This window comes from Aedes aegypti, chromosome 3 (assembly GCF_002204515.2).
Source record: "Aedes aegypti strain LVP_AGWG chromosome 3, AaegL5.0 Primary Assembly, whole genome shotgun sequence".
Lineage (NCBI taxonomy): Eukaryota > Metazoa > Arthropoda > Insecta > Diptera > Culicidae > Aedes > Aedes aegypti.
In genome coordinates, this window is record NC_035109.1 from 281,146,006 (window position 1) to 281,218,094 (window position 72,089).

The 72,089-nt window shown below is 38.0% G+C and overlaps 5 protein-coding genes across 5 annotated transcripts in view; 1 reads left to right on the top strand and 4 right to left on the bottom strand.

Moving 5' to 3' along the window:
* Nucleotides 1-3,210: 3,210 nt before the first annotated feature.
* On the bottom strand, nt 3,211-4,887 carry LOC5571009 (sister chromatid cohesion protein DCC1). The gene is made up of 4 exons (XM_001653388.2): nt 4,719-4,887; nt 4,580-4,661; nt 3,470-4,521; nt 3,211-3,414 (listed from the first exon to the last, which is right to left on the bottom strand). Exons 1-4 carry the CDS (start codon nt 4,733-4,735, stop codon nt 3,315-3,317), a joined length of 1,251 nt encoding a protein of 416 aa, XP_001653438.1. The 5' UTR covers nt 4,736-4,887; the 3' UTR covers nt 3,211-3,314.
* A 7,456-nt stretch (nt 4,888-12,343) lies between these two features.
* Nucleotides 12,344-14,760, bottom strand: LOC5571010. The gene is made up of 2 exons (XM_001653389.2): nt 13,691-14,760; nt 12,344-13,443 (listed from the first exon to the last, which is right to left on the bottom strand). Exons 1-2 carry the CDS (start codon nt 13,955-13,957, stop codon nt 12,580-12,582), a joined length of 1,131 nt encoding a protein of 376 aa, XP_001653439.1. The 5' UTR covers nt 13,958-14,760; the 3' UTR covers nt 12,344-12,579.
* Nucleotides 14,761-33,333: 18,573 nt separating this feature from the next.
* On the top strand, nt 33,334-34,313 carry LOC5571011 (RNA polymerase II transcriptional coactivator). The gene is made up of 3 exons (XM_001653391.2): nt 33,334-33,477; nt 33,639-33,720; nt 33,782-34,313. Exons 2-3 carry the CDS (start codon nt 33,667-33,669, stop codon nt 34,037-34,039), a joined length of 312 nt encoding a protein of 103 aa, XP_001653441.1. The 5' UTR covers nt 33,334-33,477; nt 33,639-33,666; the 3' UTR covers nt 34,040-34,313.
* Nucleotides 34,314-41,515: 7,202 nt separating this feature from the next.
* On the bottom strand, nt 41,516-42,543 carry LOC110678790 (transmembrane protein 222). Its single transcript, XM_021852156.1, has one exon. It carries the CDS (start codon nt 42,201-42,203, stop codon nt 41,664-41,666), a length of 540 nt encoding a protein of 179 aa, XP_021707848.1. The 5' UTR covers nt 42,204-42,543; the 3' UTR covers nt 41,516-41,663.
* A 23,532-nt stretch (nt 42,544-66,075) lies between these two features.
* The window catches only part of LOC5574939, a 9,990-nt gene continuing 3,976 nt past the window's right edge, over nt 66,076-72,089 (bottom strand). The window contains exons 2-3 of the mRNA XM_001661689.2: nt 67,434-68,478; nt 66,076-66,570 (exon numbers count right to left, since the gene is read on the bottom strand). Coding sequence (XP_001661739.1) covers nt 66,227-66,570; nt 67,434-68,478 — 1,389 coding nt within the window. The 3' untranslated portion in view covers nt 66,076-66,226. The remainder of the gene's footprint in view (nt 66,571-67,433; nt 68,479-72,089) is intronic.

The window sequence follows — 72,089 nt, forward strand, 5'->3', positions numbered from 1 at the left end:
GGGGCGGCCGTCGGTACCGTACGTAGTTAACGACGGAGAGTTTTGGGCGCAGTTTGACCATCACCAGATAGTGGTCGGAGTCGATGTTAGCGCCACGATAGGTCCTGACGTCGATAATGTCGGAGAAGTGCCGACCATCAATCAGAACGTGGTCGATTTGCGATTCTGTCTGCTGTGGTGATCTCCAGGTGTATCGGTACGGAAGGCTGTGCTGGAAGTAGGTGCTACGAATGGCCATATTCTTGGAGGCGGCAAAATCAATTAGTCGTAGGCCGTTTTCGTTCGTCAGCCGGTGGGCGCTGAACTTCCCAGTCGTCGGTATGAATTCCTCCTCCTGGCCAACCTGAGCGTTTAGATCTCCTATGATGATTTTGACGTCGTGGCTTGGGCAACTGTCGTACTCGCGTTCAAGCTGCGCGTAAAAAGCGTCTTTATCATCATCAGTGCTTCCGGAGTGAAGGCTGTGCACGTTTATTAAGCTGAAGTTGAAGAACCGGCCTTTGATCCTGAACTTGCACATTCTCTCATTGATCGGCCACCACCCGATCACGCGCCTCTGCATATCACCCATCACTATAAAAGCTGTTCCCAGCTCATGTGTATTGCCGCAGCTCTGGTAGATGGTATGGTTACCTCTAAACGTTCGCACCATTGATCCCTTCCAACACACTTCCTGCAACGCTACGATGCCGAATCCACGGTCCTTCAGCACGTCGGCGAGTATGCGTGTGCTCCCGATGAAGTTGAGAGATTTACAGTTCCACGTACCGAGCTTCCAATCGCTAGCCCCTTTACGTCGCTGTAGTCTTCGCCGATTGTCCCGGTTCGTATTCTCTCGTTGATTATTCGTTGCTTGATTTTTTTACGGCTGGCTTGCAGGGCCTGACACCAACCCCCTAGATTTCCGGAGGACCATTCCCCCTAAATGTTCGGAGGACCATAGTGCGCAGTTTAGCTTAGAGTCCTTCTCTGGCACTCGGATGATGATCAGCCGCCCCTGACATGGGGAACAGACGCTGTTGTGAGCCGCTCCTAACATGGAGTACAGACGCTCAAGGTTTGCAGTAGCAAAAGCAAAAGCAAACCCCCCTTCCCTGTCAGCATACGACCAAAGTTCCCACCGGGGGTTGGTTACCCGATCTTCCCTAAGGTTACTCGTACCCCGGCCAGTACCGCGAGGAGGTAGGGATAGGAGTTGCTGGGCAAGAGGCTAAGGACCGCACAAAGGGGTCTATTTTATTCCTTCAGGTACGCGAGGTACCAATGGTACGCCATGCCCAGCCATTTACCAACCGTTTTCAAATTAATCTTTTGAATGCCGGCAATCAAAAGAGAAACTAGTATTTCGCGAAATGCTTGTCGATTGTGCAGTAATATTTTTGCTCAATAACCAGTAAAAAGCAAAACCGATCCCTCCAGGGTCATCGGATTGTATAAAATAATGATACGCGTAAAAAAAATCACGCCTATTGAAAAACTGTACTGTGCCCATTGAAAAACTGTACTGGGTGGTACTGTATTTTTAGATAATCGAAAAAACGAAAGGAAGCGCGTTGGGGGCGGACCTGGTGTAGTGGTTAGAACACACGCCTCTCACGCCGAGGACCTGGGATCGAATCCCATCCCCGAGATAGTCACTAAAAATTTCAGTGACGACTTCCTTCGGAAGGGAAGTAAAGCCGTTGGTCCCGAGATGAACTAGCCCAGGGCTAAAAATCTCGTCAATAAAGATAGAAAAAAAAAAAAGGAAGCGCGTTCGAACTAGCATTGGGCGATTTTGAATCGATGTTCCGAAAATCGATGTTTGCATTCCGATTAATCGATTTTTTGAATCGATGTTTGGAGCACCTAAAATCGGGTGAAACGATTCTCTTCATTCGATTTTCCGATTCGTTTCATTTTGTTGAACTCCTTAAATATTTCCTTATAAGTTTGTGGAGAAGAAAACATATTTTGAACTTGCCTTGAAGTAGTTAATCTGATTTGATTGAAAGATGATAAAATCGAATACAAATGCATTTGGTCCCAATTCAAACTATAAATTTCAATTTTCATCCGATTCGAATCGATTCAAAAACATCGATGCAAAGGATTCAATTAAATCGGTGAATCGATTCAACAGTTCAAATGTGAATCGATTCAGTAACATCGATGTTCTGGACAAACTTGCCCAACGCTAGTTCGAACTAAACACCCTTGGATAACACAGTCGGTTTTTCTGCTCAAAATTATACGAAAAGCAGAATCGATCCCTCCAGGGTCATCGAACGGTTAAAAAGCATCCACAACCGATTGTTAGTAGCGTAACACCCGCCCGGACAGAATGCGCAATCTGAACATAATTATCAAACTCCGAAAATAACATTTTCCGTTCAAGAAACGATCAGAAGTTCCACGACGCGGACAAAAACGATCCGGAAGGCTTACAAAAGAAAAAGTATCATACTCTGGAACAAACTCACCGGATTGATTCTCTAAATTTATGTGCTGCCTGTCACTTCCGGATGGTTCGGTGAACTTAGGGCAGCCAAAAACCAACAGTACTGAGGACACAAATCAAACAAATCACTTTTTCATTTTTCACTTTTCACTATTCCATTTCTCTTGGAATTTTATACATCCTCGTCAAGAAACTTTCAGAAAGTAGCTTATTATTCTTTATTGATATATTTAACAAATGTTTTCAGTTGGCATAATTTCCTGACAAATAGAAAAATGCCAATTTAAAAACCGGTCAAAAATCCTGCAGTAGCTTCCAACTATCGTCCAATCAGCTTGCTTTCCTCCTTCAGTAAACTTTTGAAAAGTTTATTTTGAACAGAATGAAAAATTCTGAACTGCTTATGACAAATGAAATGTTAGTTTTTTCTAACACAGAATACCTAGATATAAGGAATGAGTGTAATGTTTGGAATGATACTAATAAAAGAATAAAAAAATGGGTTCAAAAACCGAATGTCTTGAAGATTCAGATTTTTAAAGTCAGTTTCACTTAATGTGAAGGTAAGCCGAAGCCATGCCTCAAATTTTCAAGAGAGCAAAACTGACGAACCTGACCTTCGTTCAAGTCACTCGCTGGTGGAGACTAATCGATCAAAATTATAGTGCAGAACGCTGTTTAGTTGTCTAGATTTGTGCCCTTGACAATCCGAAGCGTAGCTACGAACTTATTTCACCATAATTCTCAGTAATGCGACACAAGACTAAAAATATTATTTAACTTTATTATAGAACAAAACTTAAATGTACTTATTGAACCGCAGGTATATATTCTCCCACGTTGCAAAACAACAGTTTTCCAAACTTTACCTTTATCAGTGCTTGGACACGTAAATTCGCACTCCATTCACTACCAATGAACGCGTGTGCTTAGCAAGGATTGAGGTCACTCCCAGTGTCGGTGTCGTGAAGCATCTAAAAAAAGATTAAGTGAGTACAACGTCGCGATCGATTACTACCAAAAACTTACTCAATGTACGGTTCAATCTGCTCCAAGTTCCAGCGTTCCTTCGTTTTGAACAATGTTACCAATCGAACGAGCAAGTTCGTGGGCAAGTCTGCTTCATTCAGCGCCTTTACGCAGGGGACGTTCCCTTCGCGATCGATGATCCCAATTCCACGCAGATACTTTTCGTCGGCCTTGAACCCTTCCGGCAGCGTTTCCTGCCAGGTCATCAAGAAATCATCGATCTGGAACTTTAGTCCTTGCTGAAGAATTTTCTCCGCAAACAACGAACACACGAGATCTTCGCGATACTTGAACTTCCCTGGAAACCTTTCGCTTTTCTCCGTATACAAATCGAATACTCCGTCGGCTGCTTCATACGGGACGATTCCTTGCAGCGATTCCACGCTCACATCCTTATCGATCTCATCCAGATCCCACGAGTTTTCTCCGATCAACGCCAACAGCAGTGTCACGATCCTGTACTCGTACTCGCTGTCCAGCATTCGAATGCGATCGTCTATCTCGATCGCGCGATACTTCTTCAATCCATCCTGGAACTCCTCTTTGCTACATTGAACCGTATCCAACAGCTGATTGAATCTGAACAGTAGCGATCGATCGACCAGGTGCTCATTCTCTGGACCGGAATATTTGGTCAACCGGAGCAGATCGATGATCTTCCTATACTTGGGCTTGACCTGACGACACTCGAAGTAGTCATGGAATATTTTGACCACATCTCTACGCTCTACAGTGTCGATGCTGTCCACTGGCTCCTCTACCTCTTCGGTGCTGCTGTCCAGCGATGTATTAACTTCCCCCTTGGGACTTTTGATTGGAGATCGGCTTGTAGCTTGGGCCTGCTTCAAATGAGGAATCAACAGTAAACTGTTTGAAATTTCCGCTTCTTTCACTTCGTACGTCCGGGATTCGGTGCAGATGACCACCTTTTCGTTGAGAGCCCCCTTGAACGATACCGATTTGCCTTCCTTGATTTGCTCTAGAATGTGATCATCCGCTTCGAGTAGCTTCAGCCTGGACATGTCCTGATCGCCATCCGGATAGTATATGGCCTAAAATTGTTGTCCTGAATTATCAATGCTTCGTCGTATAGTTAGTAGGGATAATTACCTGTGCTGTATTGGTCAAGTTATTGTGATCCAGCTTTGCATATTGGATTATCGTATGGACATCTTCGACCGAACGTTGATAACTGAAATAGTAACAGTAACGGTTATCAACAATCTTCACTTATGATTAATCCACTCACTCTTGGCTGAATAACATTTTGAGTAGATGAATACAATTTTGTTCACTAATCTACAATTATTATTCAAACAAATGCATAAGAATTACAATGCTAAAAAGTAATGCACGTTCGCTCACAGAGCGCCACTTTTACTGTTGTTCGCGCCGTTCGCGCTTTGTTTTGACTGAACGCCGTTCAGTGAACGGTGCTCTGGAAAGGGGATGGGAGCTTGTTGGGGGTGGTTTAGCAAATCTGGTATAAAATGGCTGCGTGCTTAGTTGTTTGGTTTCCCACGCTAGAAAAAAATACAGTCATTCCACACATGTTGAATCACCCATAGTTTATGAAAAGCCGAATATCGCAGAAAAAAATTATATTATGTATACGCTTCCAATCGCAAAACGCAACATACTGTTAGCCATCTATACTTTGGTAGCGCAACTAGTCAGATGATGAGAGATTTGATTTTTCACGCATCCATCACATGCCGCTGTGGGGAAAAATGTTTTATTTTCCTGATATAAGACGGTTCACAGTGAAACAGTTAGGCGGAAAAGGTAGGAATACCCATTCTCTATGTTCTACATACGTTTGTTTTTTGTATTATTGCACTACTTTCATAAAAATTGAGATCCGGCTGGTAGGAGCACTAGTTTGAGGTTGGAAAACCAGGATATGTGAGGTTAGTTTCATTGGAACTTTCGCCTGAGCGATTTTTGCGTTTGAATAAAACACGCTTCGGGGCATTCTCCGCTGCCCCTAAAAATACCATTGGGGAGATAAATTAATTCTCTATCATTGGATCTCATTCAATTTCATACATAAGTGAAGTAAGCGGTGAAAATAAATATTTTGTTCCGAATGTTTTGAAACCATGAATGAGTTTGACATTGCTCTCGTCAACCATAATCATGACGACAGCAGCACACCCCACCGGACGAATTGTCGTATTGGGAGCGAATTGACTTCGCAGCACAAAACTACCCGCATAATAGATCGTTGCACGCCTGACCTAACCTCGAAACTCCATATAAAAAAATGTCAACAATTCCAGCAGTGAATGTCAACTCCATATAAAAAAAATCTAAACAATTCCAGCAGTGAGTGTCAAAGAGCAGGATAGTCAATTGAGCGTGATAAAAGAGGGACAGAGAAGGAAAATTTTTCGTGACGTCACCATGCACTCTTCTATAAAAAAAAAAAAACATATTTGAAACATCTCTTGTATAATTTATCACGATAAATAACTCTATTTGTACGATACCCATTATCATGTATAACACTGAGAAAAATCTACACGTCAAGGTCGTGTGTTTTACTTATAGATTTGCGCAATGAGGAAAACCACATGATTTGAGTGTGGTAGCCATATGGATTTCATCATTGATTTCACGGTATAACATGTGTATCAACATTAGGTTGTCATGTGAAACAAACATGAATTTCCAATATTAAATCATGAAAACCAACTGATTTGCTTATTGAATTCGAAATATAGTAGCTTTAGATAGTCATGTGTGATAGAACACAACTGTCATGGGACTGAAAGAAGAGATTTGGTAGAAGAACTTTTGCTTCCCAAAATATGGATCCGAGGCTCCTCTGCTTGTCGCAAGCTCTCTTGATTTTTTTTTTCAAACCCGTGAGCCAGCAACAAGCGGGGCGCCGCAAATCCATAATTTGGGAAGCCAGGGATAAGCATATTCCATTTTTTCGAAACTGAAAGCCAGGAAAATCTGTTAGTGGAATCCGATTTTTCTACTAAACTATACATTATAATCAATGTTTTCTTATAGAAAAGTAGAATTCTCGTATATCGGTCAACTTCACTAATAAAAGAAAAATCGAATTCACAAATTTTCATCTAACACTTTCAGCTTCAAAATTTGCTTCTTCTCTTTGGAAGCATGATGATGACTGTCGTTCGACATGAGGTCCAACCGCAATTCAGTTCACTATGCATCCCATGGGTTGATCACAAACAATTTAGAAGCTTTGAACATGGAAATCGATAGCATAGCTCATGGATTTCATCATAACAATCTCATTGCGCATATCAATGAATAGACCAACTTGAACATGATGATTATGACACAAGATAACCATAAGCAAAACACACTGAATCCGTGTTGGAGTGATGATCCATGCGTCCATAGGTTGACACATACGAATCTGAAGAGAAAGCTTCGGGAACTTATGTGGAAAAAATAAGGAATCCCTGTTGTCGGTTGATGAATCAATCCATGAAGCAAAACAAAGGAATTACACATTAAATTGCACGAAGTTTGCAAGAAAATCATAGCAAATCGATATGGACGTTCATGAATCGATCCATAATTTTAAACACACAGATCGAGCGTGTGGATTTTTATCAGTGAAGGGTTTATTCATTTATTTCATAACGCCGAAAATGGCAATTTTCGACACCCACCCAGCCCCTTGTAACGCTTTTTGTATGAATATTATACAAAATTTGCAAGAGTCGTAACATCATAAGGACACCCACCCACTCTCTTTAGCGTTATGCAATTTGTGAATGAGCCCATAGGGTCCTAAAATTGGCTTGTTTAGGGCTATCCTCTTTTTTACATATTCTGATTCTAAGGGCAACTTCACCGGTGGTCCATTTTTTGATCCAAATTTATTTCAAAAATGGACCTGTTAGAATTTATTAGACCAGTAAAAATAGACCAAACTGCACGCGCATGCACCGGTTGTTTTATTTTCCTGATCCATTTCAAACGTGATGAAAAAAAAAAAACAAATAAAAATTTCACGTAAAAACCACCGGAGGAATGTGGTTCCTGGCAGAGTTCATTAATTTTGGAGTTTCTGGCGGACTAAGGAATTCTTGGCGTTTTCCGTATATATATATCTGCGTAGCGGTGGATCTTGTCGAATAACGACCTAGGAGACGGACCTAGGAGACGGACCTAGGAATACTTGATGGAATTCCCGATAAAGATTTTTGAGGATCTCCTGGGAACGGAATCCTCAGATTTTCCTAAGAGCATTCCTGGAGGAACGCCTGACGGGATTCCTGGAGGAACTCCGGTAGAATTCCTGGTGGAACTGCCAGCGAGATTCTTGGAACAACTCACGGGGAAATTCCTGAAGGAACTACGGTGGAATTCCTGGGGGAACTCCGGGAAAAATCCGAGAAACACTCCGGATGAATTTTGGAATTAACTTCTGAGAAATTTCCGGTGCAGAGCCTAAGGAATTCCCAAAGGAATTTCGAAGGAGTGCCTGGATGAACTCCAAAGAAATTCCCGGAAGAATTTCGAAGCATTCACGGCGGAGCTCTAAAGGCATTCCAGAAGGTGTTCTTGGGGGATATCTTCGGAGGAATCCTTGACATTCCCGTAGGAAATCCTGGAGAAGAGGAAATCCCCGGAGGAAATACCGAAGGAATTTCTTAATAAAATTTCCCAAGGAATTCCTAAAAGAATTGCTCGAAAGAATAGCGTTAGGTAATCCCCTGAGGAATTCCTGGCGGAAATTTCCGGAGAAATTGCAATTGGAATTCCCCTGGGGAATCATTGAAATCTCCGTAGGAACTCTTGGAGAAAATCTCCGGAGAAATTCCTAGTTTAAATCCCCAGTGAAATACCTGAAGAAAAACTCAGGATGAATTTTCTGAAAACATCCCGCAGGAATGTCTAGTGAAAATCTTCTTATGAAATCCCCTAAAGATTTTCTGGACGAGATCCCCAGAGTAATTCTTGGAGAGAATCCTTGAATGTGTTTTGGGGGAAAATCCCTGGAGGAATTCTTGGAAAAAATCCTTTGGGAAATCCCCGAAGAAATTCCTGGAGGAAATCCCCGGAAGAGCTCTTGTTGGAAAATACCGGAAAATTTCATGGAAAAAATCTACCGAAAGCGTACCTGGATGAACCCCAAATGAATTCCCGGGGGAATTCCGAAGGATTTCACGGCGGATGAAGCACCGTAGACTTTTCAGAAGAACTGCAAGGAAATTCCCGGTGTATCTCCAGAGAAATTGAAGCAACTCTGAAGAAATTTCCGGAGGAATTCTGGTAAAAATCCTATAGAAACTCTAAAGCAATTCCTAGAGGAACGCCGTACGCGTTCCTGAAGAAACTCCGAGTGCGTTTCTGTAGCAACTCCAAAGGCGTTTCTAGACGAACACCGAAAAAAATCCTGCAGACTCTAAATACAAAATACTAAGGAATTCCCGGTGGAGCTCCAGGGGAACTTTCCAGGTACTACCGGATGAAATCCAGAGGAATCGCTGGAAAAAAGAGAAGTTTCTGTAAGAACTCCAGAGGAGTTTTTGAAAGAATTTTCGGTCGAAATCCAAGGAATTGCTCAATAAAATCCAGAGAAATTTCTGGAAGAACTTAAAAAAAATCCAGGAGGAACTCCGAAGGAATTCCACGAAGAACTCTGGAGGACGTCTAGAGGAATTTCCGGAGAAATTCATGAGAAATTGCCTAAGAAACTCTGGAGGATTACTCGGAGAAAAATGTATAGAATTTTCAGAAGTAACTCCTGGAAAATTCCTAATTGAACTCCGAAGGATTCCAAAAGAACTAAAAAAAAATTGTCGTAGGAAATTTGAAGAAAGTCGCATATGAACTACACTGAAAATAATCTAAACGTTCGATCCATATTCTTTTCAACGTAGATCTGTCGTGTCAAATGGCAAGGTGAAATAACGTGTAAAACTTGTAATTCTGTTAAGGTTTGACTTTGGTTCGATAGCAAAGGCTTTTACACACAATTTTAACGTGTTTTGCTATTGCGATATCAATCACTAGTAGAACTAGTTTACCTAACATGACAAGGACTTACATTTGCCATCCACGCGTGACTTGTTTTTAACATGTTATTTTTTGGGAAACCGGGCGCCCGTAATGGGTGCCTGGTATCAGAAAATGAAGAAATAGCTAATCAATTTTACAGCAAACTTTTCGAAAATTTGTAGATAAACGTGTTTTACATTTGAATTCGGATTGCCGATAGCAACTGGTTTTACACCATCGATTGATGTGTTTTACAATTGGGTCCTAAAATTTTCTAATGAAATCTTGTTTTTATTCAATAACACGAAAGAGCATTTTACTGCAACTACTTTAGCAATATTTCCCGCTCAAATAACGGCTATATCTTATTTAAACTTTAATTTAAAAATTGGGTCCATAAATGATCCTTGACACTTAAGATCATGTTTGACGTTCGCTTAGTCGACAAAAACACCACAGGGGTTTTAGTTTTACCACTGGGGTTGTTCCTATCTGACATTTCGGAAGGGACACGGAAAACAAAATACACCCAAAATTTGAGTTTAAGCCAAGGAGTGTGACAAAATCTAAAAAAATGTTTTTTGGACTCAAACCAACGGAAAACATTAGAAAATTGAGTAAACATGTGTTATTGGCCTAAACTTAAGCGTTTGGCACTAAAATTTGGACAGGGCTTTAGGACCCTAATAATTATGATCTTTTTAATCCAGTGTGATTCGAACTTTACCCTCGTTGATCAATAGTCGCCTACATGTCTTAGATTTGATTTGAAAAACATTTGAAACATTTTAAAATAACATAAAAAATACATAATATGTTTTGCTTGAATGAAAGCATACTCGTATACTGTTATTCACATTGTTTTTAAGTTTCATGCTGGTCAACATTTTAAGTATTAGACACTGAAAGTTTTGTACGATTTGTTGTTAATCAAATGCTCAATATTCTACTAAAATTATAGCTTCAACCTATAGAAGCTTTTAATCAATCAAGGGGTTGCATGCCCCTATCCCTTACACGCCGCATAGTAACGCACATGCGCTAAAGCGATGAATGACCATCGGGTTAAAGTCTCTCTAAAACAACAACAACAACAGCACATGTGCTAGTGTCTATGCCCGAAAAATCGCTAACAGGTACGCGAAAAATATTTGTATGGCGAAATGCATCTAACGAATTATTACTCAAAATCCGGAACTATTTTCGAAAAAATATCACTGCAGAACACGTTTTTGTCTCAAGCAATAAAATACCGCTATTCACTCAATTAAAGGTTGCTGATTCCATTGCCGTTCTCAAAAATATCATAGCACGTCTAGTTTTTGAGATATTGGTCGTTGAAAATGCAAAAAATTACTATTTTGGCCAACGTGCATGCAAGTTTGCCAGCTTGCAAGGCAATTTATTTGCATAAATTGCCACAGAATTCAAACTTTATGCGTATAATAATACTTGTCAACAAAGTTTATAATACTTTCGATGCGGAAAAGTTATTTTTTGATGTTTCAAAAATGTTTTGTATTTTCCCATATAAGAGAAACGAAGAATTTTGTATGGAGACAGCAAGCATGTTGAAAAAATCGGTTTAATCTAAATTTAATCGTGCGATTTCAACCAAATTATGTCTAATATAAAAGTTTAAGTGCAAAATGGCATGCTTGGTGGATAAGACCACAAAAAAGCTTGATAAATTATACCTTAAATTTTATGTAAACATCGATAAAACCAGTGTTTTATACAACTTTGGCGACCTGTAGCTAAAAATTGTGACGTGCTGTGACATTTCTGGAAATGGCATCATATTCAGCAACCCCAAATCTACTCGAGACACATAATTTGATCCTTAAGACACGCAAAAATGTCATTTTTGTTACGCTGTGTATTTGGTTCCGGTTGTACGTGTTAATAATGACTATCACGCCTACCAAATATTTCTCGATTAATGCTTTCATTTTCGAGAAATTTGAAATTAGATGCCTTTCCCAATACAAAATGAAACGAGAAAACTTCTGCTGATCAACTGTGAACAAGAGCAAAGCAGGTAATCCATTAGGAAACTGGATCAAAAAAGGTTTGATTAGAAATCAAGCGTAATGTAAATACATAACTTTTTGTATTTAGTTCATCTTCCGTGGTTCTTTCTTTGCTTCAGGATTTCGTTTTTACTACCACTGAAAAAGAGTCATCATCATCTTCTTGGCATTACGTCCTCACTGGTACAGAGTCTGCTACTCAGCTTAGTGTTCTTATGAGCACTTCCACAGTTATTAACTGAGAGCTTTCTTTGCCAGAGTTGCCATTTTCGCATTCGTATATCGTGTGGCAGGCACGATTATGCTCTATGCCCAGGGAAGTCAAGGAAATTTCCTTTATGAAAAGATCCTGGACGGACCGGATCGAACCCAGACACCTTCAGCATGGCTTTGCTTTGTAGCCGCGGACTTTAACCATTCTGCTAAGGAAGGCCCCGAGAGAGACATCTATTGCCTTTTCAGTTTTGAATAAACAGGCTTAGTAGCCTGTTTCAAAGTAATATAACTAAGTCTTCATAGAGTTTGGTTCAGAAAAGTATCAGCGCTTACATGTAGAAAATGTGCTGATAATTTTTCAGCTATGTTAGCGCAGAACCAATTGTTTTTCATCAATTTGCAATAGTGAGATGAATTAGCTAAAATTATCAATGACGCATATGAATTTGAATGATAGCCTACTTCGCCTTAAAATCTTACGGCCCGCACCATGTTCGGACCCATTGAGGTGGTCCACGTGATTTATACGGTTGAGAAACACTGGTTCACAAATATTCTATTGATTGGTACGTGTTCGATAGAGATGTGATAAAAATGCATACATAATTTTTAAAGCTTATAATGCAAATTTAAGTTTGAACCATTGCCGAAAGCATAACATCGATTTTATTACTTTTCAAACATAAATTATAAGAACGATAAATAAATAAATCGCCCTCACGTGTGCGTTGGGCGGTGTGAACGATGCGAACGGGTGCGATACGAAACATTGCGATGTCGTGATTTGAATATCCAATAACCTTTTGCGGGCATTGCGTTGACCGTGCACTTGTATTGTCGCGACGCTTCCTATTCATTGGATGTCTACTTGTAGATACGGACCAGTTGACCTTGCTCGTTGTAAGCATAGACAGGTCCTCGAATCGGCTCAACCTGAGAGTAACGAAGCTGAGCGGTGAAGCCCATGTTACGGCGGTCGTCATCGGATTGCGATGTTGCATACATGACCCGTTGAAGGTTGTTGTCCGGACCGAGAACATAGTACTGACCGGCGAACGAATTGGCCACGGCAATAACCGTGCGACCGTCGTTTGGAGTCTGCTCATCCTGATCACCGGCTTCATCGTTATCAGAGCTCGGTACTTCGGTTGGTTCTGGATCTTCTGGCAAATCTTCGTTTGAAGATTCTTCGCCGTCCTTATCTGCTGGGGCACCATAGGTTTGAGTGGGTTGAGCTTGCTCCTGACGACCAAATTTGAAATTGTTAATCGGGAACGCACGGAGTTGGCCACTCAAAGCGATAAACGGTTGCTGAGGAGCCTGATTGGCTCCAAAAGATTGCTGGGCATCTTGATATTGCTCTTCTGGTAAATTTGAATTATCTTGATCGGGTACACCGTAAGTTTGGGCTGGTTGGGGTTGTTCTTGGCGGCTAAATTGGACATTTTTAGCCGGATTAGCCCGAAGTTGCCCATTTTGCGGGAATAGAGGCAGTTGACGATCTTGATGGGTTTCTGGGAAGTTTTGAATATCTGAATTGTTGTCATCTTGCTCCGGTGCACCATATGTTCGAACAGGTTGTGCCTGTTGCTGCCGTCCAAATTGGATGTTCCTGCTAGGCGATAAACGCAATTGTCCATTGACCGAAATGCTGGGCTGCGTTTGTTTCTGAAAGTCTCGGAATTGGCTTTCTGGCAACCCTTGGACGCGAATTGGATCCAATTCGGGCTGGAAAATAAAACATAATATTATTAAGTATTACTAAATTAGTATTTTCCACAGTTTTGTTCTCTTCATCATGAGGGTTTTTTGTCGACTAAATCTTTTGAAATACGACATACAAGCAAAAGTATTGATGCAAACTTTGAACCCAATAGGATTAGGAAAATTACTCATGATGAAAAGAAAAAACCGCCGAAAATACAATCACTCATCCCATCTCATTGTTTTCATTTTCGTCTTACTCGAATCTTACCTGTTCTGTGGTGGTAGGAGGAAGGTATTCGTTGCTCAGTATCTGTTCAGTGGTAGTTTCAACCGTTGATTCTACGACTTGGGCTGCAAAAGCAACTTTTTCTTTGGTGATCTGAACGTCCTCTTTCTGTTCAACAATAGGGGCTCCATATTCTGTAGGGAGCCTAAACTGAGCTCCCTGTGGACGCCAGCCGGATGGAGCATATCCAGCAAATGGAGCTTCAGCTGTCACAGCTCCCAAGAACAAACACAGCACAAACAATCGCATTCTGCTCTATTGCTCAGCTCTCGACGGACTGACAATGAACCACATGTGATGGCGACATTTTTATACACTTTTCGTTTCAAATATGTTCGATGTGCGTGATGATCTCCAAGGAGCTGATCGCGTTAGTATTCAGCATAACGCACTCAGGTGAAACCCCTGTCATAACGACATACATGCAGCTTACAAGCTATCATTACCATATCGACGCGTAGCGCCAATCAAAAATTCACTGTCGCTAATGGTCAAATAACCTTTAATAGCCAATAGGAGCGCGTCGCCTTCGTGCCGGTGATAACGCGTGATTCTTGGCTCGGCGGCAAGCAGTGCAACTGAGCACGTGACCGATTGATTGGACAATTGGTGAGTTTGGCGGCCGCATTCTGCTCGTTCGTCTGTCAATCTCCCATCCCATGTGCAACTGCATACAAATTTTCTCAGCACCTCAAAGCTTGAGAAACCTTTTGTCTTTGATTTGTGATTGAAGTACAACCGCACAAGATGGAACCGCTAGTAACACCTTTCCTAAAAGTGACTTCATCAGTATGCATAATGCGTATTTTGGAAGCCGGTGCCGGTGTTTTAGCTTAGTGAGTCATGTTGTTTACCATCGTAGGAATACAACTTTGGAAGTATGTAATATTTTAAAATGCCGATTCAAGAGCGGAAGTTTGAACGGTAGTTAAAAGTTCATTGGAGACAGGTCGTCATTGCATTTCTCGTATAATTTAGGATAGCGCTCTGAAAGCCATTTGTACTTTTGCGTGAAGCACTTCGTTTATGAGTATAATAATTGATTTACACGTTATTGGCGAACGCCAAGTTCTGGTTCGGGAGTCTATTCGTGTATTTTCTCAAAAACGACGTGCTACATATATGATTACCAATGGATTTTGAGGCGTTATCATTAGTTAAGCGAGATTTGTTTGAACCCTTTGTGCGTGTTCCCTGGGCTGTGAACCGTTTCACTGATTTATTTAACTCTAAGTTAAAATTCACATCTTCTTCTTCTTCTTGTCCACTGGGACAGAGCTGTCTTCTCAGCTTAGTGTGCTTATGAGCACTTCTACAATTATTAACTGAGAGCTTTCTTTGCCAAAGTTGCTATTTTCGCATTCGTATATCGTGTGGCAGGTTCGATAATACTCTATGCCCAGGGAAGTCAAGGAAATTTCCTTTGCGAAAAGACCCTGGACCGACCGGGAAGCGAACCCAGCATGGCGTTGCTTTGTAGCCGCGGACTCTAACCACTCGGCTAAGCAAGGCCCCTCACATTTCACATTTCAATAGTTATTTTGCTCTCAAATTGTTGATATCAACTTCGCAGTCGACCGTTTTGAGTTTGGCAGTGGAGTAGTAGTTAGGATGACCATCTCCTGGGGATTAAAAATCAGGACACTTTGCAATTTTCATATTTTTCATGTGCAAATTCAAATCGAGTACAAAGATTTTCTAAAGTGTTTAATATTGGGGACTTATAGTGTACGATTTTAAGAAACTTATAATTAGCGAGTATAAATTCTTAAATATACCTTCTAAGACAAAAATCTATTACTTTCCAGAATTCACTAGTGTGTTGTGAGTTTTTATTTTGTCAGATTCCTAGACAAGTATTTTCTCGAGGTTTTTGTTTGAAGTCTGCGGAGATCGCAGCAAGCCACGCGCGCAAGCTGACATGTTTCAAGTTTTCGGTCGCATTTTTTTCGCTTCTCTTTCATTTCAGCTGGTGAAATCGCGAAATGGCTGATAATGGTGTTTAATTTTACTAACTTAGCCGATTTGTTTGTGCCGCGATTTGATTACAAGAGCAGAGTGAACTACAATGTTCAGGACTGTCCTATGTTTCCAGATTATTTTTTTTACATTGTGCGTGGGATTATTGAAATCTTATTGAAAATTATGAATTACAAAGCTGTTTGTTTTGCTGTGAAATGCGTGTTGGAAATCTACATCAAAGGAAAACATAATATGCTAAAAAGAATTTTATGCTCGGGGTTCGAATCATCGACGCTTTTGTTATTTGAAAGACGTTCCGTTCCGTTCAGCCGTTGTAACGCTAATTGGCAATGAAGTCATCAAGATTCGAAAGTGAAAAACTAATGTAAACCTTGAAAAATCTATTGATAAAACTTCAAGTAGATTTGTCCCACGAATTCCTGATGTTTATGATGCTAGATTGAACGCAGTTATTTTATTGCTTTGGATCCGGTGAGATCTTTCATATTTGCAGTCTAATAGAAGGTTTGTTCGCTGATAAAATAGTCAGCTTTTCCAAGTCTCGTAATAATGTGCATAGGGTTCTATAAACTCTGAACTTTTCCATTATATTTCAATTCAGATGCTTTAACAAATATAATTAAAATAATTAATATGATAACAACAAAAATAATATCAACTGTTGTATATTTTTCTGAAGTCATCAACAAACTTGGTCCGTTTTGACTCAAAATCAATCAGCTGATTTAGTCATAATATATAATATGTAATAATTTGAATTCTATAACGATTTGTGGATAGCTATGTGCTTTGATACGATATGGTTAAAAAAAACAATATACAAATGTCACAGTTTTAATAAAAATGACATGGAACGAACTCACCAACTGATGGGCCAAAACTGGATAATGTGAATCTTGCCGTATGTTGATAATTTCGCCCAAATACCACTTCTCGAAATCATACTAGGAAAAACAACGAACGTTTCCATCGGAGTAACCGAAACGCACTGCAAAAAGACTCTCTTCGTTCATGTTTTCATCAACCAAAACTTTTTCACTTCAGTTTTATGATTAGCGAAAAAACGTGACACTTAGCAAAAACACAACCGCACCTCACCAAGGCTGCTGCGATCTCACTAAGGGTCTCTAAGGGTATTTATTTTATTTATTTGGCTTTACATCAATTATATTGATAAAACCATGCCAACAATATTTCGCCAATTCGCTCGGTTCATGGCCGCTTCTCTCCATCCTCGATTGCGACCCACGCTCTCCAAGCCCTGGTGCACCTGGTGAATCCACCTAGCTCGCTGCGCCCCACGTCTTCTTGTTCCGACCAGATTAGTAGCGAACACTATCTTTACAGGATTGTTGTCCGGCATTCTTGCAGCATACCCTGCCCAGCGTGTCCTTCCAGCTTTAGCTACCTTCACGATACTGGGTTCGCCGTAGAGTTGAGCGAGCACGTGATTCATCCTTCGCCGCCACACGCCGTTCTCCTGCACGCCGCCGAAGGGTATCTAAGCATCATTTATCTTTTTAGTCCTGTAGGAAATCCTGCAACAATCTCGCCAGTAGATGATTGAAAAGTAGTGTCGCTTGGATTGTTTGAATCATGGTTTCACAAGGAATCTGTTATGAACTTTTTCATACATGAGTACAAGCTTTCTCATTTTATATTTCTTTGAGTTCCAAAAATATGGCAAAATAAGGAGAGGATATCTCATTGTAATGCATCAAAATATTTCATGAAACAGTTTGTTTTATGTTTCCATGATGTTGAGTGATAGTGTGTCGATTTTAAAAATTATTTGTCAAACATGGCCATTTTTGGCGTTATGAAATTTGTGAATGAAGCCCATTTAGTAAAGTTAAGCGATTTTTATTCATAATAGAATCGTATGATTTTTATACAAATTCTTTATGGAAGTATTTCATAGGAACGGAAGTATTAAAATCTTAGGGTTGAATGCTCTGTGTAGTAGAAGTCATTTATGAATTCTCGGAAAACTTCCTCCAAACTCTTGAACGAATTGTGGAGAAACTTCCAAAGGACCATTCCAGAATGTTTAGCAACAAATATTTAGAAATCTGTGAAATAATTCTAAGAAATCATAAAAATACGAGAATAATTTTAAGTTTTTATAAAATATTTTAGTGGATTTCTTGGATTGGGATCTTTTTAAGATATATTCTTCTACATATAAAACACCGTGAAAACTTCTGAATCAATCACTGGATGAATTTCGATTTATTTTTTCAGTTATTCCAAATGTCGATTCATTTTTAAGCGAATCATGATTTTTTAAATGGATCTTATATGGACATCGTTGGGAACTGCTTGATGACTTACTTTAGAAATTAATTAAGAAATACATGGGCAATTTACTTAACTATGCCACGAAGTATGTACAGAATTTAAAATAGAATACTGAATGGAATATTTGTAAAAACTCAATGAGGAATCCATAAAAGTTTCTCTAGAGGTTTTTTTGTGAGTTTTTTTTTTTGAAGTCCCTTTATTTTTTTATATGATTTCTTAAAGAAATTCTTGAAAATAAAACCTGACTTAATCTACCGATGGTGAGACTGAACCCTTCTTACATTTCCATACAGGTTTGAGATAATTATTATTCATCATTCATTTGGAACCTTGTACCAGTATAACTAAACTTTAGAATGTTGTGACTTTGTTCTATCTGCCTTAATAGTTTAATGGTTTGCGAGAAAGTCTTGGAAACTGCACGTCAAAAGGCGGATATCAAACTTTATACTTTTCATACGCTTTTTATCATAGTTTAAGAGGGTCTATAAACCCATGTTGCCATCCTGTAAAATAATATCAAAAAATGAAAAATTGATGTCCTAAAATGATTTTGCCAGCGATTTTTTTTAAAGATTTTTGTACAGGTTTTAATTAAAATAAAAAAGGGGAATTTAAGAGATTTTTGAAAAAAAAAACGATTTTTTCTCTGTAATTTATAATTCGATTGCAATATGATTGTGAATGATGTCAGAGCTTTCAATCGATGCAAAAAGATCTCAAATCGGATTAAAAATAGCTGAGAAATTGATCAAAATGTAAAAAGTTGAATATTTTAAAATAAATTTATTATTTTTTCCAGTATTTTACGAAATTCTTCCATTGATATCTCTGTAACTAGTAATCCGATTTTAATGAAAATTTGAAGGGTTATAAATTAATGTCAGAGCTTTCATTAGCCGGTAAAAGAACTTGAATCGGTTTAAAAATGGCTAAGAAATAGATCAGTTGCAATGCAGACAGTTGAAAGTATTAAAATATGCTTCTTCTAGTACTTCACGATACTGTTTGAATCATAACTCTGTAACGAAACACACACACACACACACACACACACACATACACACACAGACATGTGCTCAGTTCTCTATCGATTGGTATATGAGACTTGGCCTTCCGGGCCACGGATCAAAAGTCAGTTTTTCAAGCGATCTTTATACCCTTCTTATGGTTTTAAGAAGAGTAAAAAGGAAAGGAGAAAATATAAAAAGTTCTGAAACTCGTGGAAAGAATTAATAACTCCTTGAAATGCTTCTGGAAGTTTTCCTGAGAGTATTCTAAGAAAAATATATATTGAAATCGATAAAAAAAATCTCCGCTTGAATCTGTTGGTTTGCCTGCTAAATTTGAAGGTCATGCTGGAGGAATAATGTTCTGTAAAAATTCATGGCAAAATTCGTGGAGTAATAGCGATCGTCATCGATTCGTAACTACCCAAGTAACCATTAAGCCGTATAAACCGGCCCCAAGGCGGTTCTATAGTCGATTTAAAGGCATTGTTAACAGGGCTTTTTGGAACTATATCTTTTTTAAGGGCTGCTATAAAGCCACTTTTGGCGAATTATTCGGCTGATAAACTGCCTACTCGTTCCGAGTCATTGAATCAGAGATGTCAACATTTTATAACATGCGGAATAAGAAAAAAGAAAAAAAAAGTTGTTTATTTTCTGCATCACCTTTTTTTCTATGCACCTCTTCGGAGTTCTTTTTTTATTTTGTGCTTGTTCCAGACTCGAACTTACATCAAGGATTCTATCGGATGATTTTCATTGCATTTTCCCACTGCTCTACCGACGCACTTACGATTAACATCGCCCAGCATCATATATAAAGTATGGACATTTGCAGTAACCATCCAGCAGAAGAAAATTTAAGATGCTGGTAATGCCAGCAAGATCATGTAGATAGTTATTTAGATCTGAACTCTTTCTTAGACATTTCTTACAACCTGGCTGAAGAATGCCCTGAAAGCTGACTAAATATGTTTTCTTGAAAAGTAGATTTATGGTACCTCCCGAGATAAAGCTCCCCGCAAACGCTTTCACGATACATTTTGTATTTGTTTCCTTCCCGTTTCCTCCCATTTGTTCGGGTTAGGATACTCCCAAACCAACTTCATTAGCAAAACTATATTGGGCAAAGGCATTTCACCAGTATTTTCTCTACTCACGCAATAGATTCAATTCAAGAGTCATGCAATCATGTAAACTACGGTAACATTTATGAATCGAAAAAATTGTTCCCAAATTTCATCATCGTTCATAACTGTTTTGTTTTGGTTGAAATCTGTTTTGCTATATTCGATATTTATAAACGTCAAGGTATTAAGCCGTTTGTAAGCATTGACAGCCGTAGCATTCGGCTTATAGGCGCAGGGTTTACAAGCCCTGTAACATAGCGTTATATACTCATATACGGCTTATTTCAGGGCGTGAAGGTCACAGTGCCTAGAAGCATTTTGAAATGTCTTACAATGCTAGTTGGCACTGCAGAACTGTTTAACGGTTCATATACCGCTTATAACATTGCGCAATGATATAATGCTCCATGATTACTTGGGATACCGGGTACCCCCGTTGGTTTGACCACATTTAAGCTAAGTATGCTGTTCAGCTCAAGAAAAGTAAAAATTTCTGCGGAAAGAAATGGTCAAGAAATTTTCTACAGTGAGTCCCATTTGAATTGACATTTCTTTTCAACTGTGTACTGCGATCAAAGAAAAATGCTTTTCTTGAGCATTTCTTACAAGAAATTTCCCACGCATCGAGATAGGCCATTACTTTTCTGTTGAAGTGCATACTTCCCATTAATCTGAACACTTTAATTTGAACCCCGCTAATTTGCACATCGTTCAGATTAATAATGGTTCAAAAGTCATTTAGCTCATGGAACGGAGTAAAGTGGAATGGAACACTGTGGAACGGAACGCAGAATCAAAACAAAACAGTGAAAGATGTGATCATAAACACGTTTCTAGGGTGACTAGATGTTCAAATTAAAAATGAACCCCGATGGTTTGCATGAGGTACCGTTCAAATTAGCAGGGGTGCACGGTACTCATAAGTTTTTATAGATTGATGAAGATACTTGCATATACATAATGAAATTAACAGTAAAGAACAAGCGACAGAAATATTTATTATTAGATAAAGATATTTAAAGAAGTTCACAAGATTGTTGACCGGGCATTAATAGTGAAAATATATATATTTTGAAGCAAAACAACAGAACAGTCCCAATTAACCATGGAGCATTATATCATTGCATATATAATGCAGCTGCATTGCCGTAAGCCTACCATTAAAGTAGTTTAAAAGTGGAAAAGGGCCCTTTTACAGTTGCACTAATGCAAAAACGACGATAAAGCAATGAAGCAATTTATAAAGTAACATTAGTGCAGCGGTGCAATTTATAAAGTGATATTAGTGCATTGATACATTTGTAATGTAGAGTTAATGCATTATTGCTTGACAACCCAAGTAAACAATAAGCTGTTAATATCGGCACCAAGTCGGTTCTATAGTCGATTTAAAGGCTTGGTCGACAGAGCTAATTGGAACTATATCGTAATAAACGGCTGTTATAAAGCCACTTTTGGCGAATTATTTGGCTGATAAACAGCCTACTCGTACTGAGTCTCTGAAATGAGTGATGTCAAAATTTTATAGCAAGTGGCAAAAAAAAGTTGTTTATCTTCTGTTCGATTTTCATTTCTTTTATGCTCCCTCTGGAGACGTTTTTTATTTCATTTTGCTGCGTGACCCAGGCTCAAACTGCTGTCGTCTAAGTTCATATTAATGATTCCCGTCGCATTTTCCATCTGCTCCATCGATGCACGAGTGGATTGGGATGCTTAACGTCGTATTTAAAAGAGAAATGTTAGCGATGTGTCTATTTTTGTTCTACTAAATCACGAGTGATGCTGGCGATGCCGGCAAGGCATTTGACCATATGTGTATAGCAAAAGCGAAATCAACAGAAAAAAAAAATTACAATCAATTTACGAATCTGTTCACATCAGTAGCGCAACCAGGATTTGGCTCTAGAGGGGGTTTTGTGAACATGAAGATAATGTGTTTTTTGGAAAGCAACACGGATGTAAAAAAAATTCTAACAGAAAAACTAAAAAGATGCTAGATTAACATTAAAGAAAAACCATAACAACATATGCAAAATTGAGCTTTTCTCGTCCACCCTGCACATCAAATTTTTTTTGGTGAAATATGTTCAGAAAATCAAATTGCTGAGTTGCAGTAGAAACCTGTTGATTACTTAGCGTTCTGATCTAAAGATCAGGAAATCTGTTCTCTGAAAATGTCAGATCGACAAATTTCAGCAAAAAATAGTAATTTGGTGTGTTGGCATACATTTTCATATAAATTTACAACGCTACTCAAACCAAATCTGTTGTGCCTGGTGGAATTTTACAGAAGTTTCTCGAAATACGTTCGGATTCCAATTAAAATTTCGTTCGCAATATTCTAATACGTTTAAATCTACACTTTTAGAAGTTTGCTCGAAAGTTTATCCAGGCTACATTTGGATGCACGCACATAATTGGCGTGATAGCGTTCAATCACTATTAGTCTGTTATGTTCCTTACATATGTTTATCAGACGAATCAGTTCAATTATTAGTCAGCATTAAAAAAAAAAGATATTAAAACATTCTAGATTGTAAACGAAAATTTGTGGTTTTACAGCATAGCATCGGAACTACGATCTCCCTTTATCTTTCCTGACATTTTTATTTGTGATCATTGAAAACTATGGAATTGCTTCCGCTTACTCTCTGGAGGTGATAAAATTCGGCCTAATGTTGAGGCAGCTTGAAAATTTTTCATAACATCGAATTTTGAATCAATCAGCTTTTCAAACGGTCTCGATATGCACACGTATCAGCATGTTTGTTTGACAAACTTTAAAAAAAAACCTGAAAAATCGATAAAAGTAAGGTTTTTTTTTTACTCTTTTATGGGTTTCAAATTAGAAAGCCACAACTTAGAATAACATTATTGTTAATACAACTTACTCTCCAGTTTTTGTGCATTTTAGTGTTGAATTTCTACAATATATTTGATAATTCTTAAAAAAAAATCTGCTTTGGGGGGGGTTTTGACCCCCAAAACCCCCCTTGGTTGCGCCACTGGTTCACATCTTAGAGCATCTTAAATTAAAACATTCATGATAACGCCGTTTGTTTTGTTTTCTGCGATGAGAGGAAAAAAGGCGGAGAGATGTGTTTCGCTCCATTCCCTCGCATGTTGACATTTGCGTACGATATGAAATCTCTTTCAACGCCATTAAGAGGTGAACCCGCCTAAGGCTGAAAGCCTCTATAATAAAGAAAATCAAATCAAATCAAATCTTTCAACGCCGTAATCCCGATTCAGTTTTGTTTTGGTTTATAAACGTCATGACACTAGGCCGTTTAGAAGCATTGACGGTCGTTGCGTACGGCTTATTGGCACAGGGCTTACAAGCACTAAAATAAAGCGTTATATACTCATATACGGCCAATATCAGTGTCTGATGGTCACAGTGCCTATAAGCTTTCGAAAATGTTTTATGAAGTTAGTAGGCACTGAAAATTTGGGCTGCAAAACGGTGAGTCGACAACTAGGAAGGAGCGTTCAACACAGCTCTGGTCCTCACAAGTTCCTACCTCACGCTTCCACGGGTCAAACGATGACAAAGACCGCCAGCTAAGGATTGCGTACTTAGCTGGTAGTGCAGCCTGGGCACTGTTGTCCTTCTGACATCAGCTAGATTGAGGAGGTACGTCTCGAGCGTCTGTTCACCAGGAGGTGCGGCTCAAACAGCGTCTGTTCTGGTATCCAGCGGCTGAGTAAGAAATGCTGAATCGCACACAGCTAAATCCCCATCAGCGCGATCGTCCTAGTGTTAGTTTGGACGTTAAACAGAGCTGGTACGATGGCGCTCCGGCGAGACAGGAGTGTTGGCGTAGGCCCAATAAGCCACCCGTAAAAAACCTTATTGCGAATAACATAGGAGATAATACGACCTGGAACAATCGGCAAAGACCCACGCGACGAAATAAGGATTACGATTGGAAACTTGGAACATGGAACTGCAAGTCACTTGGTTTCGCAGGTTGCGACAGGATAATCTATGACGAACTACATCCCCGTAACTTCGATATCGTAGCGCTGCAGGAACTTTGTTGGACTGGACAGAAGGTGTGGAAAAGCGGGCATCGAGCGGCTACCTTCTACCAAAGCTGTGGCACCACAAATGAGCTAGGAACAGCCCGAATAAAAAATACAATACAAAAACAATATAACGTATTGTAACAGTACCATTCAATATATTGGAAATACAATACAGTATATGTAAAATGACAATACAATTATAGTACAATATATTGTTTTGAACAGTTCACTGTATGGTATATGAGATTTTTGCCGAGGGGGACGACACATCCAGATATTTTAGATTATCTTATACCTTTGAAAAAATCTTTACGATGACCATTCATCTTCTTGCAGTATATTATCTTGTTTTATCTGTGGTATCATATAAAACATCTTTATCCATCTTCACAAATCTAGCTCATCTTTGCGCGTCTTACATGAGCGGATGGAGCGGATTGACTCAGTTGTCGTTGATCAACAACAAAGAGGAAGCACGGAGCTGCATAATCGGTGGAATGTGTCTAAACATCAAGCGAATTCCAATCCCAGCCGGTTCTACATCACCATTTAGATGTTCTCCTGTGCTTGCTAGTGGTCCGGAGATTGGCCCGGATTCAGCAGGATGCTGATTATCGGTTCCGTGATGTGGCCGGAAAAGATGGATACGACGGATAACATAACGGAAGCGTAATACACGGACTGCCCAAGAAGCAGAACAGTCGTCTATAGGATGTGTTGGCCAGGTTTTCCGACAGAAGCGGTTCCTGCATGATCAAAACGGTGATTTACTTCGAGATAAGGAGCATCGTCTTTGGCGCCCGGTGCAAGAGTTGCTGTCAAACTTGACGGAAGATGACCAGAAGCGGCATGTGGCTTTTCCTTCAGCCAGATGATCTGGATCATGTCGGTGATCGAAGTACTTTGTGGGTGGAGATGGGCGGAAAACAGTTGGCGTTCGTTGACCAGTTTATTTTTTTCGATGGGGGGGGGCTTGGGTTATGCTGTGAATTATGTCCCTGGTTTCTCTGTATATGCCCTTACTCACAACTCCGAAATATTTTATTGGGTATTAAATTGGGTTTTAAATTAATCATAATATTATTATATTAACAAAGCTCATTGCTGGAAATTCCATAGGTTAAATCGCATATTTTCGGCACAGAGAAACAGACGTAACACTTAGAACAAATCGCGATCAAAATCATAGCCGAGAAAACATGTACGCCCAATGCTAAAATCGTTGTGTTTGGCCGATGGACCAACAGATGGCGGTAGTGTGTAAACGTCAAACGCGAACAAAAACGATGCGAGCGCTGCGGGTGGTGGATTGACCAACTACAATATATTTGAATCGACCGTTAAAAAGGTGGTCGATGGACAGTGATGAGAGTGTGACGTCTGTTTGTCTGTGTTTTCGGGTTTCCTGCCGAGGATTGGGCTGTCACATTTACTGACAATATCGTTCTGCAGTGTTGTTTAATATGCTGCTCCTTAAATATTAGAATGATTATTAGCGAAATTGTGGGCTTCGTGGCCTTGCGGTTAGCGGCGTCAGGCGTCTAGGCGTATTGTGCCACGGGGTGTGGGTTCGATTCCCGCTCGAGTCGGTGAAAACTTTTCGTCAAACGAAAAATTCATCGCTGGGCTACTGGGTGTTTCGTGTTGTCCGTTGTCTAATGTTAGTGATCGTTCAGTCTGTGCAGCCTTCGTGCTGAAGACAGTGTAAATTGTCTCTTATTAATTGTAGATAGCAACAGTATACATTTACCTACCCCTTCTGGAAGCCGGAATCCAGTACCGTAATCATAGTCGACGGATTTGTATAAGTAACGCGCTTTCACGCATGTAAAGAAAAATTACCTATATACAAACAAAAATAGTTTTCTTAAGATTTCCCAGAATTAAGCCTCTTAGGGTTTATTCACAACTTTCATAACGCCAAAAATGGCCATTTTCGACACCCACCCACCCCCTTGTAACGCTTTTTGTATGAACATTTTACAAATTTTGTATGAGCCGTAACAGCACGAGGGCACCCACCCACCCCCTTCAGCGTTATGAAATTTGTGAATGGGCCCTTACGTGCAATTCTGGTAGCAAATAGTTACTATTTCCTCAATTTTTACACACAGGCTCACAGTTTTCCACAATATTTTTACCCAGTTAACTTGTATTGCAATTGAATTCAAGTAAAAATAATGAAAATTAAAAGCATAAATAAACCAAAACTGTTTACAGAAAAACTGTAGCACTATGTTCACCATCATCTACATCATCATTGATTCTCCTTCCACCCATTCACATCTTCATGCATCTCATCAATCTACGTGCATCGTTTAGCAGAAGATGTCAACACACGAAGCACGTCAAAATCTAGAATGATACACTGATCTAAAAATCTAATTTTATCCAAAAGTGCATTTAATCGGTGATTTGGATGTGTCGCTCCCCTCGGTTACAGCTAATGTCAAGTGACTTCTAAAAAACTACTTATTTTCACTTTTTGAATATTTTTCACCCAACATTTCTTGCTTTCTGAACTTGTTTTGTTTATTTCTTTCAGCAAAGCTACATAGAAAAAAGCAACAGTTGTTTTACGCGAAAATAGGAATTTGACCAAAATTGTAAGGTATAAAACCAATTAAAAACAATACAATGTTCTGTTACAATATATTATATTGTTTTTGAATTGTATATCCAAACAAGAATAATATTGCTTCGACATTCAATTACAATACGCTGCATTGTATCCAATACGTTATATTGTACATTAATGGTTTATTCCATTCACTGAATGATACGTTTTAATCCGGGAGGCTTCATAGTGTTGGGTAAGATGCGACAACGCGTTATCGGGTGGCAGCCGATCAACGCAAGGATGTGCAAGATGAGGATAAAAGGCCGTTTTTTCAACTACAGCATCATCAACGTACACTGCCCACACGAAGGGAGACCCGACGACGAGAAGTAGACGTTTTACGCGCAGCTGGAGCAGATTTATGACGGATGTTCTCCGCGTGACGTGAAACTCGTTGTTGGCGACATGAACGCACAGGTAGGACGAGAGGAGATGTACAGGCCGGTGATCGGGCGGAACAGTCTGCATGCCGTATCTAACGACAACGGCCGACGATGCGTCAACTTTGCAGCCTCTTGTGGTATGGTAGTCCGAAGCACCTTCTTCCCCCGCAAAGATATCCATAAGACCACCTGGAGATCACCCAATAACCTAACCGAGAACCAAATCGACCACGTTCTAATCGACGGAAAATTCTTCTCTGACATTACCAATTTTCGCACATACCGCAGTGCGAATATAGATTCGGATCACTATCTAGTTGCTGTATGTATGCGCTCAAAACTTTCGACGGTGAACAACTCGCGTCGAAGCCAAACGCCGCGGCTTAACATCGAGCGGTTACGGGACTCAGAAGTAGCCCAAGAATACGCGCAGCAGTTGGAAGTGGCCCTACCAACGGAAGAGCAGCTTGGCGCCGCCACTCTTGAAGATGGCTAGAGGCACATAAGATCCGCCATAGGTAGCACCGCAACAGCAGCACTAGGTTCAGCGGCCCCGCCCGAATCAGAGAAACGACTGGTACGATGGCGAATGCGAGCAGTTGAAGAATGAGAAGAATGCAGCATGGGCGAGAATGCTGCAACACCGCACGAGAGCGAACGAGGCACGGTATAAACAGGCGCGGAACAGACAAAACTCGATCTTCCGAAGAAAAAAGCGCCATCAAGAAGAACGAGATCGCTAAAGACACACGGAAGTTCTACGAGAAGCTTAAACGTTCGCGCAAAGGCTTTGTGCCACAAGCCGACATGTGCAGAGACTGTGACGGAAATCTTCTCACGAACGAACGTGAGGTGATCGAAAGATGGCGGCAGCACTACGACGAGCACCTTAATGGTGATGTGGCCAGTAGCGGAGGTGGCACGGAAATAACTTTGGGAGCACCGTCCGCGCGAAAGACTTCCGCCTCCAGATCTCCAAGAGGTAGAAACGGAGATTAGACGGTTGAAAAACAACAAAGCCGCTGGAGTGGACCAACTTCCGAGCGAGTTGCTAAAATACGGTGGTGATGCACTGGCAAGAGCGCTACACTGGGTTATTTCCAAGATTTGGGAGGAGGAAGTATTGCCGGAGGAGTGGATGGAAGGTGTCGTGTGTCCCATCTACAAAAAGGGCGACAAGTTGGATTGCGCCAATTATCGTGCGATCACAATTTTGAGCGCCGCCTACAAGGTACTCTCCCAAATTCTATGCCGCCGTCTATCACCAATTGCTAGAGAATTCGTTGGACAATATCAGGCAGGATTTATGGGCGAACGAGCAACAACGGACCAGATATTCGCCATCCGCCAGGTGTTGCAGAAATGCCGCGAATACAATGTACCCACACATCATTTATTCATCGATTTTAAAGCGGCCTATGATACAATCGATCGAGAACAGCTATGGCAGATTATGCACGAATACGTTTTCCCGGACAAACTGATAAGATGCGTAGTCCGAGTATCAGGGACACTCTCGAGTCCCTTCGAATCTCGCAGAGGGTTACGGCAAGGTGATGGCCTTTCGTGTTTACCGTTCAACATTGCTTTAGAGGGTGTGATAAGAAGAGCGGGGATAGACACGAGTGGCACGATTTTCAGAAAGTCCGTTCAGTTACTTGGTTTCGCCGACGACATTGATATTGTTGCACGCAACTTTGAGACGATGGCGGACACGTACATCCGACTAAGGGCTGAAGCTAGGTGAATCGGGCTGAACATCAATGTGTCAAAGACGAAGTACATGATAGCGAGGGGCTCAAGAGAAGACACGGCACGCCCCCCACCTCGAGTTCATATTGACGGTGATGAAATCGAGGTTGTCGAAGAATTCGTGTACTTGGGCTCACTGATGACCGCCGACAACGACACCAGCAGAGAAATCCAGAGACGCATCGTTGCTGGAAATCGTGCCTACTTTGGACTCCGCAGAACGCTCCGATCGAGCAAAGTTCGCCATCGCACGAAGTTGACCATCTACAAGACGCTGATTAGACCGGTACTCCTCTATGGGCACGAAACATGGACCCTACGTGCAGAGGATCAACGCGCCCTTGGTGTATTTGAACGGAAGGTGTTGCGGACCATCTACGGCGGAGTGCAGATGGAAGACGGAACGTGGAGAAGGCGGATGAACCATGAATTGCACCAGCTGCTGGGAGAACCAACCATTGTCCACCTCGCAAAAATTGGGAGGCTGCGGTGGGCCGGGCATGTCACCAGAATGTCGGATACCAACCCGGTGAAAATGGTTCTCGAAAACAATCCGACCGGCACAAGACGACGTGGTGCGCAGCGAGCAAGATGGGTCGATCAAGTTGAGGACGATCTGCGGACCCTTCGCAGAATGCGTGGCTGGCGACCGGCAGCCATGGACCGAGTCGAATGGAGACGTCTCCTACGTACAGCAGAGGCCACCTAGGCCTTAGCCTGACTGGTAAGGTAAGTAAGGCACTGAAAATCCGTTAAATGGCTCATATACCGCTTATAACAGTGCTTGTTGCCCGGATAAAAACGTATCATTCAGTGAATGGAATAAACCATTAATGTACAATATAACGTATTGGATACAATACAGCGTATTGTAATTGAATGTCGAAGCAATATTATTCTTGTTTGGATAAACAATTCAAAAACAATATAATATATTGTAACAGAACATTGTATTGTTTTTAATTGGTTTTATACCTTACAATTTTGGTCAAATTCCTATTTTCGAGTAAAACAACTGTTGTTTTTTTCTATGTAGCTTTGCTGAAAAAAATAAACAAAACAAGTTCAGAAAGCAAGAAATGTTGGGTGAAAAATATTCAAAAAGTAAAAATAAGTAGTTTTTTAGAAGTCACTTGACATTAGCTGTAACGACGAATGCAATCATGATACAGTTCGTTGAATTGTTTTTGTATTGTACAACAATACACGAATTGCTAATCAAGACAATACATGAACAATATATCGTATTGTATTTTCAAAATGTTTGTATGAGAAAATATCTATATTTGTATTGTTACGATACTTAACCACCCATACATTATATTGCCAAAATCTCATATACAATACAGTGAACTGTTCAAAACAATATATTGTACTGTAATTGTATTGTCATTGTACAATATACTGTATTGTATTTCCAATATATTGAATGGTACTGTTGCAATACGCTATATTGTTTTTGTATTGTATTTTTTATCCGGGTGGCTACCTGGGAACTCTTGAAATATGTCGAATAAAAGCAATGTTACATCAATGTTGTTGATATGCAGTAGAATACGTGCAATGTTATAATGCTTGTGGTTACTTGGGGTTTATGTAATAATTACTTATGCTATTGAGTCGATGCATTTGAAAAAGTGACAAATTTTAATAATGTTTGGAAGAAATCTCGAAAAATTCCTGCAAAATTATTATAGGAACACCTGAAAAATGCCTTTAACAATCTCAAGTGGATTTGTCAGGAAAACCCTTGTTGTTTTTCAAAGAGATTCCTTGGAATTATTCTTGGAATCGGCATGGCATGAATGTAGGTCCAAAAAATCGATATTTCCGATCATATAAACAAGAACCTCATTTACTTGCACGTTCATCAGCATATTCTCAAGCCGCAGAATCTGGAAATAAATCTCCGCAATCCAAATGAGGAAGACAATTTTTTTTAATTTAATTTTAATTTTTACTTTACTACGGCAATTAATTTTCACGCTCGACTGAGCATGGCCAGTACACGGGAAAAAAATCTGTGGTAAATAGTACTATTGTAGCTGACTACGCCCATTCTTGAAACTACCATGTAATTTCAGACCAATTTACTATGTTTATGGTACATCCCACCACATTACTGGTACATTTGACAGAAAGAATTTATAACAATCTGATTTCGACAACAAACATGGTAAAATCAAGCGCATTTCTGGTCTGCCGAAAATTGCCGGTGGGAGCGCTTAAGTTAAAATGGTAGTTCATACCGCACAATTTTTTTTGCGTGTAGGTGACTCAGGATTTTCTGAGCATTTACCTGTTTCATTCATATGGATTTGGATGTTCGAAAAGTAAAATTTACTAGCATTTAATGCTCTTATCCTCAGTTTTATCATACCAAACTGAGTAAATGCTCATGAAAATTTAAATTTGAGTAAAATACAGGCTTTTGCTCAGTTTATTCATATAATTTTGATACGGAAATTCATTTGAGTGTATTTACAGATTATGCGCAAAGTAATCTGGCGGCACTTCTCTCATAGGCATTTTCATGTGACAGATCCGTCTATGCATTTGTTTACATCGGTGGAGGACCAGTGCTAACACGGGCCTGTCAATTCCATAGAAGAATTCTGGAGCTCGATTTGAAAAGGTCGAATGTGACATTTTTGACTATCTGAGATAACTCTCCATGAAGTTTCTCAAACAAAATTCAATTCCTATTTCAAGCAAATAGCTCAAAAGTGTTCAATATACGTATTAAGACACAAAATTAAATCCCCTTCAATAAACTATCGAACAAAACCATTAAAATACACTCAATTTATTGATGTATGATCATAAAAAAGCTTTCCGTCGATATAACATTGTTTGTTGTTCATTCGACCTAATCGATACGACCTAACGCTAGTCACCACTGCACTTCGAACGGGTACGTTCAGACGTTTGACATCTGAAAATGTCCATACGTCAAAGTACGATCGGACTGATTGGTGTCCAGTGAAGTACATACGACCCACCGTTGTAAACAAAAATAGAGAATTTCAAAGAATTTCTGAAGTTTTCTGCATGAAGGTATGTATTTCGTGAAGTTGGCAAACGATTTATGCGATCAGCGATGTTGCTCAGAGCAAATCCCCATCTGCGCTGATTGTCTACTGTAGAAAAAATGCAACGGAAGCGATTATGGATGGGTTAGTCGGATGGATAATGGATTCATTGTATATGTTATATCGTTGCAAATAAAATTTATACTGAGATGTTGGCAAACAGCAAAGCAACACTTGGTGCTGTATCGTTTCCTAGGAAATCAAGTTACAGCGTTTCCGATTGTTTGGAAGACCTTAGGGAAAGGTTTAAAGATCCACTCCGTGACAATTTGCACTCTTCGTTCAACTTTGGTTTAATTTTCGGCCTTTAGCATTACTGCAGAAGTACTAATGATGCCTTATGAATGTTCCTGCAACGATATAACATACAATGAATCCATTATCCATCCGACAAACCCATCCATAATCGCTTCCGTTGACTTTTTTCTACAGTAGACATTCAGCGCAGATGGGGATTTGCTCTGAGCAACATCGCTGATCGCATAAATCGTTTGCCAACTTCACGAAATACATACCTTCATGCAGAAAACTTCAGAAATTCTTTGAAATTCTCTATTTTTGTTTACAACGGTGGGTCGTATGTACTTCACTGGACACCAATCAGTCCGATCGTACTTTGACGTATGGACATTTTCAGATGTCAAACGTCTGAACGTACCCGTTCGAAGTGCAGCGGTGACTAGCGTTAGGTCGTATCGATTAGGTCGAATGAACAACAAACAATGTTATATCGACGGAAAGCTTTTATATGATCATAAATCAATAAATTGAGTGTATTTTCATGGTTTTGTTCGATAGTTTATTGAAGGGGATTTCATTTTGCGTCTTAATACGTATATTGAACACTTTTGAGCTATTTGCTTGAAATAGGAATTGAATTTTGTTTGAGAAACTTCATGGAGAGTTATCTCAGATAGTCAAAAATGTCACATTCGACCTTTTCAAATCGAGCTCCAGTAAATAGTTAACTGTGTTGAGCTAGCAGGTTTTGATTATGGGGGGATTTGTAAACCCAAGATGAAAGAAAAAAGGTCGAATACGCGTTTTTTTAATTTTGGTGTTTTTGCTACATTGGACCTTAGGCGCAATAGGACGAATGAACAAATTTTTACTATTCCTAATTTTTGTTAATTACGTCAAAGTGTCAATTTATTTTTTTATTTTAGAAGAAATATGATATCGATATGATACTTTACCAGCATGATAAGCTGAACAGAATCTACCAAATGGTGAAATAAACGCGATTTTTTACTTTTGTTACTTACGACCTTTTCACATCGAGCTCCAGAATTGTCAAAGTGCTTCCCGATCAGCTGATTTGAGACGTCATGTGAATAGGCCTATTCAAGTTGAAGTTGAACAAACTCTGTTTGGTTGTGTCAACAAAAGTGTGTTAATTTTCCCGGTCAAGCAGTAATTCGTGTAATTTCGGTGCTTTTGTTGGATTTATTTGTTGTTTTTAGGTAATTGTTTATTTGATTTAATACTGTTTTTATTTGATTTAATACTGTGAGTTTTTATTTGGAAGTCAAACACGTATAATAAGATATTTCATTAACATTTCTTCGGAACCTAAAAGTTGATTCAGCTGTCGAGCATAACCTCAAATCATTTTTCCCTTCAGCTGATTGAACTGCCCGCCGCGTCCCAACATGCCAAAGAACAAGAAGCAGGACACTTCCGACTCGGATTCCGGTCCGGATGATGTATGTATTGAACAAATTGGTTCGACTATCTATGGATTAAAAATTACGGTCTATATTTTAGCGCACTCCGGTGAAGAAAAGCAAAACCGAATCGGGAAGCACGACGAACGATAAGGGCGAAGAGGAATGGGCCTTGGATCGCAATCGGAAAGTTACGGTAAGCGAGTTCAAGAACAAGATCTACGTCAATGTGCGTGAGTACTACGAGAAAGATGGTAAGACTCTACCTGGTAAGAAGGGAATCAGTCTCACGGTTCCCCAGTGGAAAAAACTGTTGGAACACGCCGACGAAATCAACGAGAAAATTAAGAAGTTTTAGGGATTTACCGGTTTATTTGTATTTATTCCTACTTACCTATAAGAATTTTTATTGTACTTTGAGGGAAATTCGGTTCTTTCTCTGAGTATAATGATTGATTCCCAATATTAGTGGGATATTCAACATGTCCAGTTATTAGCCAGTAAGCTGTAACCTGCTTCCGACATCTGCGGTCAAAAACAGAAGTACGGTAAGGCAGATGTTTTGTTGGAATTCAAATTAATGTAATAGAAGCGAATAAAACCTTGCTGAAACTGTTGTCACATAACTAAAATAGAATAGACTCCGAGGCTATCTTTCATCCGAACTCCTTTATCTAATATCGTTACATCAATCATTAGGGCTGCTAGCAGACTTCGCCACTATTTTAATATGTCTATGAGTATGGGGCCTTCCTGAGCCGAGGTGAAGTCGTCTGGGTTCGATTCCCCGTCGGTCCACGATCTTTTCGTGATGGAAATTTCCTCGACTTTCCTGGGCAATAGAGTAACACTGCAACTGCCACATAATATACGAATGCGAAAATGGCAACTTTGGCAAAGATAGCTCTCAGTTATTAACTATGGAAGTGGTCATAAGAACACTACGCTGCGAAGCAGGCTCTGTCACAGTGAGGACGTAATGCCAAGAAGGAGAAGATGATGTCTATGAGTATCTTGTTTTCTAACAAAATATATAGCAATCAATCTCTCAAGTCTAAAGAATTATCTAGGCTTTTTAGGAAGATACTTGAAGCGTTCGGAACTAGTCCTCGAAACATTCTGTAATGATTCTGGAAGTTTCCTGGATTATGCTCGACGCACTCTCGAAGTACTATTGAATAAGCATGAAAGCACTCTTGGATCATTCTGAAATAGTAGCTGGAAGGAATCTCGAAGCATTATGTAAAATACTGAAAGTATTTTCGTAGCACCCAGTGAGAATTCACTGCTCGAGTTGCTGAATCGTATAATATGATCAGTCGGTTGGAAGGAGATTCTCTACCCCTGAAGTGGATTGCGCATAGGTCTAAGTACTTATGGGTCCACACTCCATTTTGGCCCTTCATACAACCGATTAGAGAGTATTTTATAGTCCAGCTCCTTGATCTTGCTATTAAGAGGAACCGTACGACATGGCAAGTCCTGCACTCCCAAGAAACATTTGCCTATTTTATAATCATTTATTAAGCAATTTTTCACAACTACATACTGAATAGTTGCTTTATTATATTACTTTGCAGCTGCTACGCACACATTGTTCAAGCAAATCTGGCGAAATTATTAAGCTTCTTATCATTTAGTGACTGTAATCATATATTGTGATGATGTTTATTCAGGTTTCACTCAGCTTAATAAGGATTGATGATTTAACAACGCTAGTTTAACAAACTACATTATTGCAGTTTAATTCAGCATCATGTTTAACAACATTTTAATTATTTTCAAGTGAAGCCTTTGTTCAGGCGTTGTTCACACACATTTGGAGAAGTTATAAAGCGTATCGTTGTATATTGACTTTATTCTACAACTTCAAAATCGCTTTATAAGCATTCATCTCAGCTTTTATTCAACTGCCACAAAATTGATTGAAAACAAATAAATGACTAAAAATAGCCAACCTGTATACATCAGATGCAGTGTATACCTTTACCATGAATTAATAACCACACTTTTAATAATTACCTGAATACTGGATTCAAACTCGAGACCTTCCCATCGTCAGCGGTATACCTTGCCATCTGCGCCATCCTTGAATTCATATATCAGCCTTCCAGTGCCCAATATAAAACTCTTGTAGCTGATTATTGATCATGCTTGAGCTTCTATTCAACAATAACTAATCAACACGTGCTATGCTGATCAACAACTGAATAAGCGCATTACTTCTGCTGCTGTTCAGTACTGATGCGAGCTGAACTCAGTCGGCTATTTATAGCGCACAGTGAGAAAATTTATTTCAAAGCCGGTCAAAAATAAAGTTTATTCACAAAGTAAAAACAGTCTGAAATGATTAATCGAATTTCGTAATAACTTTTAACTTGCTAAAACTTTAATTGAATTGTACATCTAACTATACTAAAATTCATTTATTAAATGTATAATATTTCTACTAGGTTAATATTTTGATTATGTGTCGTACTTTTTCCATCTATTAAACATTATACAAATATAAAATATATTTCAAACAATAATCCTATGTCAGAAGACTGATTCAAAATATTTTCTAAACATAATTGAATATTGTATTGAGAAAGCATCAGTTATTATTGTATCCAACATGTTTTTATATATTAGTTAGTTAGTGGCGAATTCGCCAAGGGCGAAAAGCCACTCAAATAAAAATAAATAATAATAATATTAGTAAGTTGAACATTGCAATACATTAAAAATACAACGCAATTTTTAGATATTTTGTCCATTTTTCAAAAATTTGGCTATGGTGTGACCTCTTTTGTAAAGCTTCTTTGTTGCTGAACAATGTGTTTAGTAATCGTTATTTTGGACTTCTTTGGATGACCTGCTCGGATGATATATCTATGTTGTATTAGGATTTTATAAAATACCTATTCAGCTTTTAATCATGTTCATGTTAAACATGGAAACAGCTGAAGTGCGAAGCAACCAAGACGTTAGTTCGTCTCCTGTACATCTGTTTACACAACTATATTTGTTTGGTGGAATATTGGCTCTTTAATAGAAGGAAAAATGACTTGTTCAACTCATTAGTAAAACAATCTTGACAAGTCGGCAGAGATTCATTGGAGAAGTTTAATAAGTGTTGATTCTACTATTATTCATTCCAATGAAAAATGTTGAACATTGACTTAAATTTGGATCTAAATACCATCTTCTCAGCTCTTTGTAGGGCATTTTTTCAGCTGTCACCATTATTCAACAATAATTAACTATGTATGTTTATTTGTGACACTTGACTGTAAGTTGGGTAACCACTTTCATGTAACTATTGTTAAATTATTATTTTTACTTCGATTATCATTAAAAATGTTATGATTAGTAACTTTTTCCGATATCAATAACGTCACAGATGATGATCACTACATTTGAAAAATTTAAATTTTGATATTTTTAATCCAATGTGATTCGAACTTTACCCTCGTTGATCCATTACGTTGCCATTACGGTCATTACGGTTATCCATCCATCGCATACACGTCTTGGATTTGTTTTGAAAAAACATTTGAAACATTTGAAAATAACATAAAAAGACATTATATGTTTTGCTTGAATAAGAGCATACTCATATACTGTTATTCACATTGTTTATAAGTTTTACTAATCATGCTGGTCAACATTTTAAGTATTAGACACTGAAACTTTTGTACGATTTGTTGTTAATCAAATGTTCAATATGCTACTAAAATGATGGCTACAACCTATAGAAGCTTTTAATCAGTCAATTGTTAAACTTCTTATGTGTTGTAGAACAAAAGCTACTATATTTGCATTTTCGGAGGTTTATTCAGCTATCATTCAAAACACAAACTGCAAGTGGAATAACAGCTTTTTTATAAGCGGAAATTAATTTTATTCAGTTAATGATTCAACTAAAAATTTGTTCAGCAATGGTTGCTGCTATGCAGCTTGTATTAAACACGTAAGTATCTTAAAAGCTACCAATTGTTCCTTGGGCTGGTGGTGGCTTTATATCACATCACATCACCCAGTGAGAATTCACTAATTATTCTGAAAGATTCTTGGAATGATTTTCGAACCATCTGATTCTGGAAACCTCTTGAAGCATGTTTGGATATACCCTTCAATGATTCTGAAAACATGCCCTAAGGATTATGAAGATTTCTGGAACGACCCTGCCCGCAAATAAATATATTGGGAGCTTCTTGAAAGTTCTAAGCAGCTAAGGATTCTCATATCCAGGGATAATTCATGTAGCATCATGGTAGATTTTGGAAACATCTTCAATGAATTATTAAATCTATCTAGGAGTATTGTAAAAGCATTCCAAAAACGAAATTTTCAAAGGATCCTGGAAAGATTCATTATCGGAAAAACTTCGAATAGACCAAAAACAGATAAAAGCATTACAAATGATTTTACCCCATTATCCCGAATGCCATCATAGGTCGTAAGCAGGGTGTCCCATCCCCAACCGGGAAAAGTAGGAAAAACACTAGAAAAATTTGCTAAGGAGATAATGACACATTATAGTATATTTTTAGTAAAAAAAAATCCTTGTCTTCAAGGAGAAATTTGTAGCAGATTTTGTTTATAACAAATGTTACCGATTTTTTGCAAAATGCTTTGCGAATTTCTGGCTAAAAATGCTTAGGAGTTCTTAGGAAACGTGTTTAAGACAATACTTAGGTATTTCTGATTAAGAGTCGTGGCACACATCTGATGACATTTTTTCGGAAATACTAAATGGAATCGTGGCGATAATTGACCAGTTCCATTTCCTTGACTTCCCTGGGCAAAGAGTATCTCCGTACTTGCCAAAATGGCAACTTTAGCAAAGAAAGCTCTCAGTTAATAACAGTGGAAGTGCTCATAAGAACACTAAGCTGAGCAGCAGGCTCTGTCCCAGTGGGGACGTAATGCCAAGAAGAAGAATTGATCAGTTACTTGAAAAATCTAATTGTATAACATTTTGCGGTAATCCACTTCGTGGTAAACTTTTTCGCGGTGTACCATTTCGCGGTATGACATTTCGCGGTTAGTACTATTTCGCGGTTTGTACTGGGATGTATATTTCACATTATCAGTGTAATTCGAAGGAACAACTTGTGTTCAAAAGAAGGGAAAATCACTGATGAAAATGTTATCAGTGATATTGCCAACAAATAATCGTGCAACTCGTACGAAAATCCTTTGACCAAAAGAAGGCAAAATCACCAATTAAATGTTAGTAGTTACAACAGTGAAATAAGCAAAAACATTGATCGAAAAAAAGAGTAAACTAAAGTATGCGCACAGATAACAGATGTTTATGCTAGAACAAAAAAAATCTGAAAACCTGTGTAAATATTCAAATTGTTGCTACTTGTGTTGCCATTCAAAATTACCATTAATTGGCTTACACAGTTTTACAATCGGACTTCAACGTCTGTTATTTGTGCTAATTTCACCATTGATTGACGCAATTCGCTGTGTGGCGGCGCTAGTGATTGCAAGGAGTTTCAATTTGAATATTTACACAGGTTTTCAGATTTTTTTTATTCTAGCATAAACATCTGTTATCTGTGGTATAAGAGTCAATTCTCAATAACTCGATACTGAAAAGACCATCGAGTTAGGAAGTTATCGAGTCAAAGAACACAAAACCTTATGACTCCGATCCATATCAAATAGTAGTGAAAACCAGCATTTACTATGAATGGTGTCCAGCAATTTGGCCAAATGTTATTTAGCCGAATTGCGAACTTGAAATTAATCAGATAGCTACAACGCTGATAAGTAGGATTTTGTTGGCCCAATGACGAATCCTACTGTTTTTTTTTTCATAATTTGATCAGTTTTTAATAAGCTATTCTATTGAGTTTTTGAGGCCAAATTTCGCTTGTTTTAACTGACAATTTTACTTTATTCAAGTCCTTAGCAGCTTTTTGTAGTTATACTGGTTTAACGATGATTTGTATTACACTTGCTTACATTTTCATAAGAGATTTTGCTTTCTTCTGATCATAGGCTGTTTTTTTCAAAACTTGCTTTTCTCATAATTATTACCATTGAAGTTTTTAACACGTTTATCAAGAGTTTTTCTTCTTCTGTCTCTAAAGTGAATACTAACGTGATATACGATGACATTTTTATTCGAGATTTTTTTAATTTGAGATTTCTCTCATAAAAAGTATATTCTTTCAATTCAGCACTGTCACACTGCCCTTCTTTAAGCATAATGTCCAATGCAATGAATCTCAGGAACTCATTGGTAACACTCATACTTAAGTTAAATCTTTTTTTTCGATCAACCGGTGTTCCACACAAATGTTTTTTTCTTATTTCACTGTTAAATTGTAACTACTAACATTTAATTGGTGATTTTGCCTTTTTTTTATTACTGGATTTTCGTACGAGTTGCACGATTATGTGTTGGCAATATCACTCATAACATTTCCATCAGTGATTTTCCCTCTTTTAGAACACAAGTTGTTCTTTAGAATTACACTGGTAACGTGAAATATACATCCCTGTAAAAACCGCGAAATGACATACCGCCAAACGGTACTAGCCGCGAAACGTCATACCGCGAAATGGTACACCGCGAAATGGTTTACCGCGAAGTGGATTACCGCAAAATGTTATACAATCCATGGCGATCATTCGGTATGTAATGTCTTATGACTGATTCTTTCTAATAGGGGTACTGGAAGATCACGCGGACAGATTCGAAACAAATTATTTTCATACATCGGTCTCACGATCCGAAATGCTCAGCTATGCTGTAATGTCATTCTTTTGAAGCTATTCATTAGTACTGTTGAATTCTCGCATAACTTATGATCTCGCCCTAAAAGCCATTGGTAACCATGAGTGTTGCTCGTTGTTTCTGAGCATTTGAATGGATCTACACGTTATTTAACAACTCTATCGTGAAGGAAGGATCTTTTCTAACTGCCAGTGGTTTTGGTTTGGATGCTTATTCATTTATTTGCTTAGAAATAACGAGCTACACACGATGTTACCAATGGCTTTTAGGGCGTTATCTCAGATTATGCGAGAATTGTTATTCTAGCAAAACTACATAATTACCTCATTTCTAATCACTGTTCCTATATTCTCTCTTTCTCACGTTCTTATCTGTTGCATGATTATGATCATTACTAATATAATGCATGAGCATGCATAATAAGAATAATTTCAGGATTGTGAGCAGTAAATAGATAACTGGATAAAATAGCTTCGAAAAGCGTGCTTCTGGTCAGAGAATTATTATCATCAATAGTAAGCAAAACTGTTTCATTATTAACTCCTGAATCTCACGAACAAATGAACTTATATCAAATTAATTTTTATATAAATCAGCAATCAATCAGTGCACTGCATTATAATTTTATATCAGTACAAGATAAAAACAGATGAAGTTTGTAAACTTGTCGTCATCGATTGAATTGCGTTCTTTATAGTAATGTTCAATCATTATCAAAAGCTCCCAAAGCGTCGCATCGTGCCATCAGCAGACCTTAGCATCACTCTTTATTATTGTTATTATTTTGTTTATAAATTTCTAAAAAGCGATCAGCTCATTCTCCTTACTTGTACAATTGCCGATCTATTTGATTTTAATAAAAGTTCAGCGAGAATTCATTGAAATATCCTCTGAGAAATATCAAATTGGCTTCTTTGAATAATCCTTATTAAAACCAAAACTGTCCCCCGTCGCTGTTTAGTCTCTTTCTGATCTAGTTTAGTTTATTTGCCTTTTTGCCAGGCATGGGGTCTCTAATTTTATGACACGTCCATTCATAGTCTCAAATAATTCAGGGGCGTATGTTCTTAAAAATCAGTACAACATGTGTAAATTATTAAAATGATTTAATTATTAGTACATAAAATAAAAATAAATACATTATGTATATTTCACATTCAGTTGTAGATAGAAAGTTGACCGCTCGGGACTTTTTCCAAGTATTTAACGCACATGCTGATGGATGTATGTCTTGAATCTACTTAAGATAGACGGCTACCAGTGTACAAGTGACCAAGACTATCAAGAACGGGATCCATGTTTTCAGGAGCCCTTTAATGCCGACGTATTTCCCAACGAAGAACATCCAGAAGGCCAACACCACCATGTTCCAGTTAGTGTACTGCTTGTACTTCATCAGCGAGAGGGCCATCCCGACATGCGAGTGGCAATTGTCGCAGAACAGATTATGCATTCGAGTTCCGTAGACCACCGATGCCTTCGAGACGCATTCGTCCCACTCCACTACGCCTCCGTTCACGAAAGCTGGATCCAGCTGTAGGTATCTGGTCGGTCTGCCGAAGCCCATGTTGTCCTCCGACACAAAGTACGGCCCCGCAAAGTCCCGTATCACTCCATTGGACATGGCAATGCCCATATGGCCAATGAACGGGAAGAACCATGTCAGCACTGGAATCGGTGTCCATACGATACAGAAAGGGTACTTATCGGTGGCGAAATTGATGGGTGCAATCGCTTCGGAGGAACTTTCACTCGACAGGCGCCGGCTTCGGTCCATGATCTTGTGAGGATCCGGCAAGAATCACGGGATAATCTTAATTTTTCTGCTTAGTTTGTTCCACAAATGTAAACAGTTTTCGTATTGAAGTCAAAATTTGTTTGAAGTTTTGTTGATTTCAAGAGCATTGGCGTGTTTTATGTCCCCTAAAAAGTGGGAACACCAAAAAGTGCTTAAATTTACTGCTTACAGTGCCATCTATTGGAAGCTAGAAAAATGCGATGGTTGGTTAAGAAGCAACCTAAGTCCATTTTACAGTGGATGGTATAAATAAAAAGCGCTTAACTACTTGTAAAAATAAAATATACAGAGTTTACTATACTTTTGGTATGGATATACAGTCGACTCTCCACATCTCGATGTTCTACATCTCGATACCTCTCCCTATGTCGATGATTTTCTCGGTCTTCATTCTGCATACATTTCCACTCTCCTCGATATCCTCACACAAAAAAATTGTGCGGTAAAAACTACCATTTTAGGGGGTTAACTTAAGCGCTCGCACCGGCAATTTTCAGCAGACCAGAAATGCGCTTGATTTTACCATGTCTGTAGTTGGAATCAGATTGTTGTAAATTATTTCTGTCAAATGTACCAGTAATGCGGTAGGGTGTACCGTAAACATAGTAAATTGGTCTGAATTTCCATGGTAGTTTTAAGAATGGGCGTAGTCAGCTAAAATAGTTATTTTTACCACTGAATTTTTTCCCGTGCTCCATATCTCGATATCTCCGTATCTCGATTTGCGTGCCTATTCTGCGCGGCGTGTGAGGTGACACGAGTCGAATGAGGTGACAATTGTCGACTCGCTCCCATTTGAATAACATTAGTCGTCTCAGGTCACTCGCCGTGAGAGCGACTCGTTTCGACTCACACGCCGCGCAGAATAGGGTAGATGTACCAATAGTGGAGGTACTAAGCACGATTGAACTTCATTTAACCGCCTAAACTCAAGAAGTGAAATTAATGTACATGTTAATGTTGTAACGGGAAGTAACGACCATTGACTTAATGAGAAAAATGATTTCATCGCAGTAATCCACGGCATGTCAGTGAAAAATAATACCTCCACTATTGGTACTCTGTTCCTTTAGTTGCGGTATATTTATAATTTGTGGTCCTATAGTTGCGGTATCCGTTGTTTTCTTATGGGATCCTCCACTATAGGAACACTTTACCTAAAGTGACCAGACGTCCCGGATTGTGCGGGACAGTCCCGGATTAAAGCAGTCTGTCCCGCGTCACCAAGCGTCCCGGAGAACGTCCCGGATTATAGGGATAACCAAATGTTATTCAATGTTATATGAAAAATCAAAATCATCAAGATCTTATCCGGATCCAGGATTCTAGTCAACTTGGTTTTATTCTTACAAATTTTATCTTGAAATCTCTGATAAAATATTAATGAAATCCTTACATAACTCGGTTCATACTTAACATGGCTGAAACTGATTGCTTTTTGATCGAATTTTATGGAATCCACAGATTTACCAATAGCCGGAATTCTAATACAAGTCTGTTTAGAATTAGAATTTTCACACTATTCACGGGTGGAATTTTTCACATTATCTTATCTGGAGTCTTGTCAGGGTACGGAACAGTATTTATTATATTTTTAGCTCATGTTATGATTCAGAATATCCTCATACTACTGTTAGAAATCCACACATAATTCTGTTCAGAATCTTCCAATAATTTGCATTTGATCTGTTCTCAAAACATTTTTCGTATTCCTGCAAAAATTTAGCCAAAAATCAAGTCTAAACTCTGAGGGCTTTTCTTAATCAGAATCCTTCTAGATTCAGGATTCAGTTCGAAATACTATAGACTTTTGCTTCAGTATGGAAACGGTTTGAACAGCTAACAATGTTCTGATTGGAACTTCTAAAAAATCACGTGATATTTTACGTGATTCAGATTTAAATTTATACTTATTTTGTTTTTTAGTATTGAAAATTATTTCACAACAGATTATGGAAATCCCACTAGAATATGTGGAATTTTGAGTAAAACCACAAAACAGTCATTTTAATAAGCTTAAAACTTCCTTAAAATAAGTACCTTAAGGCCCAATTAAGATTGAAATAAATAGCAAAACTGAAAAAAAAAATCGTTTTTTTACAATACAATCGACGAAAAAAATGTAAATCTACACAGCTATTGTATTGTATGCTGTGTATTTTTACTTTTATCGATTTGTCAAATATTTTAGACCAAACTGCTTTTCATTTTTGATATTAGCTCAAATTTTGCTTGGGCATTAAAAACAATGTTTCGGCTCATACGAAAAATGTAGAATATTCATTCGGTGGGTATCAAATATGGCTATGTTTAGCGGTTTGAATTCTGCAAATGAACCCTCACACTAATTTTCAAAAGTTTACCAATTTTGTCCCGCATTGAAGCCAAAGATGTCTGGTCACTTTAACTTTACCGCAACTATTGGTACAAGTAAGAAAAGTTCTAGGATTTTAGTGGTATTTCATCAGTTTTAAGGCAATTCGAACGCTCTTTTCAAGAGTTCCGTGTATCAACAAGCCATTACGTCGATTGGCAGTGTCGGTTCTGTAACTAATGTGATAAAATCAGTGAAAACGGCACTACCGCAACTATAGGAGCACCCACAACTAAGGGAACACTTACCCTAAGCACGTTGATTTTCATTCCTAATTTTCTCTCCGTATCTCGATATGCACATTAGCAAAGGTTACTATGCGAGACAACCAAACAAACAACGGTTAGCACTCGTGGAAAAGTTCGTGTTCAATTTGAACAACCTAAATGGTCGAGTCCGCACTCCGTAGATTAGTACTAGGGAGTATACTATATATAGTATACGTGGTTTCGACCATCGAGCAAAACCCTATTATAGGTGAGTGACTGTCTTCGAATATAAGAGATATGCAAGTTGGTGATCTAGGTCGAAATAAAGGTAGATCCACAGAGAAACAGACGTAACACTTAGAACAAATCGCGATCAAAATCATAGCCGAGAAAACATGTACGCCCAATGCTAAAATCGTTGTGTTTGGCCGATGGACCAACAGATGGCGGTAGTGTGTAAACGTCAAACGCGAACAAAAACGATGCGAGCGCTGCGGGTGGTGTATTGACCAACTACAATATATTTGAATCGACCGTTAAAAAGGTGGTCGATGGACAGTGATGAGAGTGTGACGTCTGTTTGTCTGTGGTAGATCAGTTCTGATCTGTGCGTAAGCCTAACTAGACCACGTATATGGCAACCCCAGACAAACAGACGTAACACTTAGAACAAATCTCGATCAAAATCATAGTCACGAGGACATGTACGCCCAATGCTAAAATCGGTTTGTTTGGCCGACAGGCCAACAGATGGCGGTAGTGTGTAAACGTCAAACGCGAACAAAAACGATGCGAGCGCTGCAGGTGGCGGATTGGCCACCTACCATATTTTTGAATCAACCGTTAAAAAGGTGGTCGATGCACAATGATGAGAGTGTGACGTCTGTTTGTCTGTGTGGCAACTCCAATCCCACCTAATGGATTTGACAGCAGCCAAGATCATTGAGCTCTCGCCGAGCGGTGTCACGAACACATGCGCAAATTTGCTGGTTGAAAATACTACCGTTTGATTTTGCTGGGAACAGCTGATCTTTGTTTATATTTTCCACCAGCACTTTTTAAGTAGTGTTGGTGACATGTAACGTGTATGTACACGAGCGCAGAAACCACTATTTGAGTATCCACATTGAAATGCATTTGAGTATCCAACGGTTGCTTAGAACATGTTGGATTCGGAAAGATGGCGGCGCCGCATACTGCTGAACTAGACGTGTCTCCGTTAATTCAATATCCGAAGTGGCATTTTACAAGTGGCGGCGAGAAAAAGGATTTAAATTGATTCGCGGCGCGTGTGGATTAATTAAATCAAGTGAGAACGGTAATTTTGGATCAAATATCTGAAATTGTAATCCAAAAGAGTAATTCCACTGCCATTTTGCGTGGTGAAATATTTTCTTTTGTAAAGAGTGTGGTAGTCATTTTGAAGAGCCAATTGATTTCAATTGTGACAAAAGCAAAGATGTTTAAAAGAAAAAAGATGATCGACTCTTTATATTGCCATATATTTTGCCGGCGACACGTTATTCAAGTAACACTACTGCCATCTGTTGAGTCAAAAGCGCGTAAACATTATATTCAGCTAAATTTAAATCATCGTGCAATCAAAAAACGAAAAGTGGAAGAAATCAAAACAACCACGGTTAAAAATTGCAACACATAAGTGAGTTCGACTCATATAACATCAGGCTTTTCTGGACCAACACAAAATTTGAATAATTTTTATACGCTCCCAATCGCAAAACGCAACATACTGTTAGCCATCTGTACTTTGGTAGCGCAACTAGTCAGATGATGAGAGATTTGATTTTTCACGCATCCATCACATGCCGCTGTGGGGAAAAATGTTTTATTTTCCTGATATAAGACGGTTCACAGTGAAACAGTTAGGCGGAAAAGGTAGGAATATCCATTCTCTATGTTCTACATACGTTTGTTTTTTGTATTATTGCACTACTTTCATAAAAATTGAGATCCGGCTGGTAGGAGCACTAGTTTGAGGTTGGAAAACCAGGATATGTTAAGGTTAGCTTCATTGGAACTTTCGCCTGAGCGATTTTTGCGCTTGAATAAAACACGCTTCGGGACATTCTCCGCTGCCCCTAAAAATACCATTGGGTAAATAAATGAATTCTCTACCATTGGATCTCATTCAATTTCATACATAAGTAAAGTAAGCGGTGAAGATAAATATTTTGTTCGGAATGTTTTGAAACCATGAATGAGTTTGACATTGCTCTCGTCAACCATCATCATGACGACAGCAGCACACCCTGTCGTAAATTCCGGTCTGAGCAGCACAAGAAAACACCGAAAACACATCCGTTCTCACGCAAGTTCGTTTCAAAACTGACTCAGCAGAAGCTAATGCTATACGCTCCCAATCGCGAAACGCAACATACTGTTAGCCATCTATACTTTGGTAGCGCAACTAGTCAGATGATGAGAGATTTGATTTTTCACGCATCCATCACATGCCACTGTGGGGAAAAATGTTTTATTTTCCTGATTAAAGACGGTTAACAGTGAAATAGTTAGGCGGAAAAGGTAGGAATATCCATTCTCTATGTTCTACATACGTTTGTTTTTTGTATTATTGCACTACTTTCTTAAAAATTGAGATCCGGCTGGTAGGAGCACTAGTTTGAGGTTGGAAAACCAGGATATGTGAGGTTAGTTTCATTGGAACTTTCGCCTGAGCGATTTTTGCGCTTGAATAAAACACGTTTCGGGACATTCCCCGCTGCCCCTAAAAATATCATTGGGTAGATAAATGAATTCTCTACCATTGGATCTCATTCAATTTCGTGCATAACTTCACTTGAGCGGTGAAAATAAATATTTTGTTCCAAATGTTTTGAAACCATGTATGGGTTTGACATTGCTCTCGTCAACCATCATCATGACGACAGCAGCACACCCCACCGGACGAATTGTCGTCTTGGGAGCCCATTGCAGTGAGCTTTTCAAGCTGAGCTTTTTTTTACACACTAATCGAAATATGATGACTCTAATGAATAATAAACTATTTCATTTTTCTGCACACGCCAAGAATCAACACTAAAATGACTTATAATTGACCCATTTATAGATATTCCCTACATTCACCCTCTCCTCTACTCTCTCTGAGAATCTATGGTAAAGCATTCTAGAACATTTTTCTCATTGATCCTAACGGCGCCATCAGTAGCAAGCACTAAGAATATTTAAAAAAAATGGTACCTACATCACAGTTTAAATTTGCAACACATTCATTACAGTTCTGTCTGATCTGAACCATGCTATTTTGGATTGAGCTTACCAGGCTCGAAGTATCCCATGAGCGTAAAGTCAGAGAAAATTCAACAATACTTGGTATTTCATTTTCTATCTCACCATCTACTGTTCTGTCTGATCTTAATCATGCTATTTTGGATTGAGCTTACCAGGCTCGAAGTATCCCATGAGCAATAAAGTCAGAGAAAATTCAACAATTCTTGGTATTACATTTTCTATCTCACCATCTACTGTTCTTTCTGATCTTAATCATGCTATTTTGGATTGAGCTAACCAGGCTCCAAGTATTACATTTTCTATCTCACCACCTACAGTTCTGTCTGATCTTAATCATGCTATTTTGGATTGAGCTTACCAGGCTCGAAGTATCCCATGAGCAGTAAAGTCAGAGAAAATTCAACAATACTTGGTATTACATTTTCTATCTCACCATCTACTGTTCTGTCTGATCTTAATCATGCTATTTTGGATTGAGCTTACCAGGCTCGAAGCATTGTGCATCCTGATAAAATTCAGAAAAAGAACTTCGCTCAATTTCCTTTTCTTTATCAACGAACTTAAGGTAACACACGATAGACTCATCGTGGCATCCATGAAAAATCTATGTTCAAACTATCGTTGAAAAGAAAATATTTCTGTTTTATATCATATCGGTCATTCGGTGATCTATCGGATCATATGCTTGCTGATAACAGGCATGTTGATATACTTTCAGTTCATCTCTGTCCGGTAGAACCGATATCACATCCCCAAAACTACAAAATTGATCATCATTTATGGATAGCAAACAGTTGCACCTTAAGCACCGCCAACACATTTTCAATCGGAAGGATTTTGGCGCGCTCGAACTGACAAATCCTCCGTTGTGGTGAAACTTCTTCCGTCGATATGATGTTGGACAGTTTTCTAAAACAGTCGAGATAAAAGCCGAGCTGGCAGAGCAATGACAGTTAGTTCGTTCAAAACTTCGCTTCGGAAGTCCAACCGGCGAACTCCAGATTGGTGCTGCGAAGTCAATATCCCATGAGCAGTAAAGTCAGAGAAAATTCAACAACACTTGTTATTACATTTTCTAATTCACTACCTACAGTCCTGTCTGATCCGAACCATGCTATTTTGGATTGAGCTTACCAGGCTTGAAGTATCCTATGAGCAGTCAAGTCAGTGAAAATTCAACAATACTTGGTATTACATTTTCCAACTCACCACCCAAGAAACATTTGCTTATTTTATAATCATTTATTAAGCAATTTTTCACAACTACATACTGAAAAGTTGCTTTATTATATTACTTTGCAGTTGCTACGCACACATTGTTCAAGCAAATCTGGCGAAATTATTAGGCTACTTATCATTTAGTGATTGTAATCATATATTGTGATGATGTTTATTCAGATTTCACTTAGCCTAATAAGGACTGTTGATTTAACAACGCTAATTTAATAAACAACATTATTGCAGTTTAATTCAGCATCATGTTTAACAACATTTTAATTATTTCCACGTGAAGCCTTTGTTCAGGCGTTGTTCACACAAATTTGGAGAAGTTATAAAGCGTGTCATTGTATATTGACTTTGTTCTACAACTTCAAAATCGCTTGATAAGCATTTATCTCAGCTTTTATTCAACTTCCACAAAATTAATTGAAAACAAATAAATGACCGATAATCGCTTAACACTGTGCTTCAAATGCAGTGTTTACTTTTACCATGAATTAATAACCACTTTTAATAATTACCTGGATACTGGATTCAAACTCGAGACCTTCCCATCTTCAGCGGTATATCTTGCCATCTGCGCCATCCTTGAATTCATATATCAGCCTTCCAGTGCTCAATATGAACCTCTTGTAGCTGAATATTGATCATGCTTGAGCTTCTATTCAACAATGTCTAATCAACACGTGCTATGCTGATCAACAACTGAACAAGCGTATTACTTCTGCTGGTGTTCAGTACTGATGCAAGCTGAATTCAGTCGGCTATTTATAGCGCACAGTGAGAAAATTTATGACAATACTGGTCAAAAATAATGTTTATTCACAAAGTAAAAACAGTCTGAAATGATTAATTGAATTTCATAATAAGTTTTAACTTGTTAAACTTTACTTTAATTGATCATCTAAGTATACTTAAATTCATTAATTTCATATATTAGATTTTCATTAGGTTAATATTTTAATCATTTGTAGTATTTTTTTCTATCTATTAAGAAATATAGAAATATAAAATATATTTCAATCATTTGTATGTTAAACGTGCTCTTTTTGTTTTTCAAAATCCTATATCAGAAGACTGATTCAATTTTTTTTTCTAAACATAATTCATAATTCAATTAAATTGTATTGAAAAATTATTGTATCCAATATGTTTTTATATATTAGTAAGTTAGTTACGAATTCGCCAAGAGCGAAAAGCCACTCAAATAGAGATAAATAATAATAATATTAGTAAATTGAACATTGCAATACATTATGAATACAACGCAATTTTTAGATATTTTGTCCACTTTTCGTAAATTTGGCTATGGTGTGACCTCTTTTGTAAGGCCTATTTGTTGCTGAACAATGTGTTTATTAATCGTTATTTTGGCCTCGGATTTTGCTCGGATGATATATCTTTGTTAAAATAGGATTTTATAAAATACCTATTCAGCTTTTAATCATGTTCATGTTAAGCATGGAAACAGCTGAAGTGCTAAGCAACCAAAACGTTAGTTCGTCTCCTGTACATCTGTTTACACAAATATATTTGTTTGGTGCAATATTGGCTCTTTAATAGAGTAAAAAATGACTTGTTCAACTCATTAGTAAAACAATCTTGACAAGTCGACAGAGATGCTTTGGATAAGTTTAATAAGTGTTGATTCTACTATTATTCATTCCAGTGAAAAATGTTGAACATTGACTTAAATTTGGTTCTAAATAGCATCTTCTCAGCACTTTCTAGGGCATTTTTTCAGCTGTCACCATTATTCAACAATAATCTAATATGTATGTTTATTTGTGACTCTGGACTGTTAGTTGGGTAACCACTTTCATGTAATTATTGTTGAATTATTATTTATACTGCGATTATCATTGAAAATGTTATGATTAGTAACTATTTCCGATATCAATAACGTCGCAGATGATGATCACTATATTTCGAAAATTTAAATTATGATCTTTTTAATCCAATGTGATTCGAACTTTACCCTCGTTAATCCACATGCCGCCTACATGTCTGAGATTTGATTTAGAAAACATTTGAAACATTTGAAAGCTACCAATTGTTCCTTGGGCACCTACTCAATCCAGAGTTAGATTTCAATTTTCGTTCAACCAACCCACTCCAGAGTTGGATTTTAAGTTTCGTTTGACCGATCTAGGTCCGATGCAGTTTTAATTATCATCGACCAACTCACTCCAGAGTTGGATTTCAATTTTCGTTCGACCAACCCACTCCAGAGTTGGATATTAAGTTTCCTTTGACCGATCCAGGTCCGATGCAGTTTTAAATCATCGACCAACCCACTCCAGAGTTGGATTTCAATTTTCGTTCAACCAACCCACTCCAGAGTTGGACTTTAAGTTTCCTTTGACCGATCTAGGTCCGATGCAGTTTTAAATCATCGACCAACCCACTCCAGAGTTGGATTTCAATTTTCGTTCGACCAACCCACTCCAGAGTTGGATATTAAGTTTCCTTTGACCGATCTAGGTCCGATGCAGTTTTAAATCATCGACCAACCCACTCCAGAGTTGGATTTCAATTTTCGTTCGACCAACCCACTCCAGAGTTGGATATTAAGTTTCGTTTGACCGATCTAGGTCCGATGCAGTTTTGAATCATCGACCAACCCACTCCAGAGTTGGATTTCAATTTTCGTTCGACCAACCCACCCCAGAGTTGGATTTTAATTTTCGTACGACCAACCCACTCCAGAGTTGGATATTAAGTTTCCTTTGACCGATCTAGATCCGATGCAGTTTTAAATCATCGACCAACCCACTCCAGAGTTGGATTTCAAGTTTCGTTCAACCAACCCACTCCAGAGTTGGACTTTAAGTTTCGTTTGACCGATCTAGGTCCGATGCAGTTTTAAATCATCGACCAACCCACTCCAGAGTTGGATTTCAATTTTCGTTCGACCAACCCACTCCAGAGTTGGATATTAAGTTTCATTTGACCGATCTAGGTCCGATGCAGTTTTAAATCATCGACCAACCCACTCCAGAGTTGGATTTCAATTTTCGTTCAACCAACTCACTCCAGAGTTGGATTTCAAGTTTCGTTTGACCGATCTAGGTCCGATGCAGTTTAAAATCATCGACCAACCCACTCCGGAGTTGGATTTTAAGTTTCGTTTGACCGGTCTAGGTCCGATGCAGTTTTAAATCATCGACCAACCCACTCCAGTGTTGGTTATTAAGTTTCGTTTGACCGATCTAGGTCCGGTGCAGTTTTAAATCATCGACCAACCGACTCCAGAGTTGTATTTCAATTTTCATTCAGCCAACCCACTCCAGAGTTGGATTTTAAATTTCTTTTGACTCGGCTGAATCCGATAGCATTTGCGATCCATACACAAAAATCTTGCATATTCATATAACCTCTCTTATCAAAATCAGTTTGTGGGCATATCTAGGTAAAAAATAATTTAATCATTTGTTCCTTGATCGCAGTACACAGTCGAGGAGAATGTTATCAATTGGGCTTCCTGCAGAAATTTTTTTTTGCACGTTTCGCAAGGCAACACATGTGATGTGAAATATGCTTCACATTCATTACTGATGTTTTAACAATCCATGTTATATACATTGAGTCAACGATCAATCTCTTTAAAAAAACTAAAATCTAGGAACTTCAAACAATTACAAGATTACGTCACTGTACAATTCAGTATCAACTTTGAGATAACATTACAGCATTTTTAGGAATACATTATCAGTAGGTAATACTCTTATGTACAATTTTAAAAGTTTTCATCAGCAACGATACTTTTACTAAAGTTTATAAATGTTTCACATAAACATTCAAGTTTTGCGTTCATAGATGAATTGAAAATCTTAGCCGTTATCATCCTATTGGATATTCGACAACCTATCAACGAGAGTTACATCCACAATATTACAAAATTGAAAATAACATATCAATTAGATAGTCGCACCCCAAGCATTTTCCAAAACAGATTTTAACGCGCTCGCATTGACACCTAATGTGTGGCAAAATCGTCCTTCGTTATTCCAAATGGCGAACTTCAATTTGACGCTGCAAAGTCAATACTTTCGCGCGACGACCACCACCCCTTGATTGATTTCCTTCTGTTTTAAGTTACAACTAGGTCGCGAAAGTTTTTCAAATTGATATGAATATTTACGGTTTCCTTTGCTTTAAATTGCAAAAATCTTGTCAGTTAAACGATAATGATTACCCTTTTTCCCAGAGTTAAGTCTATTAATTTTAGATAAATTGCACTAATCGCTATTCTAGAAAAGCGCCATCTACGCATTTTAGCTTTGCGTTAGATCACCAATAGAATAAGTGGCATTTGACGGCGAATTTCTCTCTTTTTCGCTCTTCAACAAAACTTGAAAACAATTGTCCATTTTACGAAACGACAACACTGATGATATTGCTGTTACTTTCACACGTTACGACACCGCCTTCTGTCAAAATTTCATTCATAAAATAAGCGATCAGCTGTACAAAAACGTCTCGTAAAATGGACTATGGTGCCAGTACAAGAAAACACCGAAATCACATCCGTTGAGCGTCATACACTCAGGCATATACAACAACTGTAGTATACTCACATAAATCCTCCACACCAAAATTTGTCCACGTAGAACGTCTAATTCACTCATCAGAGGCGATTCTTGGATTAACACCCAACTAACAATTTTAGCGCTATAAGCCAAGATTATTTGCTTTGTGCTGTATAACAGTTGAATTGAAGCAGCGAACGCAGCAAAAAATGAAAGCTGTCAAAAATAGAACGATTAGCGTTAATACAGCTGTAACGCAAACGTTTTGCAGCTACAAATCTTAGGTGAATAAATTTCGTCAGTTATCGCTTTTGCTGCTTTCACTAAGCTGTAACTCAACACCGTAAAAGATAGCAACCTAATGATGTGGAATAAAACTCGCCATCATCAATCCGGCTGCTTCTATACAATATGATTTGTTATGCTGCTCAATATATATTTAAGAAGCGCTTTGTCGTTAGTTATACAGCGAGCATACAGCAGTATGCTGTAAAACAACAACTTGTGGCGCATCTACTCAGCTTGTTGAATGTAGACATTGCGTTTGACGTTTCGCACCCTTTTACAGCCTGATGAAGTGGTGTAAGCGCGGCTATGGCATCTTTTACGATCATTATAAAATATTGTGTGAACCGTTTTCGATGTACAACAAAACGGTGTGTTTTCTTTGCCTTTCGATATAGACTGTGGTGGCAACAAGGACAGCGTCGAGACTTGTGGATGCAGAGATCGTGAGTTCGATTCCAAGCGGTGGCAGGTAACGTTGGGGACATTAAATTCAGATACTTACGATATGAATTCCGGAAGCTGTGAAACAGCTTGAAAATAATATTTAATCGATAATACAGCGAAGCTGTATAATAATTCAATACAGTACCAGATTTACGGCCTAACTGACAATTGTAAACAAATTGAGTTTTATTCACCTAACAATTTATTTGACAAATTACAATCATATAATTCACAACTGTTTCTTAAAAATAACGTTGTTCACGAAATAAGTAAGAAAAACAAAAAGGCGCATTTGATATTCTCTTTCGATTCGAACTCTGATGTCAATTTCGCCCATCTTCCCCGCCTGCGGTAACCGGGCGCATTTGCGATTGAGTGTGGCAGCAGGGCGCATTTAAAACTGAGTGTGCAGAAGGTCGATAGTGAAGAAGGTTCGTGTGAATGAGCGTAGCAAAACGGCGAAGCTGATGATAGTCAAACCAGAAGGACGAGGTCAAAAGGCGCAATCGCTGCTGTCAAACTGAAGGAGACGAAAAACCGAGGGGCGCAACAATGCTTAATTTTGATGAATGGCGCATGATGCTTTTTTGTTTATCTTAACATGTTGTTCATAATATGAAAATAAATCAAATGGTTTGTTACAAAAGTAATATTGTAATGGATCATACAAAAATGCATCATGCGAATAAATCGATCGGAAACATAATATAGAATTGAAATTATATCCGCTGAACTTCAAACCGATTCTACTGACAATGTATTAGTGTTCACATTCGCCCTAATTCTGACTCTGTATTGAATTATTCAACAGTTGCGAAATGGTTGAGAAAGCGCCTTCCGAAGATGTTACACAGCTACTTCTCGTATAAATGTCGAGATAGAGCAATGATCGGTATGAATAAGAGCTGCCAACACAGCTTAAAAGTAGCTGAGTAGATTCGCCAGATTTGTTGGTAAAAGGATCGCATAGAAGCTTTCGTTCGTATGTACAGCGCCTTTACTCAGCATAAAGCCGTATAAAGAGGGCCTAGAGAATGTTTACATTTGCACTAAATGTTAGTTGGGCAGTCACCCAGCCAACTCATTAACGCGTGACAACGAACCACTGGAGCCACTTTGCTTCCATACCTTTCGTTCGGATACCACCATTCCTACTTTTTTCTGTACACTGTCTCACAATAACTCTCATTCAGCATCACTAATATTTAATATTACAGCCGCAAGCAGTCTCAAACAACCCCCAAACGGCGGAAACGACGCGCCATCATAGAAACTATAAAAATGCATTAAAGGGTCATCGGGAAACCAAAACTTCCGTGGCCGAGCATTTTAAACAAAACAAAAAACACCTTCACAATAAAAAAATATGCACTTTCGATCCGGGAAGGGAACGTTGTGTCCCCACTGACTGCGACATTGTCGTAAATTCCGGTCTGAGCAGCACAAGAAAACACCGAAAACACATCCGTTCTCACGCAAGTTCGTTTCAAAACTGACTCAGCAGAAGCTAATGCTATTGCAGTGAGCTTTTCAAGCTGAGCTTTTTTTTACACACTTATCGAAATATGATGACTCTAATGAATAATAAACTATTTCATTTTTCTGCACACGCCAAGAATCAACACTAAAATGACTTATAATTGACCCATTTATAGATATTCCCTTCAGAGAGAGTAGAGGAGAGGGTGAATGTAGGGAATATCTATAAATGGGTCAATTATAAGTCATTTTAGTGTTGATTCTTGGCGTGTGCAGAAAAATGAAATAGTTTATTATTCATTAGAGTCATCATATTTCGATAAGTGTGTAAAAAAAAGCTCAGCTTGAAAAGCTCACTGCAATAGCATTAGCTTCTGCTGAGTCAGTTTTGAAACGAACTTGCGTGAGAACGGATGTGTTTTCGGTGTTTTCTTGTGCTGCTCAGACCGGAATTTACGACACTTACCACATTTCGGATTCGGTATATATACCAAATGATGAACCATCCCCAACGGATGACTTCAAACTTGTCGTACACTGCGTAACAAAAGGCCTTCCGCTGATTGTAGACAGTGATGCCAATGCTCATCACATCATCTGGGGCAGCTCAGATATCAATTTGAGAGGCTCCAGTCTAATGGAATACTTAAGTAGTAAGATTACTTAACATAGACAATCGCCCAACCTTCATGGTATCTACTAGAGAAAAATTGTTGAACATAACGCTCTGCTCGAATAGAACCAGTCACGAGTTGACGAATTGACATGTATGAGAAATGAGATGAGAAATCATCGCTACATCTTCTTTGAACATTCAAATGTAACTGCGCCGACTTTGCGTTTTGGCAATCCCCGGTCAATAAACTTGGGGCTCTACACTGAATTGGTTGCGACCAAATCTCATGGAATATTCTCCGTCCATTGAAAATCCAAGTGATTTGGATGATGCCGTTGATACTATAACATCCTACACACCCCACCGGACGAATCGTCGTATTGGGAGCGAATACATTCTAAAAAATGTTCATGTGCTGTTTTTTCTTCTTTTTCTCGCATTTTATGCCATTTAGTGATGATTGGCAATATCGAACATCCCCGTTTGAGCTGCGTACCTTTTTTCAAGGGTGAATGTCATAAACGAACACCTCAACATCTGGTGGTCACTAGGAGAACGTTGCATATAAGTTGGCTTTTGACTCACCAGAGCGGCGCTATTCATGTCGCCTAGAAAAGACGGGAGTCGGTTATCTTTTTCTATCTAACCATCTTTGACAAAAGGCTATACACACATTGTTTGATACACGGTCGCTGACCTTTGTGAATAAGTGGCTAATTATTGGTTAAGTGATATTCGATCTTCCAAGTGTGATAAAATTGGTAAAAAATTGCAACCAAAAAGAAAGAAAAGTCCACTTATGAAGGATATATTCTTATAGGGGTTATCAGTGAAAATATTTAACTATAAACCAAAGATGTTAATTGACTTAATTAACCTAAAAAGTCATTATTCGAGACAATTGGTCCAAAAGCCCTGCTAATTATAAACGTGAGCAAAATACAGTAACATCATCAAACCAAACAGAAGTCAAAAAAGACCAGTTTGATAGACTGATGCCTGGTGACAAGGTGTGGTTGAAAAACAACCACATGAATCACGTGGAGAGATGGATTGAGGCAACATTCGTGAGACGTCTTTCTCTCAATGTCTTCCAGGTGGCAGTTGGAAACGTGATTTCAAGCGCTCATCGAAACCAACTGAAGCTTCCGAAGACTAAACCTCCCATCTTGAACGTAATGGTCCCGATTGTCTCAAGCAAAAGAAGTCGGGTGGTGATGTTGGATTAGGATAAAGCTCATTGTGATATTCCGAGGCCATCAACATCAACAGCAGCAGTAAGTTTGGATACACGACCAAACCTTATGACCGAAACCAAGCAACCAACACTCCGTAGATCTTCGAGGAAAAAGAAACAAAAAATACATGAAGATTATATTTATAGTTGAACTCATGTTCAGTCGAATTCGTACTAAGATTATGATATTTTAACTAGATATTTGAAATTGTTTTCTCTCGAATTAATTGAACTCGTTGTTGTGTAAAGTGTTTTATTTTGGAATGATCAAATGAATTAGTATTTATTTTATTAGACTTTCAAACTATCGATAATATGTGTTCTGTGTAGATTTTAAAATTGAATTAGCATTTGGACTTAGGATTGTTATTGTAATATCTTTAGGGGTAAGAACTATAGTATCCGTGGTTTCGACCATCGAGCAAAACCCTATTATAGGTGAGTGACTGTCTTCGAATATGAGAGATATGCAAGTTGGTGATCTAGGTCGAAATAAAGGTAGATCAATTCTGATCTGTGCGTAAGCCTAACTAGACGTGTCTCCGTTAATTCAATATCCGAAGTGGAATTTTACAGGGAGCTTCAGAATCATTTTTAAAACTTTATTTTAAATCCTCAGTAGAGCTTTCTCCCTGGTATTACAACAGGTAGTCCATATTGGTACATTATACAACATGGCTGGCCTGAAAATTTATTTGCAGATCAAAAGCTTGTTCTCAAGACAAAGTTTTGATTTTCTATTAATAAGTGGATAAAGACATTTACATATTCGTTACATTTGAATTGAATTTTATCTAGCGTGAGCCCTAGATACTTAACTTCATCTGGCCAATTTATTGGAACCTCTCTCAACGTGACAATTTAAAGGTTTCAAATAAAGATCTTTTGCCAAAGTATCAATTTCAGTGCTTTTTGATCTTAGATGTTATTTATGGAGGTTTTATTAGATATGTATTCATTCCTAACAGATTTAATAAAGCATTGCAAAGTGCTAAACGTTCTTTTCGGTAAAACCCACTTTAAAATGCTTTGTACATATCTAACAGCTCCCGCTTAAATTTATGTGCTGGTTATATTTGTTGATAAAAAATGTATTTTGAAGGAGCTGTAGTGTCTATTAAAACCTATACTTAAAACCTCATCTTGCTTGTCTTATCAAGGCATATGTAAAACTTATAAGACTGCAATAAGTCATTTTAAAGCCTTCTTAAATCTCAACTGTCTGATGCATGTTATTGGAATGCAGTCTGCGTGTGGTTATCAATATCATTATGTTGATAATGATAATCATGTAGTGAATTATGAGTTAATCTGAACGCAAACATAGAAATGACAGCATATTTTCCCATGCTTGCTTGAACTTCCCGTTCTAGTGAGACAACTATGCTGCACACAACAGCTGAGCTATACGAAAAAAGCTCTCAATTTTCAGGCAATTATCACTTACCGTTTTCTGCATCAGTACAACCGATCTAGCACGACGGGCTTTATTATAACAATTTATTCCAATAGAAACAGTTAGATACATAACGGCACGAATATAATAAAATGAATTGCATCACAAAATTGAATCTTCCGATTTGCACTAGCTTTTCTGAGTGCATTAAGTTTAAATCAAGTCTTCCAAAAAACCTTATTGTCTTAGTGCAGAACAAATATTCTGATTTAGAAATATTTTAGCCAGTGAAGGATTTTGCGCACGGGTTCTTAAGATCAAAAGCGTTTATGAATGATTATATTGTTCGGAATAGTCACCAATTAATCTTAAACCATCCCAGACAAGACCAGCAAGATTTACCTGGATGGAATCTATTTTATTGTCGCCGTTTCAGATTGATATTTACAATATACATTGGAAATTTCAATTTATGATTAAGATGAGCATGAAATCATTCTGAAAATTGAGTTGAGTAAAATATTAGATAGCAAATTGTGATGTCGTAGTTGTGGCGCGTTGCTGTAAATCGACAAATTTTATGTCATTCCACCAGTGAATTTTCATTGGCAGGAATTTCACGCGATCGTAAGGAAATTTTCTGCCACACAAAAAATGATGATTTTAATTGATTATTATGAAACGACAGACAACATGATGGTTTCAATATTGAAAAAAGGTTATGGTTTATGGACAACTTATTGGTCGATGTTTGTTCAATCATAAGCTCTCAATATTGGTTTTATTCCGTGTATAAGGATAACGTAGTGGGACCCAGATAGCCGTAGCGGTAAACGCGTAGCTATTCAGCATGATCATGCTGAGGGTCGTCGGTTCGAATCCCGCTGGTCGAGGATCTTTTCGTAAAGGAAATTTTTTCGATTCCCAGGGCATAGAGTATCTTCGTACCTGCCACACGATATACACATGCAAAAATGATCAATCGGCAAAGAAAGCTCTGTGGAACTACTCATAAGAACACTAATCTGAGAAGCAGGCTTTGTCCCAGTTGGGACGTAACGCCAGAAAGAAGAAGAAAAAGGATATCGTAAAATATTTAATACCGCTAGTTGAGCTCAATAAGCCTCTACAATAGCTCTTATGAATGTTTTATAGTATACTACAAGGGTAGATGTATTCATACGGTACAAAACTAAGAATTTTAGAAACGGTTTTAATATATAGTCTTAACAACCTCCTGTAGTGTGGGCCTTTTCGGGCTTAACGGAGTTTTATCAAAGGTTATTAAGACTAAGAAGTTTTAAAATGAGTTTTAACGATATGGTGGTAACAGCAGCTTGTAGTAAATGGGTTGGTTTATGTGGGAATATTATATATTAGGAGAAATCTTCCATTTTTGCAAGTATGAAGGGAGTATATTTAATATTTATCCTATTTCGCAATCTACTACAGATGATACGCAGACTTCGTCCTCTGGTGGCGGGAGCAAACAAAGATTTATGACCTCCCTAAGGTAACTCCGGTAAGTCAGATATGAAAATATTATATAATATTGGTCCCAAAATGCTGCCTTGAGGTACACCGGCTCTTTCAGATTTGAAGTTCTGATAATTAACCTGAAGTGTACGATATGACAAATAACTTTGGATTATTCTAACAATATATGCCGGAAAATTAAAGTTTTTCAATTTTACAATTAAGCCTTCATGTCAAACACATTTCTTTAACTAGAAGAGCAAGACCAGTAGAATAGCCTTCAGATTTAATGGAACGAATCAAATTTGTTACACGTAAAAGTTGATGAGTGGTCGAATGTCCATGGCGGAAACCGAACTGTTCATTGGCAAAAATTAAATTTTCGTTGATGTGGGTCATCATTTTGTTCAAAATGACCTTTTCAAAAAATTTACTGATGGAGGAAAGCAAACTGATTGGACGATAGCTAGAAGCTTCTGCAGAATTTTGGTCTGGTTTTCAAATTGGAACAACATAAGGATTTTTCCATTTGTCAGGAAAATATGGTAATTGAAAAAATTTGGTAAATATATCAACTAAAAATGATAAGCTACTTTCTGGAAGTTTCTTGATGAGGATGTAGAAAGTTCCATCATCGCCAAGAGCTTTCATATTTTTTATTTTTTTTATAATAGTTCTCACTTCTTCCAAATCAGTCTCCCAGGCATTTTCGAAACTGTTCTCTTGATTTAGAATATCAAGAGTTTAAGATCATCGCCTATAATCACGGATTCAAATTTTGGAATTGAAGAGCACTCATCAAATAAAATTCTGCCGTTAGAATTACTTTGAGAATTATTCCATGGCCGATGTTTGGCATTAAAGTCACCAAAATTTTTGACTCATTGTGAGTCAATTTTCGCAAGTCAGTTTGGAACAAATTAACTTGCTGTCCAGAGCATTGAAAAGGCAAATAGGCGGCTATGAAAGAATATTTACCAAGCTGTGTTTCAACAGAAACACCTAAAGTTTCAAAAACTTTAGTTTCAAATGACGAAAACAGTTGGTGTTTTATACGCCTATGAATGATGATTGCAACTCCCCCACATGCCCCATCAAGTCGATCATTACGATAAACAAAAAAGTTAGGATCTCTTTTGAGTTTAGATCCAGGTTTTAAATACGTTTCGGTAATAACTGCTAAATGCACATTATTTACTGTAAGAAAATTAAACATTTCGTCCTTTTTACCATTCAAAGAACGAGCATTCCAATTTAAAATATTTAAATTATTATTTGGATCCATTAAAAAAACGTAATCCAATAACAATTTGATTTGTAAATTTTACACCTACTTGGACTGCTTCAGTCATAGTGGTGGCTTTGAACATTGCATCAATCATTAGATTCAATTGTTCAGTTAGAAAATTAAAATCAGAGGCAGACATATCACTTGAAGTGGGTACATTATCTGATGATTTCCCATTAGAATTTTCGGTAAACGAAGAAGCGGAGTAGGAGTTACCTGTGGCGGTAGGGTTTTTTTTCATTTGATTTGAAACAAGTAGAATGGGTACTCGTAGTACGAATAGGGGAGGAGTTCAAATTACCTGCTACAATATCGGCAAAGGATTTACCGTGGGTAGATACATTCGAAATTGGAAGATTCGAACGGCTACCCGACGGATTAAAATTAATTTGTGAATGAGCATGATTATGATCTTCCTGATGGGTATGATTCATGATCAAGCGATCGTTAACTGAAAAATGAGTATTGTTCGATATTCTACCAGGCAAATTCCGGAAACGATCGTTATCGTAACGGATATTATCTTTCATCTGCCTGGCACGAGCCTCAATGACTCTCTTGCGCGAAGGGCAAGACCAAAAATTTGACTAAACTGCCCTTGCAATTGGCGCATAAGAACTTATCGGTATCTTCCTTCACTGGACAGACGTCCTTGGCGTGAGAAGAACCTCCGCAAATCATGCATTTAGCATTCATGCGACAATTTTTTGTTCCATGACCCCACTTTTGGCACCGACGGCACTGAGGGGGGTTCTGGTAATTTCCTCCAGGTTTTTGGAAATGTTCCCATGTCACACGGACATCGAACATAATTCTTGCTTTTTCTAAAGCTTTAATATTATTTAGTTCTTTTTTGTTAAGTGAACTAAATAAAATTCTTGAGAAAGCCCTTTCCGAACAATGCCAGATTGGGTTCTCATTTTCATAATGATTACCTGGACTGGGGAAAATCCAAGTAAATCATTTATTCCATTTTTGATCTCTTCAGAATCTGAAGTTCAGATGACTTATAGTCTTATAGACTTGAGAGACCTTCAAGACGACTTTGAACAAACGTTCAGTTTTGTCGTCATAAGTAAAAACTTGTGCTTTTTCTCTTCAAGATGTTTGAGAAGAAGTTCGCGATCTTTAAGAGTTTCCGGCAAAACGCGACAGTCTCCTTTCTTTGCGATTTGAAAGGAATTGATTCCCCTAGTTGAGTTCAAGATCTCCTGCCTAAATCCCCTAAATTCGGAACAACTGACCACGATAGGCGGCACTCTTTGCTTTCTCACTTGAATCAAAGAGCCTGGGCTAGATGCTGCTTCGATTTGGTGTTTGGAAAATTTGTCCAAAGCATCGAACTGATTGCTCATTTCGATACAATTATCAACATTATTCATTTCGCCTTTGGAAGAAAGTTCGCATTCCGGAGAAACGTATTTTCTTCCATTCTTGCCACGTTTAGTGACAGTTTTAAATCCCACTTTTTGGAAGGGAGTTGTGAATTCAGAGATTCGCCCTTCCTTTTATTTGTAGTTGCAACCATGTTTAGTGAAAAAAAAATTAAAGAAGACGTGACCTCCAAGACGGTGTCCAAGAAGGATTACCACCACTAGCTTTCGCCAACGGGTCCAACGAAAAATCGAAGTCACGGGTCCAAACAAGCATCGTTAAGAGATCAATAGTAGAAAAAATAGTACCGTAAAACGGGGTAACTTTGATAGTTTTTTCGAAGAAAACTTGAATATTTATGCATGCTGTTTCAAAGAATTATAATTTATATTTTTAAAACAAGTACTGGCATCCTAGCTATCAATTGCAGTTGATAGATTGCCAAAAGATTTATTCTGAATGGATTTATAATTTTTCATATAATCGAAAGTCGGTTTTCTGTTTTGGGGTAACTTTGATAATGGAGTATGAATCGAACAAAATTGAATGAATTACGAACATTTGTAGGGCATTGCATATTTCTAGGCGTTTAACGTTATATGGAAATTTCTGACTTAGATTACAAAAATGGTCCCAGTTTGTGAAAATGCTTTTCGCTAAGAGATTTGAGACCGTATTCAAGTTCTTTGATAACTAGGCTGCCAAAGATAAGTGGCCAACTATTCAAAACTACATCAAATAGTGATCGTAGAACAGATTGTTTGTAAGCGTTTCGAAAATGCTAAAATTGTGTCAATTTTTAAAATCCGTATAAAAAGCCTCAAATGTTCTCGATTCAAATGAAAATAGCTCTTACATGAAGTGTCATACTAATATTCTTCAGTTTTGCATTCGTTTTGCTTAACCGATTAACAGAAATAATGATTTCGTTTAGTATGTGGTGGGTTACGCACTATCAAACTTACCCGCATTATCAAAGATACCCCGTTTTACGGTACTCAAAAGTACTGTTTTAGTAGCACTGAAAAGTACCGTTTTTAATTTTAGCACTGAAAATTACTGTTTTTGTAGCACTGACAAGTACTGTTTTATTGCTTTAGGTAGTTAAAAAAACTTCCAAGAGCAGAGAGAATTCGTGTACGCACAGCACGAAGCACGATGCGCACTGATGATATATCAGCATATATGCATGGAATCAAACGAAATGTTCGAGCATTTGGATATAACAAGGCAGAGCCTCGCTTGTTCAAATAGCTCTATTTGCAAACTTATTGTATTATTTGAACAATTGTCGAACGTATTAAAAAGGTTAGAGCAAACAGAAAAAAAACGAAGGATGTCATTTTTGCCCCAACAAATTTAGCATATTTCTAATACCTATAAAATTGGGTGTATAATGTCCTCTTCATTTTTTTTTGTATAGTTGTAGTGAAGTAATAATGGGCGTTCAATAAATGAAAACAGCTGCGATGAATTTCCAAATCTTAATATTATGAAAATTTATTGGCTTTTATCGGTGAATGCAATACTGTACTCAGAGTGAAAGGGAGTAACGAAAGTAATGAAATGACAAGATGGATAGAATCGCAAGCGAGCGACGAGAGAAATGAATAGAAGTTGAAAATTTGTTTTTAACAGAGGGCCATATGTGTGAACAACACAATCGAAACGACAAATCGTTGCCTAACGTCCTGGTCTTGAACGGCTAGATGTTGTAGTGTTGGTCACTACTAACACTAGACAGGCAAAAATTTGTCGCCTCGACCTGTTAACTATATTGTTCGGCGTATATAACAGTTCTATCGATCGTTGGCATATTTTCGGAGATTGATACGAAATGACGTTACTTATTGGATTTTTCGCGTCTAATCTCGCATACCCCTAATTTGCCCAAGTGATCCTATTCGAACTGACGTTAAATTTCTTTGCCAAATTGATTCTACATTTATAAGGTTTAATCACCGCATGATTTTAATATTATGAAAATTTATTGGCTTTTATCGGTGAATGCAATACTGTACTCAGAGTGAAAGGGAGTAACGAAAGTAATGAAATGACAAGATGGATAGAATCGCAAGCAATTTTCATAATATTAAAGTCATGCGGTGATTAAACCTTATAAATGTAGAATCAATTTGGCAAAGAAATTTAACGTCAGTTCGAATAGGATCACTTGGGCAAATTAGGGGTATGCGAGATTAGACGCGAAAAATCCAATAAGTAACGTCATTTCGTATCAATCTCCGAAAATATGCCAACGATCGATAGAACTGTTATATACGCCGAACAATATAGTTAACAGGTCGAGGCGACAAATTTTTGCCTGTCTAGTGTTAGTAGTGACCAACACTACAACATCTAGCCGTTCAAGACCAGGACGTTAGGCAACGATTTGTCGTTTCGATTGTGTTGTTCACACATATGGCCCTCTGTTAAAAACAAATTTTCAACTTCTATTCATTTCTCTCGTCGCTCGCTTGCGATTCTATCCATCTTGTCATTTCATTACTTTCGTTACTCCCTTTCACTCTGAGTACAGTATTGCATTCACCGATAAAAGCCAATAAATTTTCATAATATTAAAGTCATGCGGTGATTAAACCTTATAAATGTTTTTCCAAATCTTCTGATTTATAATAGCAACCAATAGTTCAGCGAAACTTGTATAAAGAATCACTTTATTTATTAAGAGCCACGTTTCGATTCCTAGCGATTCAACAGCAATTAAAATTTACAAAAGTGTCTCCTGAAACAATCAACAGCAACAACTTCAACAACCCAACGACGACCGATTGAAATCACTTTTTATCAATTTTCGTCGAACTGATGGACCTAGCGATGGACGTAGTCTTCTTTATCGCCGAGCTTGCCGTTGGCCGCACACTTCCTACGGGTTTGGTAACGCCAACCGGTTTTCTGGAGGCCATCGTCGGCGCACTTGACGTTTTGGTCACGGAACCGGTGCTCGCAACAGAAGTAGACGAGCTTGTTTTCCGCAGCATTGAAACGGCTTTGTAATTCGAGGTGCCGGGATGCGGTGTGTCGCCACGTGCCTTAGCCAGTTGCGACGGAACTGTGGGTTTCTTCCTCGGGATACCGGGAGTGTTCGTTACGGCAGTCCTGGGAGAATCGGACGGACGACCTGTGAAGATGAATGTACGTCAATACTGGAAACTTAGAATGTATAAAAAACGCAGAGCTGTTACAGTTGGCGCAGTTTTTGTGGGCTTTAGCAAATTCCTGAAGTATGCGATGAAGGAATTCTTGCTGAATATATTTGAAAATTTCAATAAATTTTTCAATGGTCCCTGGACAAAATCTAAAATATTTCCTATATGAATGCTTGAGAAAAAATATTAAAGAATCAAACAAAATATTTTTAGAAACAGAAAGGAACTCGCAGGAATATTTATATATACCTAACATCAGAAATTATTTATCGCAAGTCTCTATTTTTGATGAAAGTCCCTAAAATGTCTCTTTTTTAAAACCAAAATGCTCTCTAAAGTCTCTTTTTTCTTTATTTTGCTTGCAGATAATTATGATGCAGAACTTCTTCTCATATTTCTCAAGAACAGCTTCAGAAATCATCCTAGTGATTTCTCCAGGGATTGCCTCAAAAATAATATCAGGAACTAATACGAGGAAGAAATTCTTCAAGGAATTCCTCTACCAATTCTTTCAGTAATTTTTTATAGGATGCTTAAAGGAATTTCCACAAGATTTCCTTCGAGAAATCCTTGAGAACTTCAAAGTTACAAGCTGCATTTTCTCAGGGATTACTTTGAACAACTTTCCAAAGATTATCCTAGGACTTCCTCCAGATATTTTTTCAACCGAATTTTCCAGTCGTTACTCTAGGTAGGAGATCCTCTAAAGATTTTTTCGAAAAAAAAAACGAAATTTAGCATTACATAATGTTTGTACCATCCCTAAGTTCCAACTAACTTGGACATTGATTTCTGTAACAGCGCTTAAAATGCCCTGAAACTTCTTAGTGCGTACCTGGCAGAGACATTCTCCTCGCTACGGCTATGTTTCGCTCCGTTAATTTTGGCACAGCTCCCTTGTTCCGAATCACCGTTTGTGGTGTGGTGGTAATGGTGGTCGCCTTGCTAAGATCTGTGTACGGGTTGTTCAGCTTCATGACTAGAAGCGCTGCATCAATTTGCTGGCGCGCTTGGTGTAGACAATGGAGTACGTTGAGGTCCCGTTCCTGGTTCAATTCGGCGTTAAGGATCGAGTCGAACACCTTTTCGTTAGGACTGGACGTTATCAATGCCTTCATGGCTTCGCTGTTGGCAAATGAGCTGTCATCAGGAACATGTGAGTTCGAAAGAGTTGGTTCAATCATTATTGGGTTTACTGTCCCGTGGCCAGATAGTTCTCGTGTTGCGTTATTTATTCCTATGCTCTCCGACGATGTGTTTGATTTAGTATCCCCTTGTTCGCTTAATACTTTCTGCGGACTTTCCTGAAGTTCTTCCAATGACCTGGGTCTGATAATGCTACCATCTGGTGCGGTTTTGATTCTTGGTGCTTCAGTGATATTAGATGATTCGACCTCGATAACTATTTTTCCCTCTGCAGATGGTGTGGCACTATGATTGGTCAATCCTGGACTCGTAACACAGATCGTAGGGGTAGCAACCTTCAGCGGAGATTGCAGGACATCTTCGCCTCGCTCGATAGCTTTAATGTTAGTTCGGTAGTAATCCAAAAGGTTGGACAACATCGCCTTAGAAACCATAGAGCACTTTTCGGAAATTTCCGGGAGAAGGTTCGAAGAGGTGTCATTTCTAAATTTGGAGAATACCGATGGACCAGTACCTTGTACTTCCCAAAACGAAGTTTCTTTGTCGTTTTTATCCGGGCAAGAACAGTTCACCAAATCGTAGCTAAGTTTTGCCAAAACGCCTGATTTATTGCAAGCGATTTGTACGGTTAGAGTGTCCGCGTTCAGTTTTTCCTTCTCAAAGTCAATGTATTCCAGCTTGAGGCCCATCGATTTGAGCAGCAACGTTAGATCCATGACGTCAACTTTCAGTGGCTAAGACGGAGAGAAATGATAAATACGAATAATACAGTTAGCGATATGAATATGAAAATTGGCACTATACTAATTTGGAATAAGCTGTATTTCATTTAGTCATCGTTGACGACGAATACCAATGAGCTCATGTCGCACGTGGTTCAGGTCTGTTGCATATATAAGTTTTCGTAAATTTAGGACATAGTCTTCTGTTTAGTTTAGTAATTTATTAGCATTTTGAAATTGACTCTTTTTGTGTATGAGATCGTCCATTAATTACGTAAAAAGTTATGGGGGGATATGAGGTTCTAGATATGTTAACGGTCATACAATTATTTTTAAGGTGAAGATGCATCGAAGCCAATCCTCGAATTTTCAAGAGCACAAATCTACAAAACCTGTCAACCGTTCGTGCTGAAAATTTGATATATTGGACACCCCCAGTGAGCTAAATTTTCAGCACAGACGATTGTTTGGTTCTCTAGGTTTGTGCTCTTGAAAAATAGAGGTTTGGCTTCCATGTACACCCGATTCTGTTTTTGCACGTTTTTTTTACACGGCCGTGCAAAAAAAGTTTCCATACATTTTTTTTTGCCAAAACCTTATTTTTACATGAAACGTCGAGAAATGGTGTTATTTGTTTTGCACGGTACTTAAAACATTTTTTGCACGGTACGCATCCCCCGTGCAAAAGCAGAATCGGGTGTATCTTCATCCTAATTTTTCCATAAAAGTTTATTAAGAAATTCCTTTTTGAAACAATTCGTGGATTCCTCTGAGAACTTGTTCCAAATATTCCACTACTAATTTCTACAGGGATTTTTTTTCACAGTATTTTCAGTAATCCTGAAAGAATTACACCAAGTATTACGCCCCAAGATTAAACTGATTCGACATGAATTTCCCAAAGTAGTTTCAGAAAGAATCCATGGAGGAAATTTATCAAATATTCCTGAAAGAATCTGTCAAGTTTTTTTAAGCTATGGCTATAGATTTTATTTCTTGAAAATAAAAAAAAAATAATCTCTAGAACTCTTGGTTACGGAATCGTAGACGATATTCTAGAAAAAATCTTTGAACCTCTAATACCCAACCTCGCTTTTACACGGGGTACCCTTTGGAATTTTGTGTATTTTTTCTTAGCTCGCAAATTGATATGATTTTATTTTTGGCTTAAACGTTGGGTCATAACACGCATATTATTTTATTAACACTCAAATTTTTGTTATTGTCAAAAATCGGTACACAGGAAAAGGGTTCAAGAAAAAATGAATGAGGATAGAGATGCTCAAAAATAAACATTAGAAAAATCAAAAACCAAAATTAATGAAATTTGCGAATAAATACAAATCATTGTTCAAAACGTGTTTACATCAAATTCAAATAGTGAAAAATGATACTTAAACTGAAAATAAAAATTTGGGTATTGGAGAATATTAGGAGCAGTGTTTTTAGGGATTCGAAAAAGAGTTGTATAAAAATGCCTGATGGAATCCTTGAAAGAATCCATTCAGGGTTTCTTGGAAAACTTCTAAAAAAAATAAAGCGATGCTCTTATGGGAATCCCAAGTTTTTTAAATACCTGGAGAAATACCTATAGAAGTTTCAGGACGATTTCAGAAAAAAATCTTTGGGAAATCCTTGGAAAACTTATTTGAAAACATTCTGTCAATTTTTTTTTGTTCTAGAAGTGATTGGGATTGTTTCTTTCAAGAATACTTAATGGATTCTCTGGACAGGACTGGGAGCTGGTCTCCCTTATTGTATACGTGGTCACTATTAGTGCAAGTTTCTAAAAATCCTGTATTTTTAATTAAAGGTCTCTAGATCCTCCTTTCTAAACAAAATAGTCTTTACCTCTAAAGTCAGTTTTCAGTTTTTGGATGGAATTGTCTTCTGATAGGAGCAAAAAAAAAATCCACAATAATTTTCACAATTTTTACATAATACGACTATTTTTATTTCTTTTTTTCCTCGTGGAAATGCTATCGAAATTCTTCGAGTGATTTCTCTTGAGATTCTTTTGGAAATATATTTAGTGACTCATCCAAGGATTTCTGCAGAAATTCCTCGCAGAAATTATTCTGAAAATTTTCCTGGGATGTTCTCCAGAGCTTCTTGGAGTTATTCTTATATCGATTATTTTTACAGTAGATTTAGGTACTAGAGGAATGTCTCTTTGCTTTATTTTAGGTGTCCTTGAAAAGTCTTAGACAAGGATGGGAAAATGTCAACTCTAGCGACAAACAAAACAGTATTTGATTCTTAGAATATTTCTGAGTTCTTGTCAGGTTTATTTTTGATTATTGTCTCTTTCTCTCAAGCATGAAGTCTATCAAGCTTCTAATTTATAGATAGCCATAAACTATCAGAAGAATTCCTTGAAAATATTAAAATCTTGTCTAAATTGGTAAACTAAAAATTACTTGAGGAATTATCATTCGCATCGGATGCATCTCTGAAGAATTTCATCTGAAGGAATCCATGGAATCCATTGGAATCCATTGTTGTCCTAGTAACTTTTGGGACCTTGCCAAGGATTCTTCTAAGGATTTCTCCAAAAGTTCTTTGAGGAAACCCGTAAAATAAAACATAAGATATTTATTTTAAAAATTCTTTCAAAAGTCCTAGAAGGTTGGATTCTGCAGATTAAAAGTAGTATAATTACAAAGAACGATATTCTGAAAAGTTATTTTACCTTCAATCTATTTTCTAATGTATACTTCGAAGAAAAGCTGTACCAAAATTTGGAGGAGTTCTGAGATAAGAATATTCTAGGGAAACTACAGGATTAATTGCTGGAGAAACCAATAAGAGATGTTAGGTAAATTTTGTTCTATAACCAGGAGACAAACAAAACATAATGCTTCAAGTATTTCTGGATAATTTCTTGGAACTCCTAGAAATTTCCAAGTTTCGTAAATGTACCAATTTTTTATTAACTTTGTTAGAAATACTTTAAATAACTCTAGGGGAGGATTTCTACACAAAAATCCTTGGAAAAATCTCTGAACCCTAGAAAAATACCTGGATATGTTTCAGCAGAAATCGTTGTTAAATATTTTTTGTGATCTTCTTCTACTTGGCATTAATATCTCTATACTTAATCAGTAAAAGATTAACCTATGCAGGGCTAGTAGTAGGTTTCTTTTTAGAGACGATTTGTATGCAGGTCTTTAAAAAGTCTCTTTTTTTGATAAAAAAAAAAGTCTATGAAGTCTCTATTTTAACCGAAATGGTCTTTAAAGTCCTTTTTTCCTTATTTTGCGTGCAGATAATTATAATACAAAAAGTCTCCTTACACTACTCGAAAACAGCTTCAGGAATTATCCTAGTGGTTTTACCAGGAGTTTCACCTAGAATACTATCAAGAACTAATACAGAATTTTCTACAAAAAAAATCAAAGGATGTTTACAGAAATTTCTCCAGAATTTGCTTCAGGAAACCCTTGAATACTCCAACGTTACTACCTCCAGTAATTTTCTCAGAACAATTTTCCAAAGACTATCCTAGGACTTCCTCCAGATATTTTTTACTTTCTTTTCAACCGAACTCTCCGGTTGTGACTTTGAATTATCTTCCAAAGATTTCGACAGAATTTCTTTCAAGAAAACTCGCAAAGGTTAAT

What these genes read in the sequence shown, in the direction of transcription:
- LOC5571011 (XM_001653391.2), top strand. Translation starts at nt 33,667, where the DNA reads ATGCCAAAGAACAAGAAGCAGGACACTTCCGACTCGGATTCCGGTCCG. An exon ending in CGGATTCCGGTCCGGATGAT is followed by an intron (nt 33,721 to 33,781) that starts GTATGTATTGAA and finishes TCTATATTTTAG; the next exon opens with CGCACTCCGGTGAAGAAAAG.
- LOC110678790 (XM_021852156.1), bottom strand. Translation starts at nt 42,203, where the DNA reads ATGGACCGAAGCCGGCGCCTGTCGAGTGAAAGTTCCTCCGAAGCGATT.
- LOC5571010 (XM_001653389.2), bottom strand. Translation starts at nt 13,957, where the DNA reads ATGCGATTGTTTGTGCTGTGTTTGTTCTTGGGAGCTGTGACAGCTGAA. An exon ending in CTCCTACCACCACAGAACAG is followed by an intron (nt 13,444 to 13,690) that starts GTAAGATTCGAG and finishes TTTATTTTCCAG; the next exon opens with CCCGAATTGGATCCAATTCG.
- LOC5571009 (XM_001653388.2), bottom strand. An exon ending in ACTTGACCAATACAGCACAG is followed by an intron (nt 4,522 to 4,579) that starts GTAATTATCCCT and finishes CAACAATTTTAG; the next exon opens with GCCATATACTATCCGGATGG. An exon ending in CAGATTGAACCGTACATTGA is followed by an intron (nt 3,415 to 3,469) that starts GTAAGTTTTTGG and finishes ATCTTTTTTTAG; the next exon opens with ATGCTTCACGACACCGACAC.